We start from the raw sequence: 72,089 nt of genomic DNA, 5'->3' as shown, positions 1-72,089 counted from the left end.
CAGTGTTAGCCCATGAACAGGTAAATTATCAGCCAACAGATCTGAGGAATTGTTTTGTTTAATCTTGAAGGCAATAAAACCTGATGATCTGTAAAACCACACACACAACAAAACTGCATTTGATATTCCTGTGTGCTACAATAATAAACATGCTGATTTCTGTCCATCTTGACATCTGGACTATTGGTAATTTTCAGAATGCCAGCTCACCTGGAATTGCAGTGCAGTTATTTGCCCTGAAGGCTGTAGTCTGTATGAGGTAATTGCAACCACAGGAGCTGTGTCTTTCTTCAAAAAGAGTGTGTACTAAGTGCTCTAGTAATTTGGACTCTGAATGGGAATACAGCACATCCAGACGCACACACGGAGCGCTTGTGTTTCTCTCACATCAGAGCCTAGGGAGACACCCATGCACTGATCTGCAGTTCTACACAATCTGACATCTTGCAAAATAGAGTCGTACACATTACACATGTCTGAAAATCATTTGCTTTCCTCAATTCTCAATTTTCTGAAAGATAATTCATTTTTAAAGGTTTAGACCACAAGTCTCTTCATCATCAACCAATACGGTCGATGACCCCGAACCCTAACCCTGACCCTGTTATACATGTGATTAACATCAGAACTCAGACCATGAAATATTCATATCATGACATGTGTTTATCCTGTGATATATTAATTCAAGAGGATTAACACCACATTATTTTAAAGTGTGACCATCAATACTATACAGATAGCTTTTTAACGATAGAGATACTATAGAGATGACCTGATTATAAAGTATGAGGAACAATGCAAACAGCTGTTCCTCAATATACAAATCATACAGTACATGTCAACCTGCTCTGGCTGGGCTTGTAATGGCTTTACTGCTCCTCAGTCTGCATCTGCTCAAGACAGTTCTGACTCATCTGCGAGCGGAAGAGCAGTGGCCTCTGGTGTATTATTCATCCTGCGGTTTATTTTGTTAGACGTTTTCTAGAATGTTTGTTTGTTTTGTTGTCAAATACTGTCAGACAATGTAGATCATGTGGCGTTTCCGCTGGCTCCTAGGAAGTCATGTCACCGGCGCTTCAAGTGATTAACTCGGAGTCTAACCTGACATCTGGCCCCTAGTTGGACATCCAGGTGAGAGAATCCAACCTAGAATTGTTGAAGACTTTGTTTATGTGAGAAAAGATGGGGGTATTGAAGGAAGGCCATGTTATTTTGGATTCATAACTTATATGATACCCAAATATATCACCGAATTCAAACACAATCAACCCCAGCAGCCCTTCGCCAAATTTAAAACCCCCCTGGGGAATTTCTTTCTCTCTGCTCACAGCACTGCTCAGATTCATACCAGCGATCTCTGAGTGAAATAATCAATAAACTGCAACTTTTTACAACGCTAGGCATGCATCTTTTTATGAATCTCAGATGAAGGTGATTCAGATCGCTTTTTAGAAACTGAATCACCAACTAACCCGGCATCAGAGAGATTTTTCTTTTCTGAAGGAAATAAAGAGCTTTGAGTGTTTATTGATAAGACAAAAAAGAAAAGAACTAAAAAAAGGAACATAAGCCTGTTTAGTTGTTTTTTATCATTCTGCTTTGTAAAGAGAATTTCTTTTCGTGTAGAGATTTCTGATGTGGCTGTAGATTTGTTTAATGCCTGTTAAATAACGTAACATCAAAAAAGAGGAATGGAACAGGAGAAGAAGGAAACGGGAGAACTGGATGTCAGAATGTTCCTCGTTCTGCTTAAGAATGCAGTGAACTCATGCAAAGCAACAGCTACAACAACAAAAGGATTCCAGGTATTTATATCAATAGAATTGACAAAGAATGAGTGATGGTAATGTCAACAGAAAACTGATGCACAGCAGTGGCTTGCCACATATACAGTTTAAGAGAAATCAGTAAAGAAATCCCCGTTGAGGTGAAGAGACATGTACACAGATTTTTCACTGACCTTGTTAATGAAAATGCACACATTAATGCTTGATAATAATAACTGAGGAATAAAGAGGCAGGGACAGTATTTAGAAGACCATGTTTATGGCATCTCCCTGTACTTTCCACTTGTTTTTCCCCAGTTACAGAGAAACAACTATCCCGTTTCTCCCTGTTTCGCCTGTTTCATTTTTTTTTATTCTACCTTTCCCCCAAAGGATGGATTTAAGTGTGTTATCTGAGGAACACCAACAAAATAACTAATATACACAAACAAGTGCAGGTGGCATACATGGTGCATTGGAAATAGTGCCCAAGAGATTAGCAGATCAAGCAAAAAAAATGGCACCAGCTTTGATCAATTTGGCCAAATCGAAATAAGAAGTGTTAAAAACGCCCACGCAGGATATGGAATCTAAATAAATAGAAATAAATCACAAACACGTGGATACGACATAGATAAATGTCCTCTTTGTTCTGTTGGGGCCGCCACACTCTAGCACAAACAGTAGCTGTCCATTTTTTTATGTTGCACTGGTATTCAATCGGCTGGTGGTATGTGGTTTATTGCACAACCTGTCCTCAGAATAAGTTAAACTTCTTCCTATAATAATAACGCTGCAGTGCACTGCTGTAATGACTGCTGACAGCTGACAGTAAGCAAAACCACACAACTTTCTCTGTCCTTGGAGAGCAGGTCCGGGGCAACGATTTTAACACCCCAGTCAGCCAACTCCAGAGTCCATACTCAGGCCCACAGGCAGGTTTAATGACTGCATAGGATCTCTGTGTCCGTTTTGCTCGGGGTTACATCAACCACACAGGTCAGCAGGCTCTGGATGTAATGAGGATAATTGATCAATGTGGGCTTGTCCAGGGGGCTGAGCAGAAGAAGAGATGCAGGAAGAGTGGAGTGATCGGTTACAGACCAGAGGTACAATGCGAGTTTAATGACCCTTGGAACATCTCCACTTTAATTTATTATTTATCCCTTCGGCCGGCCGGCCAATAACCTAACTGGTAATGGTTAATAGATCACTGTGCCTCGAGAACATGACCCAAGGCAGTAGGTCATGGAGTCTGAAGTTTTAAAGAGATACCACTGTCTACGGTTTTAATGGACAAGCTGTTGTGTTTATGAGTTTTGCCCCATAAGGCCTGTCTGGGTTTGTATGAGAAAATAGCAGAACCACCAGTCTTGTCTTATTATTCCTTTTCAGCTGCTGTCCATTGGGAACAAATGGTAAGGTATCAAAGAGAGGCAAAGATTAGTGCATGTGCGCAATACATTTTTTGGTTTACGCTTTTGTTAACCAGTATTTATGAATTTTAAGCTTGGAATGTGCCTAAGACCTGTATTAAATAACGCCCTCTATGTCCTCAAAAATACATTTTACTTTTCTGAATGTCTGAAATGCAAAGTAGTGTCTAATGCATTAGTATCCTATAGTCAAACAAATACAACATCAAAAGTGAAGTGCATAATTTCACTCCTTAAGTTGAGTAGTATTGATATATGTTTCATAGATGCATCTCAGAATATATTGAGTTATTTTGCCTGTGGGTATGAAAGCAGATACAGACACTTGCGATGCTAATTTACATAAGGAAAAAGGACCTCTTCAACATTCCCATTCTAGGTTCTGATTTGTTCTGGACTGAAGAGCTGTGGCCTTTATTCATGCAGGAATAAAGCGACAAAACCTGTTACTACTGTTCCACTGACAGGCTTGAAGACCCGGCTCAATTAAAATGGCTGTGTGGTTGAATGGTTACTCTTCCTCTGCGACTTCTTCATGTTCCTTTTGAAATCAAGTCACCTGGCAACCTCTGGTGGAGGCTTTGGTATTTTCCATCCAATGTTCCCTAAAAAGACACCCAAACCAAATGTGCTTTTCTGTCTCCAAACCAAACACTTGTCAGATTGTTGATCTATGATCTTTTCCAGCAGTGCAAGAGGGACGGGAGAATTAAGAAGGTGGCGACGGCGTCTCTTTCAACGTGAGAATAAACAGTATATTCAAAAGGTAATTGATTCCATAACCTGCTTCTCTTTGTGATTTCATTGCACATGACGTCTACATAATTACTGCTTGGTTTCACTTTAGAAAGGGATCACTCCCTTTCATGCAGGTGCGTTTTAATGACTTTGTTTAAAATCGATCCCCCCCTCTTTTTTTTTTCTTTGCAAATGCTCAGGTGGAAAGCCTTCCTTCAATAATGACTAATGTAGCAGCAGCTGTTTGTTCACTTGTAAACAGGACTGACAAGCCAGGAAACGGTAGGTGCTAAAGAAGCACTGCACCGTGAACAAATAAATAAATAATAACCATCATAGAGTGATAGTTAGAGAGTGAACAGTTATTCTAAGCAATCCGTTAAATAGATTTCCTTGGATTTTGGCACAACCCTTTTTGAGATAATTAAGTTCCGTAGATATATCATAAAAAGAGGCACATTAAAATGCATTTGATGAAGGAGCACCACTCTTATTTTGCCTTAATGTAGAAAGAACTGTCCTTTAGACTCTGTTTGAGGTAGGGGGAAAAGGCTAATTAAGAGCAGTGCTAGAGAACAAAAAAGCTAATACAGGACTTAGGTGAGAAAAGTGTAGGCGGAACAGAATAGAGCTCTTTCCTGGTGTTCTCTGTAACCTTAGCAAATGTTTCCTTGAAGCTGCAACCCATCACCCATTAATGTTAAACACCTCATTCAAATCCTTTATGCTCAAAGGATCATTTGCTAAACTGCTCCTTATAGACCTACTCACTTTGTAACTATCCTGGTTGTCCCATTAACACTTGGAGTAGAGCCAGCAGACATGTGTCATGTCATATCTCTAATGACTGCCCTTTTTTGTTTGTTTTTTAAATACAAGGCATCCACGCTTGATTCTGACTGTGCACCGCTGTATCATAAAAAGAAAAAAAAAACAGGTCTCTGGTAGCCAGGCAGTGTAGCATAAGATGACTGTGGCACACGATTGGTTTTCTATTTGCTGTTCAGAACAAATCAAATCAATCAAATCTTCCCTTTCGCCAAAGATGGACAACACCACCTGACATCTCTCTGTAATGGCCCCATGGTTTTCATGATCATAAAGAATAAGATACATACAGAAATACAGCTTTCATTTTTTGACTTTCATGTGAAAATATACGAAGGCTTAAAATAAAAATTTGGATGGAATCATTTTCCAGACATGGGAACCCCAATATAGGGTCAGAAAAATGATCAAAACAAATGAGAAAAAAAATGTTATTTTAACATTTGATGGGTGATGTTCAGTCAGATAATTAGCAAGGCTTTGGGCCGGAGACCAAATTAAAACTTTGACCTACCCGCAGAATGCAAATGAGTAACTTGTATCGCGTTGTGATTTACAAGCAGTAGAAAGTGACTCCGGACAATACATTAAAAGGAGATAGGATACAGGTTTTTACTTTGCGATTTATAGGTAGTTCAAATTTGTGATTTGGTCTAGCCCTTAGTCTGTCTTTGTTGTTCGACAGTAAATACTATAACAATGCTTTTCAATTCCCATGATGCAACTTTTAACCCAACTCTAATTCTGAATGAAACCTCTCTCTCTCTCTCTCTCTCTCTCTCTCTCTCTCGTAAACAAATATAGAATATATACCATATTACAATTGCTAAATCTTTGCATGTGCCTATAAAGAAATTAATTCCCATCGGAAGATTAACATAAGCAATGCTTGACAGAATCTATATTAAAGTCCTTATAATCTGGAATGAAAAAAAGTAATAGTATCAGACAGACAGCTCAACCCCCTGAAAGATTTATCACATTTCTCATGCTGAGAAGTGCACTTCTGGTTCTTCCCTGCAATATATTACATCCCTGACTATCAGAAGAAAGAAAATAAACAGCATCACTGATGTTCTAGCCAATCCCTGCTCGCTTCATGTCCCTAGTTGGGTGTGTTAGAACAGTGAGCTTCAATTCAAGTCTCAAATCCATCGCTGTAGCTGTACATCAACAATAGTGCCACAGAACAAAAGGCCTGTTTAGTTGAGCGTTGTAGCCGCGTTAGAATGAGATTAAATTCTCCAATTGCCACTAGTCTGCTTTCCAGGCATACAGTTGAGGGAATAGCTAGCCTCCAGAAAAATTATCTTTGTTAACAAGTAATTTAACTTTTGTCACTCTTGCTTAGTTCATGACATTATCCTGTTGACAAAACAGGACAGGTATTTCTCTGCCTTTGTTTTCTCATTTGTGGTGTGCGTCACCTGGTCCCACAACTCACTACTAAAAAGTTTTTTCTGAAGGAGATGACCTAGTTGTTGCCGAGGCTGATTCTCACTCCAGTGTTGTGTGAGCTGCTAACAGTTCTTAGTGGGGATGTAAATTAATGCCGAACCAATTAAACATTAAAGCTGTGTGTGTGAACCGCTGCTAAATATTTAAACTGTGATAAATACTTTCAATTAAGGAAGGACAAGTTGGTGAGATTATGCGTGTGAGTCTGTGTGTTACTTTTGTATTTCCTCTGCAATTGCATTTAATTACTTCAGAAGAGGTTTAGACGCTTTTTTTATGGGAACTTTCAGCAAATGTCTGGATGATTGATTTTCAGATCAATTAGTTGCCAGCAACCACATGAGCAAGGCAAGTTAAATGGCCCTGTTTCTGTGTTCACTTTTCTTGAGTTTCTTTGCCAATATTGCCATATTTGTAGCGGTGAGATAAGTTAATTGACAGTGGCTGCTTCCATATTGGGGAATCTTGAAATTGAGAATCTGAACTGAAGATAAAACCAGTAAAATTGCTCAAATTAATAAAAAAAAACAATGGCAAACATGTACATACTCAGTACACTTAAATACTACCTTGACATTTTGACAATTGAATTCAGTATCCTGTAAACACCGAATGCGGATTTCCTTGGAATAAAACGGAAACAAACATTCCAGTTTATGTTTCAACAATCTCTTTCACATAAATAAATACGTACAAGTCAGAGATTTGCACCTGATTCCATGAAACAAAGAGCCTCATCCTTGAAAATAAATGTTAACAGTACAGCAAGGTAACCAATTAAAAAGAAAAGAAGCCAAAAAAATAAAATCACTCAACATCCAGAATACAATGCCTTCAGTACAGAACCATTGAACTCTTATTTTCATACACTTTTAAAACAGAAACATAATCATTTTAGAGAAAAAAGCAAGGCTACACATTTGTGAAAACCTCATAACAATCCAAACAATCTAGTGATGCATTCCTGATAGCTGAGCACGGACATATTGAATGGGTTCAATGGGCTGTATTTTGATGGTGACCTTGAGAGAGCATGCACATCCAAATGACTTAATCGAACAGGAAGGTACATAAGAGAATGGCATTTCACGAACATCTTTTAAAGCAAGTAACAAGTTTCAGCCATGAAACATAAAAGACAAGGAAGAAAAGCTACAAATTAGAGGAGAGCATTGCTGCCACCTCACTAACATTGTGGCTCGGTAGTTGCTTAAAGATCCCCAAGGCTCTTTGAACAAAAACATTTTAGAATGGATTTGGAAAAAGAAGTGCTTTGGTTTCCCTGGCAAAGACACAGAGAAAGCGATCTCTTTCCTAGTCCTAGACCTAGACCTAGACCTAGTCTAATTTCATTAAATTGGAATGTACTGCTCTTCAGTCTAGTTTAATCAAATATAATGCAGTTTCAGCCAATTTAATACTGTGTCATATGACAGCAAAGATGATCAATCCTCAATTTGACCCCAGGAACATGAAGTTTGACTTCCCGCTTGTTGTTTTTTACATCCCTGTTTTGTTGATTTACTTTTTTTAATAGATATCAGTCCATGACACTAAAAAAGCATTACAAAAGCATCTTCCTTGGCATTTACAACACACTTGCATCAATAGGAATTAACTGACTTCCCAGTCCATGCCACTGTTCATTAACATTTAAAGGACAGCTGCACCAGTATCTGATAGGGGTTAGGGTTGAAACCTCTTCTAGGCTCTTCCTAATGAAACTACCTAATTAAATTTGACTTGACATTTAAATTTATATTTAAATATCCTCGTCCCTCAAGCTATTTTGTTTCACCAAACAATGGGAAACCGGCAGATTTATTTTCATTACACAATGAGTTCTTCCATAGGCTGATCAGTACAGACGCCTTGTGTTCTCTGCCCGGATAATACCCTCTGTGCCTCATTTCACATGATCAGTGTGCTAATCCTCAGAAAGCATTACAACACTGTTAAACCTCTAATTATCTGAATTCCCTTCCTTCCCGGCTGCATCTATAGGCTGAATAAAACAGGTGACCATAACGATTAACCGGGCAACACTCTGCTCTATGGGTTCCTTTTGGGATTTTAATGGGGAACTCATGGCACATCTGTTAACAAGGCATCTGAACTTCCATGCCAGAACTTTAAAGTGTCAATTAAGACATAAAATAATGAATGAATTAAGAAATATATTCTAATCAAAACATGACTTAGAATAACACATGTATAAATACATTTCATACCATCTATCTTTGTGTATATATACACTCACCTAAAGGATTATTAGGAACACCTGTTCAATTTCTCATTAATGCAATTATCTAACCAACCAATCACATGGCAGTTGCTTCAATGCATTTAGGGGTGTGGTCCTGGTCAAGACAATCTCCTGAACTCCAAACTGAATGTCTGAATGGGAAAGAAAGGTGATTTAAGCAATTTTGAGCGTGGCATGGTTGTTGGTGCCAGACGGGCCGGTCTGAGTATTTCACAATCTGCTCAGTTACTGGGATTTTCACGCACAACCATTTCTAGGGTTTACAAAGAATGGTGTGAAAAGGGAAAAACATCCAGTATGCGGCAGTCCTGTGGGCGAAAATGCCTTGTTGATGCTAGAGGTCAGAGGAGAATGGGCCGACTGATTCAAGCTGATAGAAGAGCAACTTTGACTGAAATAAGCACTCGTTACAACCGAGGTATGCAGCAAAGCATTTGTGAAGCCACAACACGTAGAACCTTGAGGCGGATGGGCTACAACAGCAGAAGACCCCACCGGGTACCACTCATCTCCACTACAAATAGGAAAAAGAGGCTACAATTTGCACAAGCTCACCAAAATTGGACAGTTGAAGACTGGAAAAATGTTGCCTGGTCTGATGAGTCTCGATTTCTGTTGAGACATTCAGATGGTAGAGTCAGAATTTGGCGTAAACAGAATGAGAACATGGATCCATCATGCCTTGTTACCACTGTGCAGGCTGGTGGTGGTGGTGTAATGGTGTGGGGGATGTTTTCTTGGCACACTTTAGGCCCCTTAGTGCCAATTGGGCATCGTTTAAATGCCACGGCCTACCTGAGCATTGTTTCTGACCATGTCCATCCCTTTATGACCACCATGTACCCATCCTCTGATGGCTACTTCCAGCAGGATAATGCACCATGTCACAAAGGTCGAATCATTTCAAATTGGTTTCTTGAACATGACAATGAGTTCACTGTACTAAACTGGCCCCCACAGTCACCAGATCTCAACCCAATAGAGCATCTTTGGGATGTGGTGGAACGGGAGCTTCGTGCCCTGGATGTGCATCCCACAAATCTCCATCAACTGCAAGATGCTATCCTATCAATATGGGCCAACATTTCTAAAGAATGCTTTCAGCACCTTGTTGAATCAATGCCACGTAGAATTAAGGCAGTTCTGAAGGCGAAAGGGGGTCAAACACAGTATTAGTATGGTGTTCCTAATAATCGTTTAGGTGAGTGTATATATATAATAAATACACAGAAATACATGTGTAAACAAGTATATGTAATCTTATTTAAACAGTGATTATGTCTGTTTTGTCAAATATATGTGTAACATGCTATATATTCATTCTCAGCTCAACTCTTGTTACTAGAAGAGTTTCCTTACAGTTTTACTAATTTCCTGATAAATGTCTGTAGGTAGGGGCAAACTGATTATGGACAGTAATTCAACATCCAATTATCTAAGCACTGAGAAAGCTTAGCTATATTTAACCTGACAAGTTCAGACTTTAAGATATTGTCCAATTCATACAGGCCATTTCTCTTGGGCTACCTAACATCAGAAGCAAAATAATCTATTATATTTTCCCCGTCCGCTTTAATGATAAAGACCATATCTTTTAACATAGATGCAAGACCGTCAGAAGTATTGAATGCTTTGATTAAAAATTAAAATAGTAAAATTAAAATACAGATAAAGCCTTATCTGGGTGTAATTTATGTTCAAAACCTGGGAGAAAAAAATACCTGTACTTTTAAGAAAAAAATCTTCTTGGAGATTAAAAAAGAAAGGAAAAAAATCTCATATGATCAGAGACTTTGAAGATGCTATTACATGAGATAAGGAGCTTGGATTAAAAGATAGCAGCCCGGTATCTCAGTCAAGCTTCAATCACACAACCTACAAAACCACGCTTTTAAGAAGAAAATATCTTGAACAAGTCCCCCTAATTCATTGCTTTAGGCTAAATGGAAATATTGCAAACTTCCTTGAATACCCCTTGTGTTGAAAATTAAATGTCAGCAAAAAGCATCAACTGCAAAAACATCAATTAATGAAAATGATTTTGAAAATATCCCTGAAATAATAATTATTTGATATAACTTTTCATGAAGGAAGAGAAGAACAGCTAGATATTTAATTGCAAAGTCTTTAAACACAACTAAAGTTCAGCGCCCAGCAGGCAGAATTATTTATTTGTGGATCCCGATTTTGAATAATCAGTCTGTTCGTTTGTCTCCCTACATTTTTCCACAGTGCTAAAATGTCATTTAACCACTGCTACTGAAACCAGGCCTAGAATAATGTGATTCTGTCAGTCTCATCATTTGTACCACCTCTACTCTTCGCCCGGTGAACTCAGTCAAGTAATTGGATGTTAGCATGCTGGATAAACCCAAAGAAATGCTGGACTGGCAAACAAAATGAAAAAAAAATGTCAATTTATGGTTTTATTCAGGAGACAGACCCTAATTTTCTTCCTGAATAAAATGTAGGAACTCTACCATCATTCCCCCATTATATATTATTTACCGCACTATTTACTGATTCTGAAATGTATACTTTTTTAGTTTGTATGTCATATACCGGACTTGCTTTGAACCTACCTGTGTGGCCACCACTGTTTCTAGAAAATCCCGCAACGATCTGGAAAGACATAAACGGTATAATGAATGTAACCTCTTTTTGCGTGAACCTCGGTGACTGTGCTGATTGATTAAAAGTTTGTAAAACATAGAGAACAAGTTGACAGTGTTTTTCTGCCCCTGCTTCTGTCTGTCTAGTGTTGTTTGCTGATATTTAACACTCTGATTTTTCTGTTGTTTTTATGTGCTGTAGCTTTATGATAACATCTATCAAATTTGCTTGATTATGGCTGCAGCCTGTTGAATAATTAATTGGTGTTTATATTGGACATAAAAGATGTTATCTGATTATGAGTGAATGGCTTTAAAAAACACTCTTAAACAAACGTGTTTTGTAATTTTCCTGGCTATTCTGTGGTGTTTCTTTTTTATTATTGCTGCTGGCTACAATAAAACAAAAACAACCTTTGAGGTGTGGAGAAACCGACTAAAATTTGCAAATGCATTTTAAAAGGTGCCATTTACCAGCATAAAAAAATTGAGAAAGAAACACTGGCCGTGCACTGCCTTTATTAAGAATGTCAGGGCCAATTTATGCCCAAAAAGAAGGCATTGTGAGATAAAGGCCATGCCATGAATTGAATCAACTAACACAATAGGATCAAAGTCTTGTATTGAACTTTTATAAAAAATAGTTGTCTCACCTTCACTTACCTTTCGAGAGGGTGAGGAATCTAGACACACTGGAAACAATGAGAGATAGCAGCTGAAATTGCTTGCTAAGGGCACACATCTGTGAAAAGAACCCTGAATTTTAAGGCCAATCTTCTTCCCTGGAAAAAAGTTGAGATTTTTCGCTCTGATCAAATCAAATGTAATGCGAGTACAAAACACTGCAAAGCACAGGCTGCTTCAGTTTACTTTTCAATATGGTATCTTTTCAGATTGATCTATTTACTTTTCAAAACGTTATTACAAAAAAACAGTGTGCCATACGTATGTTTTTTCTGCAGTGATGTAGCACTTTTAGTATGTCAATAAGAAGTATGTTTCTTTTCCCAGACGTGTAAAATGTACTTGATCAAAAAATGCATTACGATCTCCATGCAGAAGCATTTAAACCTAAAACTGCACGAGGTTTAATAAGGCAGAGGTCACAATCAAGACTAAAAGATAAATTATTAAAATTATGAAAAAAATAGCACAGTTCAGTTCTGTATTATACTACTGCTGAGATTTCAGAATTGAAATATTTGTATCAGGTATTTCTACACTCTTAGAACAAATGTGTTAAAAACAACACATGATGTGTTGTTTTTTAACACATTACTGAGTGTGATTAAGGACAACACATGTTGTGTTAAAGTTAACACAAGTTGTGTGTAGGAATATTAGCACAAATAATGTGTTATTTCATTAACACATTTATGGTTTAGTTTTACTCAGAATTTGTGTTGGTTTTGTGTAGGAATATTAGCACAAATAATGTGTTATTTCATGAACACTGTAATATGTTAGTTTTACTCAACACGTTGGCTTATTAAAGCTAAACAAAATATTAATTTAACAAAGGAAACTATGTGGTAGTTGTATGTAAGTATGTAAACAGATAAACCTTTATATAAATTATTACTATTGCAAACATGTAGCAGATGTCTTTGTCTTATTAAGTTATTTATTCAATGCAAAACAAAATTAGTCAAACAATGTATGTAAGACATAGTACAGTATATACAATTAAATCATTTGAATTCATTTTACTTATTTACCCTAAATATACTTTTCAGAAAATTAGTTATATCACGTCAAATAATGCATAATACAATATTTTTCATATACAGCATATTACGCATTAAACATCTGTGGGATAATCCACTTTTTAAATTAAGTTAACATCTGTTAAACGTCTAAATATGGATATTTTAAATATGTAAATAACAATAATGAATAATTAATAATAAAAACATAAAAAACACTAAATATGTTATACATTCAATGTTGGCAAGTATAACAGCCCCACATACAGACTCAGTGCAGTGATATGTTGTCGTTGCTGGTGGTGATGGCGCTGCTGGGCTGCGCTGCTCAGATGAGGCTCAATGCGCTTCAGCTTCTCTGCAGTCCCATGTGGAGGAGACACGTCTGGTGCACAGCAGGCCTATGGACAGATCGAAAATGAAGTAACATGATAATGTATTTCTATGTTTGATTAAACGATTAAGTATTATTTAAACCTCACTATATCAATTAAAATCCCCCTGAGACACAATACAGAAATACATTAACGCAGTGGGGGTGACCGGCCGCAGCGAGACTCGAACCCGGGTCTCCTGGGCCACTGAGGACTGGCTTCACAATCGACACAGTATTACATTACCAGCATATTGTACTTTAATTCTCATTTTTAATAGTGTGTATAAGACTATTACTATACTACTACATTAAGCCCACGTAACACTAGAACCCTTAAAAAAAAATCTCGTCTACACGTTATATCTACACGGAAGAGCCCTGGGCCATGTCAAGAAAAAACAAAAGAAGCATGTCTCATGATAAACCCGAACTTTAGAGACTAGAAGTTTTAATGTCGAGTTTTAAAGTTGAAATCCGGAGTGTTTTTGTTTCACATGGTCCCAGGGCTCTTCCGCGATATTAATTAAGGACATAAGAAAGTTAACAAACGAGAGGAGGCCCTCCTGCTCGTTTTGGTGTCCATTAATAACGAAGTAATTTTTTTTCTTACAATTGTAAAATTTACTCAAACAGAGGATTAACACAAATTGAGGATTAAAATAAATTAATGTTACTGACCTCTCGCAATTTCGTGGCCACAGAGCAGGTAGTGTAGACAGTTCAAACACTCCACGCTGTCCTCAGTGAAGGGCATGTGGAAGCGATTGGTTGAGACACATTTCGCAGAGGATTGTGGTTAAAAATAAATAATGTTAGAAGAAACGCACGTTGTGTAGAAATTAACACAAAATGTGTCATAGGACTGTAAACACATTTTTTGTGTAGAATTTCAACACATTACTTCTAAGAGTATAAATATAACTGTGGTCTAGGACAAATTTAAACACACCATTGCCATCCAAAGGGAATCTCTGTGTGTACAAACTCACTAGAACCTTTTTAAGGAACCATGCAAGGCCACAATAATATTAAGTTTACTGTAAACAACAATACAAAAGACTCACACTCAAACCATTAGCATTCATACTGTAATAGAAATCATAAAATAGACTAGCCTAATGAGTCCAGTCATAGGCCAGAGGCTATACGAGGCAAGGGTCAAGATCTTGTATTCGTCTTGCGGATGTTGAGAAAAACTCCTGGGGATGACTTGTATCATGAATATTAGGCCTACTGCTATGCTTAATTATAGCAGTGCCGAAGAGAGACTTCTCTACGCTTTCCATCTGCTTACCTGAAGCCACAGTGACTTAACCAGACTTCAGTTAACTTAATATTAATTTAATCAGAAACTTTCATATTACGTTATGAGGATAGAAAAGAAAGATGTATTCACAATCCAAAGACACTTAAGGGATTATCTTTAGCAGAGAATATGAGTGTCTTAAAGGTGATATTTAAATCGTGTTGCAAAAGTCCCTGAAAGTGCACTGTTATTTCAGTGGAGTTCTCAGGCAAATTTAAGATGAATGACAGAGGGAATTAAATATAGCCTCAGTTAGCATTCCAATTCTCTTAAATCTGCCATTTGGTTCTTTATAGATGCCTCATCTACTTGCTTATTAGCATCCACTTGCATTTCCCCATGCCACCCCAATCACTAACACTAACACATTCTTGCTGCACTAAAACACTTCTGATAGAGAATAGCACTTATTATCAGTGTGGGAGATTGTTCCAAGTAAATGCCAACAGCTGTTACAAGGACCTCATATGACCATGTGTGAAACTGCTGTTTCTCCCAAAAGATTTTGGGTTTAATACTTGGGAGGAGGCCTCTAGGTCCATCAGGAATGTAACAACCTAGTGTCACCACCTAGTGGGTCGTTAGGGACCACACGCTGCGCGACCACGCCACCTCAGAACACCACCACACAGAATGTAAGTTCCAAATGACAATTTATTTATTTTGGACACAGCTAGGACAGGGCACAAAGATTGTACACTAGCAGGAAACAAAATAAACAGGGGAATATTAAACAATTTCTAAATATATAAATACCATCTCTAAAATGCCTTTAATAAAACAGGGCGATAAAACTAGTAAAAAAAAAAATACCCAACTTAAACAAAGAAAATAATAAAATAACTGTCTATGTAAGAATAAAAAAAAACGATTTCCCCTAGTCTAAAATCATAGAAAATGTAGCAGCAACCATGAGCCTATTATATCCAATAGAGTATATAAAAGCAATCTTTCACTGGCACGTCTCTCTTCCTCTGATTGGGACTTCACAGTCTCTCTCTTCCAGCACAAAGTCAGGACCCCATCGGCCAACTGGGACCCCAATGAGCTGCAGGTAAAAATGACTGTTAATTGATTTGCCAAATTGCACAATACCCAAATAATAGTCACAGTCTTTGTTCTTGTTTACAGGTGCCACAACACTTCACGGCTGGTTGGAGGGAAAGCAGGCGGATTCGGAGTCCAGAGCCCGTCTCTGTCCAGGTAAACCCCAAGAAGTATATGGAAATGTCACATAACGATTCACTACCTCAGTAAAGCAATTTCCTCCATTGTCACATATGCTCTCCTTACTACAATACTTCCCAAAAACAAAGAACGGGATACTTACCACTTCGCAGTCTCTCCGTTGACTCCAATGTTTAAGGATCCTTCCTTTTTATCTCCGTCCATGTTCCCATGGGTTTCCTCTTTCTAATTGTTTGTAATGCATCTTTGGGAGTTCTTTGCCATTCTCCCCATCTCCGATCGCCCAGTCCATTCTCTATCTCGCTCTCTCTCACTCTCTCCAGCACTGTGCTTTAACAAATGCTTGCGGTGTCTGTATCAGTAGATTGCTCACCCTGAATGTCCCAGTCTTTGGGCTTAAATAATAAACACAAGGGCAGGGGTGCAGGTGGAGGTAATTAAGGGAGAAACATACAGGAGAGTCCAGGTGCGAATGTGGCTGGCGGCGTGCACTTGGCATGAAAAACAATTAAACAATCCCGACACCAATAAACCAATAATACCACAAAAAAAAATGCAACAATATAAGGAAGTGGAAACAAACACACTTCAGGAAATAGAAAAAACAAACAACCATGATTGAGAGAAAAACAAGTGCACACTTCTAAGTAATAACTGAATTACAAGGAAATAATAAACCAATTAAGTGGTGAATTGCCCATCACTCCCCGCCCGTGACACTCCCCCCCACTGGACAGATAGTCGTCCCCGAACATCCTTCCCTAATTTACAGAGAACCACCCCTTTCCCTATATCGTAGGGGTTTTACCGCAAGATTGGCCCGCAGCCCACCCAACCCAGTTCTGATGCTCACGTGCCCATTGTAGATTCTTTCGGCAGTGGACAGGGGTCAGCATGGGCACCCTGACTGGTCTGCGGCTACGCAGCCCCATACGCAACAAACTGTGATGCACTGTGTGTTCTGACACCTTTCTATCAGAACCAGCATTAACTTTTTCAGCAATTTGAGCTACAGTAGCTCGTCTGTTGGATCGGGCCACACAGGCCAGCCTTTGCTTCCCACGTGCATCAATGAGCCTTGGCCGCCCATGACCCTGTCGACAGTTCACCACTTTTCCTTCCTTGGACCACTTTTGATACTGACCACTGCACACCGGGAACACCCCACAAGAGCTGCAGTTTTGGAGATGCTCTGACCCAGTCGTCTAGCCATCACAATTTGGCCCTTGTCAAAGTCCCTCAGATCCTTACGCTTGCCCATTTTTTCTGCTTCTAACACACTGAGGACAAAATGTTCACTTGCTGCCTAATATATCCCACCCACTGACAGGTGCCATGATAACGAGATTATCAGTGTTATTCACTTCACCTGTCAGTGGTCATAATGTTATGGCTGGTCGGTGTATACAGCGTGGCAGCAGGAAGTTCATGCTGCCTCCACGCAGCACAGGAGCATCCTCGCTCAACTGACCAGTAGAGAGCAGACAGCTGCACTGTATACACCAGGGGCGCAGGAGCCAGCTCATACGCCACACGTGGGACATCGGAGCGGTGGCCACTTGCTCCACTAGCACAGCTAAAAGTGAGGCCGCACCAGCTCTATAATGTTATCACAAACTAAACTATATACTTTGCGGGGCACAGGAAACTTTTAATGCACTTCCCGCACAACCACAGAAGCAGTGGCCGCCAGCTCTACTAGAATAGCTAGGGGCAAGGCCACATTAGCTCGACTGTGTCGTGACAAACGAACTATATACATCACAGGGCGCAGGAGCCGCCTCATGTGCCACACGCGGAAAACAGGAACAGTTGACACCTGCCGAATAGCACAGCTAACGCAGGACAACTACAGCTCTACCGTGCGAATAAATGAACTATGTACACAGCGGGGCACTGGAGAACTCAAGTGCCCTCCGCTGGAGGACAACAGCAGCGGTCCCCTGCTCCATGGCGTAACACAGCCAGAGCGGGCCACAGACCTGCTGACCAAGGAACTATATACACAGCGAGGCCGCGAAACTCAAGCGCCAGCAGCTGGGAACAGCGGCAGTGAGCTCCATTCTAACCTTTCCAGAATGGAGCCACAGTCCTGCTGTTTAACACATATTATATATACAGAGTGGGGGACAGGCCAGACGCAGTGCACCACCGCAACAAAATGCATAATGAACGAACTATAGAGGGTGGCCACGTAAGGCATCGTACCTGTAAGCTGCATGACAGACCCTGGGAACACAACGACATGCTGTCAGCAAGTCCAGGACCAGCTTGCGCGTGTTCTCGACTGGAAGGCATAGTCCGATGGAAGGGAAAACACAGTTCACTAGTTCCCTCAGGATGCACTTAACCTGTGGGCTACCAGGGCTCGACTGCAGCCAACACAGGGTTCCCAATGGACGGGACCGGTCCCGTCACGTCCAACCTGTAGAACCGCACAAATGTCTGCCAAGGGGACACCTTGAAAAAGGGCCCACAATGTGGCAACACCTCGAGTCGAGTGTGCCACCAGGTGTTCAGGCACCGGGGTCCCAGTGGACTCATAGGCCATGGTAATGATGTCCACAATCCAATGCGAGAGGCGCTGCTTTGGAAGCACCTGGCCTTGTTTCCGTACTCCATAAGACACAAACATTTGGTCTGAGCGCCGAATGTCCTTAGTGCTTTCCAAAAAGCACCTGAGGGCCCGCACAGGGCAGAGAAGGTGAAGCCGACTTTCTTGCTCTGAAGCGAAGGGAGGAGGATGAAAAGCCATCAGATCAATAGGCCTGTTGACATGGAATGGAGACAGCACTTTCTGGAGGAATGAAGAGTTAGGCCTGGAGCCATCTCCTGCAAAATGGACATACGATGGGTGTACGGACAGGGCGTGTAACTTGCTCACGCGTTTTGCAGAGGTGATTGCAAGCAAAAACACAGTCTTAGGTGAGACTAGCTTCAGCTCAGCTGAGTTCAGTGGCTCATATGGGGCTTGGGAAAGTGCGTCCAGAACTACATCAAAACGTCATGCGGGCAGTGAAGGGGTGTGAGGAGGCCGCAGCCGTTGAGCTCCCTTTAGAAACTGCACAGCCAAGAAATGAGACCCATGGGGCTCGCCGTCAATCCGGACATGACATAAGGAGATGGCCACCACATACACTTTGGGCGTGGACAGGGACTTGTCCTGGTCCAACAGGTCCTGTAGAAATTGTAATATGACCCCAATGGGGCAATGAATTGAGTCTTGACCACCATCTTGGCACCAGGTGCTAAACATCACCCAGCGGTAGAAATGCTGCAACCTCTTAGAGGGAGCTCTCGCCAACTGAATACTGGCTACTACCGCGTCTGACAAACCCCCGGCAATCAAACGCTCCCGCTCAGGGGCCAGGCCCAGAGCTGGAGGAGGTCCAGATTGGAGTGCCAAAGCATGCCCTGCACCTGTGACAACAAGTCCGCTCTCACTGGGAGCTGCCAAGGCTCTCCGTGGAGGAGGGCGATCAGGTCTGCAAACCAGAATCTGCAAGGCCACCGTGGGGCTATCAGCAGAACTGTCGCTCGTTCTCTCCTGACCTTCTCCAGGACCAACGGGAGAAGGGGGAACGGTGGGAATGCGTAAAGGAGACAGTGCAACCATGTGTGGGCTAGCACGTCGATTCCTAGGGTTCCTGAGAGGTCTTGGACGGAGAACCATAGTGGTCCACATAGTGTGTGGACTCTGCTGAGGCAAAGAAATCCACGTCTGCCCTGCCGAACCGGCTCCAAAGTTGTATAACAAATGGGTGGAGGCACCATTCTGAGTGAGGAGGTCTGCCACCGTGTTGGACAGGCCTGGGAGGTGAACTGCTCTGATGGAACCGTGGCTGCGCCCACAGAAGCAGACAGTGTGCTATACAGTACAGTCTGTGCGAACGGAAACCTCCTTGCCTGTTGATATATGCAACCACCGCTGTGTTGTCCGTCCGAACCAGCACATGTCTGTCCTGCTGGACTGGCAGGAAATGAGACAATCCAAGGAGTACTGTTTGTAACTGCAGGACATTGATATGTAGGGCCTGTGCAGGCTCCGTCCACCTGACTGCTCCCCAACCTTGCTTGGAGGCGTCTGTCGTCATGCCTGCTCGGGGGTAGACTGGCCCCAGGGGCACACTGAGGGTCAAATTGTACCAACGGAGCGCCTTCCAGCACGCCGGAGTGACTGTGGCGAGTATGCATCCTGAGAGACCTGAACCACCACTGCAGCGGCTTCAATTGGAGAAGGCCGAGGGGGAGGGTCTATGATGCGGCCACTAGGAGGCCCAGTATCCTCTGGCAAAGGGACACCCTGACACAAGCTCTCAGTCAGAAGAGCGAGAGACACGTGCGTATGGAGGTAACTCTCTCTGGCGCCAGTGTGGCGAGCATGGCAACGGAATCGAGGCGCAGTCCGAGGAATTGTGCCTGCTGAGTTGGTGTCAGGCGTCTCTTCTCTCAATTGACCCGAAGGCCCAATTCAGATAGGTGACCTGAAATCAAGTTTGTGTGATTCTGAACCTGCTCCCTCGAGTGAGAACAAACCAGCCAGTCATGTAGATAATTGAGGACGTGGACCCCCTGGCAATGTAAGGGGGCCAACATGACGTCCATGCCCCCAGAGGGGGCACTTCGTGGATTGCTCGCTTCTCCAGGAGAGCGGCGATTGCGACGCAAAGCGCCGCACACTGCAACAGGTCCCTCACTCGTGTCCACACCATGCCTTGGGGGGTGGACGTGTTTGAAACTGTAGGGAGTAGCCAACTGATATAATCTGGAGCCTTGGGTATAGTGTGGCCAATTCAAGAGTTGCTAGGGGGTGTAAGGGTGGGCCAGAGACTGTTGGAACGCCTCAGAGATGGTTGGGTGGTGGGGGAGGTGGGGTCGGGCCAGGCCTCCTACTACCACGAGCTGCCATGGGCTGCCGGGGACCAGGGTGGCCAGGGTGCCAGTGAGACGCTGGCGGAGATGGGCAGGTGGGCAGGGCTGTGGCCTGGGCTGCGGTGCAACCTGTCTGCCTCAGGAATCCGTCATGCCTGGGACACGATCACCATCACCAGCTGGTCTGTCGCCGCCGCTATCTCCAGGATAGGGGGCGGGGTTGATGATGCTCCATCATGCTCCAGGGGCTCTGCCACCTGGGCCAAATACCGGGGGGGCAGGATCAGAGGGCCAAGGGAGCTGGAGAGACTCCACAGCCCTCTGGATCACTGCCCAGCACTCCCGGGTTTGTCCTGTCTGCGTGCGGACCCAGAGACAGGCATTCCTCCTCCCAGGTGGCCCGTCCACTGCCCTCATCCTGGGATGGGGCAGATAGACTCCCCTCAGACTCCAGCGGCGCGGTGTCAGCCGCCACTGTAAGTGCGTCTCCACTCGGCAATGTTTATGTACACGGGGGCACTGCAACACCAAACACAACCTTGCTGTTGCTGGACAGAACATTGTGTATGCCGAGCACCAGGTGCTGGACACAAGTGCCGCGTAGGACAAAGAGGCAGACAAGGAGGCTAAGCAGAGCTCGTTCTCCTACAACCGCAGCAGCGGGCTGTAGTGCGGGCGCAAGCCGGTGGAGGAGCACCACACGCGGGTGAGATCTCTTATGACTGAGGCTCAGGCCGGGCAGCCAGGCCTCGGATTTTACTGCCGCTGCTAGTGCTCCTGCTGTGGAGGAAAAGGTCCTGTCAACAATAAACCAACACAGCAAGCAGCTATCCAAATAACTAAACACACACAAGACAGAGACGATGTGTAGTGAAAATGGTGGTGAACAACACTATGAAGTGAGCCAGCCAGTCGAAATACGCAGTTTGAATGTTTATTACAAACACAGACACAGAGAGCTCATGTTTTTGGGTCCAGTGAAATGGCAAAAGAGGACGAACCTGCGCTGACCAGTTTTATAGAACAGGATGTGGTAACGACCTGTTCTGAGTGACGAGCATGGGGGCCAATGGCAGCTTTGATAGAGTGACGTTTCGATTGGGTTCCTATGCAAGTGCACAGAACCCCCCCCCCTTGGGCAGTGCTTCCGACTTGAAAGATAACCCTCAGCTCCTCAATAAATCGACACCCTCTGCTTTCATTCTTTTCTCAGCCTCCTGCTCTGTCTTTTTTTTTCTTCTTGTTGTCATTCATTCAGGAGTTCATTTCAGGATTTCAACACCTGCACAGTTAGAACGAGCACAAAAGACACAAGCAAATGAACGGGCAACATTTCATATGACAGTACTCTCACACAGACATTTCTCCCCAAACTGATGCCCCAATTACTTTCAAATTCATCACAAACAACTCCCGTCTGAAACAGAGCTGTCATTGTGCTGCATTTTTCAAAACATTTAGCTATACTTTCATACTGTTTATTCAGCATTTTCCAGACAGACATTTAAGGCTGCTTATGTTGAAAACTGATGTAAATCAGAACTGCATAGACAGTTTGTTTCATCCATAGTTGATGTGAAAGACCAGGAATTAGAATAAGTCTATTACATTGCAGTTTAAGTATTTTCACAATGTCTGTGTTACAGACTTGAATACTATATTTTCTATCACTATCTTAGAGCTTTTAAAATGGTCTTTGTCTGAATCCAACACCAGAAATAAACACTAAAATATCATTATTGGAATCCATATTATTTATTCAGCAGTGTAGGGACTAGGGACCACAGTAGGTATTTTCCTCCATACTAAAGTTCACAACATTTAGCTTTCCTTCCATATAAAGGGAAAAACGAGCTCCCAAAGCTGTGAAACTAAAATGAAATAGGAAATGTTGGATTTGTGAGAGTTTTTTTTAAAGGTCTTCCAACTTCAATACTTTCTAAAAACAAAAAGGTCTGGTGGAAAATGTCTACAACAAGAATGTAAATTGCACAGCAGTGTGGCGTAGCAAGGGGGAATCTCTTTTCGTTTTCAGGTCAACAGACACCCGGCCAGCAAGGTCACTCAAGACAAAGCTGCCAGAAAATTACAGGGCAGGTAAATGACAGTCATCACCGGGAAAACCTTGCAATCTTGTACTGGGAAATAAATGGCAGGTATGAGGGAGTTTTATGTGTAGGTGAGAAGGGAATAATAAGGGGTTAAATATCCACCCTCCACAGAAAATCCATGACTTTATTTTATCACATCATATAACGATGGGTTGCGTATGCAACCCCGGTTATCTGAAAAGGAAGCACTGCCCAAGGGGGAGTGATCGAAACGTCACTCTATCAAAGCTGCCATTGGCCCCTGCGCTCGTCACTCAGAACAGGTCCCTTCCCACTTCCTGTTCTATAAAACGTGACGTCAGCGCAGGTTCGTCCTCTTTTGCTGGGAGCCTGGACTCCCGCTTGACCTTGCAACCCTTGGGCAGTGCTTCCTTTTTCAGATAACCAGGGTTGCATACACAACCTATCATAATCTTTCAAGTCGGAAGCACTGCCCAAGGGGGAGGGGTTACTGTATAACAAAACCATCGCAAGGAAGGAGGCAGCGAGCTGATAAGGGAGTCTGCCCCGAGGTGCACAGCTAGGGGACCTCGGCAACACAACTCCAGACAGTAACCTCAGGGGCCCCGTAGGGCCACACCTGGGCTGTCCAGGAGCGAGGACCGTAGTCACGCTCTACCGGGAACTGTCTGTAATCAGCATATACAAAGCAAGGCTACAGAGGTTAACTCTCACGCCCTCCGCTTACAAGAGCAAGGCTGGCTGCTCTACTAGTGCAGCTAGGAGCGAGGCCGTAATCTACTTGCACAATGTCTGGCGCAGGCAATCAAGCACTTGTGTGACCTCCGCGCAATATCATGGCAGTGGACCCCTGATCCAATAGGAGCAGGGCCACAGACCCAATGAGAAAAATACAATATAATACATAGCTGGCTAGTCAACAGAGTAGCCGAGCTGAACAATATACAATACATACATATCGCGTGACAGCAAGACCTTCATGCTGTCAGCGCGCAGCACAAGAGCATCCAACTTGACTAAACAGTACAGAGTGGAAGAGCTCCATTGTGCTGACAATTTAGATTTCGTACAAACGAACTAAATACACCACGGGGTGCAGGAATGAACTCATGCGCTGCCCATGGAACACAGGAGCAGTTGACACCTGTCGAATAGCGCAGATAACGCAGGACAACTACAGCTCTACCGTGCAAATAAATGAACTATGTACACAGCGGGGCACCGGAGATCTCAAGTGCCCTCCGCTGGAGGACAACAGCAGTGGTCCCCTGCTCTAATACATGGCGTAATACAGCCAGAGCGGACCACAGACCTGCTGACCAATACACAGAGCGGGGTACAGGCCAAACGCATGCACCACCGCAGCACAATTACAATGAACAAACTAAATACAGGGCAGCCTCTTAAGGCAACATGCCTATAGGCTGCACGACAAGCCCTGGGAACACATCGACAGGGCTGTCTGTACATCCAGGAGCAGCTCACGTGGATGCTCGACTGGAAGGCATAGTCCGGTGGAAGGGAAAGACACGGTTCACTAGCTCCCTCAGGATGCACTTACAGGGGCAGACTGGGAGAGGAAAGGCAGGAGCCAGAGCCTGCAGGCTACTGGTGCTCGACTGCAGCCAAAACCAGGTTCCCAATGGAAGGAACGGAACCAGTCACATCCAACCTGTAGAACCGGGCAAATGTAAACGGCGAGGCCCAAGCTGCAGCCGCACAAATGTCTGCCTAGGGGGCACCTTGAAAAAGGGCCCACGATGTGGCAACGCCTCAAGTCGAGTGGGCCACCAGGTAATCAGGCACCGGGGTCCCGGTAGACTCGTAGGCCATGGTAATGGTGTCCACAATCCAATGCGAGAGGCACTGCTTTGAAAGCGCCTGGCCCTGTGTCCGCGCTAAATAAGACACAAACAGTTGGTCTGAGCGCCGAATGTCCTTAGTGCGTTACAAATAGCACCAGGTGAAGCTGACTCTCTTGCTCTGAAGCGAAGGGAGGAGGATGAAAAGCTATCAACTCAATAGGCCTGTTGACATGAAATGGAGACAGCACTTTCGGGAGGAACGCAGGGTTAGGCCGTAGCATGACCCTGGAGCCATCTCCAAAACGGACACACGATGGGTGTACGGACAGGGCGTGTAACTCGCTCACGCGTTTTGCAGAGGTGATTGCCAGCAAAAACGCAGTCTTAAGTGACACCAGCTTCAGCTCAGCTGAGTTCAGTGGCTCAAATGGGGCTTGGGAAAGTGCGTCCAGCACTACATCAAGGCGCCATGCGGGCAGTGAAAGGGTTCGAGGAGGCCGTAGCCATCGAGCTCCCTTTAGAAACTGCACAGCCAGAAAATGAGACCCAGGAGGCTCGCCATCAATCCGAACATGACATGTCGAGATGGCCGCCAGATACACTTTGAGCGTGGACGGGGACTTGCCCTGGTCCAACAGCTCTTGTAGAAATTGCAATATGACCCCGATGGGGCAATTAATTGGGTCTTGACTGCCGTCTTGGCACCAGGTGCTAAACGTCCGCCAGCGGTAGGAATACTGCAACCTCGTAGAGGGAGCTCTCGTTGACTGAATAGTGGCAACTAGCGCGTCCGACAGACCCCAGGCAATCAATCACTCCCGCTCAGGGGCCAGGCCCAGAGCTGGAGGAGGCCCGGATTGGGGTGCCAAAGCGTGCCCTGCACCTGGGACAACAAGTCCGCTCTCACTGGGAGCTGCCAAGGCTCTCCGTGGAGGAGGGCGATCAGGTCCGCGAACCAGAATCTGCGAGGCCACCACGGGGCTATCAGCAGAACTGTTGCTCTTTCTCTCCTGACCTTCTCCAGGACCACCGGGAGAAGGGGGAATGGTGGGAACGCGTAAAGGAGACAGCGCGGCCACTTGTGAACTAGCGCGTCGATCCCTAGGGTTCCTGAGCGGTCTTGGACGGAGAACCATAGTGGGCAGTGTGTGGACTCTACCGAGGCAAAGAGATCCACGTCAGCCCTGCCGAACCGGCTCCACAGTTGTTGTACCACAAGCGGGTGGAGTCACCATTCCGAGACCAGGGGGCCTCCCCGGGAGAGGAGGTCCGCCACCATGTTGGACAGGCCTGGGAGGTGAACTGCTCTGATGGAGCGGAACCGTGGCTGCGCCCACAGAAGCAGACGGCGTGCTAGACAGTAAAGTCTGCGCGACCGGAGACCTCCTTGCCTGTTGATATAGGCAACCACCGCTGTGTTGTCCGTCCAGACCAGAACACATGTCTGTCCCGCAGGACTGGCAGGAAACAAGACAGTCCAAGGAGTACTGCTTGTAACTCCAGGATGTTGATATGGAGGGCCCGTGCGGGCTCCGTCCACCTGCCTTGGACTCCACGTCCATCGCAGACTGCTCCCCAACCCTGCTTGGAGGCGTCTGTCATCATGACTGCTCGGTGGTAAACTGGCCCCAGGGGCACACCGAGGGTCAAATTTTGGGGGCTCCGCCACCAACACGCCTTCCAGCACACCGGAGTGACTGTGACTCGGCATGCTCAATCGCGGCGAGGGTGCATCCTGAGAGACCTGAACCACCACTGCAATGGCCTCAACTGGAGGAGGCCGAGGGGGAGGGTCTGTGAGGCAGCTGCTAGGAGGCCCAGGAGCCTCTGGCAAAGGGACACCCTGACACGAGCTCTCAGTTGTAAGAGGGAGAGACACGTGCGTATGGAGGTAACTCTCTCTGGCGTAGTGGTAGACCACCAGCCGTAGCGGGATCTAAAACCAAGGCATGCACGCACGGACCGGGAGGGCTAGCAGTGCTCGTTCTCAGTGAACTGAGAGAGCGAGATCTCCTACAGCCGCAGAAGCAGGCTGTAGTGCGGGCGCAAGCCGGCAGAAGAGCACCTCACGTGGATGAGATCTCTTACGACACACCGAGGCTCAGGCCGGGCAGCCGGGCCTCGGATTTTACTGCCGCTGCTAGCGCTCCTGCTGTGGAGGAAAAAGCTCTGTGGACAAAAAAACAACACAGCAAGCAGTCGGAATATATAAGACACTATATAAACATGACTATTATTTTTAAAGTTTGTAGCCGAAACTGAAACTGAAGCACACCGGAGCCCCGGAGCGCGGACAGAACAGAGTCGGATTAGCTATCAAAGATAATAACTAATAACACATGGTGGTGACAGCACAGCCGTGAAGCCAACCAACTGAGCAATAATAATTGTTAATAAACAATCAAAGTCTAATGCACAATTCAAGACACGGAGAGCTCATGGTCTCAGGTCAAGGCGAAGAGGCAAAAGAGGACGAACCTGCGCTGACGTCACGTTTTATAGAACAGGAAGTGGGAAGGGACCTGTTCTGAGTGACGAGCGCAGGGGCCAATGTCAGCTTTGATAGAGTGATGTTTCGATCAGGTTCCCGCGGAAGTGCGAAGAAACCCCTCCCCCTTGGGCAGTGCTTCTGACTTGAAAGATAACAACAAGGATATGGGCCAAATGCATTCACAGCATCAAGTACAATCGCATGAAATGAAATTTGAAGGTCATTATTGATCAACATTAACAAAACAAACACTTTAAAGCTGTCTAATGAACAGAACAAATTACAAAATATATATTTTTAAATGTTTATGAAGAATTAATTTATAGCTGAGCTGTGTAAACCCCTGAAAAACTAATATGGTTCTTTGTCATTTTTAAATTTGTATTGAAGTCTGTTCTTATCTGCTGAAAAAATATGTTTTGTAGCAGCTCCAGTAATCTTTCCCACAACTTTCCCCTTTAAAACTACTTGTAACGACTATTTCATTGATGTTATTACATGGGTTCTCTGAACTGAATAGACTGAAAGTGAGCTGAAATGATAGTGCACTTTATGTCTCTTTGAACCTCTCTCAGACTACATTACAGGAACTATAAAAGTAATAGCATAAAACATATTTTTGCTTTTGCAAACCCAGCTTTCCTGGCTAAATAGAAAATAAAAGGAATTATTGAACATAACCAGCATGTTTTTTCTTATTTTTTATGTGTAAACCATACACATATTTCTGCCTTCCCCTGATAATAAAGATATAAAAGTATACTTCAAATCCTACAAGCTCCATTCTTTTGCTTCAGTTCCTTGAATGACAGAATTATAGCATAGCTGAGGATCTAAACTCTCTTATCCTATCAAAACAGACAGGGATGTTCTGGCTTGCCTGATGTCCCGTCAGTTGGGGATGTTTATAGGAACCCTTTGGGCAGAAAAGTTTCATTGCAACGCTCATCTCAAGTTACTTTTGTCTACAACTCACATTGCTTAGCTGTGTCTAAAATAACATTACTTTTCAACCAAAATGACTGGCAGGGCTTCAGTTTATGCTCCTACATGATGAAATCAAGACGAAATTGAGCGCAGGCAGAAACTCAATTTCAACTCAAGTCAGTTACTGCAAGTAGGGCTGGTGTCAACTATAAGCAGACTAAGCAGTTGCTTAGGGCCCCGAGAAAGCTCAGGGGCCCCCTAATATGAGGGATCAACAATTTGTGTTGTTTTAAGTATTAGATTTATTGCAAATAATATATTTATATTTAAGTTTGAACAGAAAATCAGATGTGTTCATTTTTTTTTTTTTCCCAAATATGTTAGCACCGGCACTTACCGGTAGCACCGGCACTTACTGACACCAGCCAAGGCAAACTGCGGATGTATCATTCAACTAAACACTTTAACTCATCGCTCCAGCAGACCTAGCTGTCTAAATGGATACCAGGGTGTAAACCCACAGTGACTAGTAACTGCTTCTGGGGGGAGGGGTGTCTTGAACAGTTGTATTTAGTCAGTACAAATGAAACCAGTATAAATTCTGACTTTATGAAGAGAAGCTTGGGAAGGATTTGAACCGTGAATGGCCACGGCCACCTGCAGACACACCACTATCCCTCACCTTTGGAAAATACAACAATCACTGCCACCAACAAACAGCCAAGAGAGAAAGGAAGAGACATTCCAGCACGCCCGATGTGGCAGACAAAATGCAGGGTGAATTGACCCCCTCCTAACACGTCTCTGTGGAGTATGGATTTTTAGAAATGTCAAGCGAGTTGGCCACAAGAATGAAGGCTCACAGTATGATACCTCAAGGCTGAGAAATGTAAAATTCCCAAATGTCTGAGATGACCGCAGGGCCGCGCTGCATGTGTGAGGCTGAACTCGTTTGACAGCACAACAGCCACTGCACCGGATATATAGCGCAGGAAGCAGCAGGGCACAGCCACTCCACGACCACATTTCCCACTGAGCTCTCCAGACTTGCTATTGAAAGGAATATGCTCCCACAGGTGACTCCAGTTTATTCTGTGTTACCACATCCAGATCAATTGTATTTCTAGCTGTCTCTCTCTTTTATTTATTTATTTCATTACATTTCAATGTTTTGCTCTCCCCTTATGTCAATTTAATGGATTTTATACACACACATACACACACACACATACAGAGATTATTTAAGTTGGAAGCACTGCCCAAAGGTAGGGGTTTCTGCGCACTTCTGTAGGAACCCGATCGAAAACGTCACTTAATCAAAGCTGCCATTGGTTCCTGCGTTCGTCACTCAAACAGGTCCTTTCCAGTTCCTGTTTGTATAAAAGGTGACATCAGTGCAGGCTCTTCCTTTTTTGCCATTTCATTGGACCCGAGAATGTGAGCTTTCTGTGTCTGTGTGTTGCATTAGACCTTAAAAACTGCGTATTTTGGTTGACTGGCTTAACTAATAGTGTTGTTCACCACCGTTTCGCTTCATCTCTGTCTCTGTTGTGTGTTTCATTAGTTATATTTATAGCTAATTTCGATTCTGACTGTCTGCGCACCGGAGCTCCGGTGCTTTCGGTTACAGTTTTGGTTCACAAATAGAGCATTTAAAAATAATAATCGTGTTAATATAATGCCATATATTATCCAATTGCCTGCTGTGTTTTTGTCCACAGGGCTTTTTCCTCCACAGCAGGAGCGCTAGCAGCAGCAGTAAAATCCAAGGCCCAGCTGCCCGGCCTATGCCACTGGTCCTGGAAAAGATCAGGAGAGAACGAGTGGCAGTTCTGCTGATAGCCCCGTGGTGGCCTCGCAGAATCTGGTTCACAGACCTGATCGCCCTTCTCCAAGGAGAACCTTGGCAGCTCCCAGTGAGAGCGGACTTGTTGTCCCTAGCGCAGGGCGAACATTTAGCACCTGGTGCCAAGACAGCGGTCAAGACCCAGTAAACTGCCCCATTGGGGTTATTTTACAATTCCTACAAGAGCTGCTGGACCAGGGTCCAGGACCCCGTCCATGCTCAAAGTGTATCTGGTGGCCATCCCTGTGTGTCATGCGCGGAACGATTGTGAGCCTCTTGGGTCTCATTTTCTGGCTATGCAGTTTTTGAAGGGAGCTCGACCTACTCTCGCCCCTTCACTGGCCGCATGGAGCCTTGATGTAGTGCTGGACGCACTTTCTCAAGCCCCATTTAAGCCACTGAACTCAGCTGAGCTGAAGCTGGTGTCACTTAAAACAGGGTTTTTGCTAGCAATCACCTCTGCAAAACGCATAAGCGAGTTACACGCCCTGCCTGTACACTCTTAGTGTGTCCGGTTTGTGGGAGATGGCTCCAGGATTACGCTACAGCCTAACCCTGCGTTCCTCCTGAAAGTGCTGTCGACTTCACCTGCTATGCCCTGTGCGGGCTACTTAGAATGCACTAAGGAAACCAGACACTTGGACCAACTGTTTGTGCCTCTCGCATTGGATTGTGGACACTATTATCATGGCCTATGAGTCCACCGTGACCCCGGTGCCTGGACATCTGTTGGCCCATTCGACCTGAGGTGTTGGTACATCTTGGGCCCTTTTTCAAGGTTCCTCCCTGGCAGACGTGTGCGGCTGCAGCTTGGAGCTCGCCACTTACATTTGTTTGGTTCTACAGGTTGGACGTCACAGACCTGGTCCCCTCCAGTGTTGGCTTCAGTCAAGCCCCAGTAGCCTACGGGCTCTGGGTACTGATTTATCTCCCAATCTGCCCCTGTTAGCATCCTGTTGGAGCTACTTCGAACCGTATATGCCTTCCAGTCGAGCACCCACAAGAGCTGCTCCTGGACTTGCTGACAGCCCTGATGATGTGTTCCCAGGGTCTGTCATGCAGCCTCTAGGTACGTTGCCTGTATATAGTTTGTTCATTATTGACAATGTTTTGCGGTGGCACACGTGTCTGGCCTGTACCCTGCTTTATGCATTTACTGTGTTTATAACAGTGGCTCTGTCTGGAATTAGATGGAATTAGACTGGAGAATCACTGCCGCTGTTCCCAGCTGATGGCGCTCGAGTGGGTCTGTGGCCCGCTCTGGCTGTGTGCCATAGAGCAAGAGACTGCTGCTGCTGTCCTCAGCGGTAAGCACGTGAGCAGGCTCTCGTGCCCCGCTGTCTACATAGTTTGTTAATTAACACAGTAGAGCTAACGTTGCCCTGCGTTAGCTGGACTAACCAGCAGTCGTCAACTGCCCCTGTGTTCCGTGTGTGACGCATGAAAGGTTCCTGTGCCCCATGGTATATATAGTTCATTTGTACAACATATATTTGATTTGTCAGCACAGTGTTAATCCCTGCCCTGTACTGTTCAGTTGGGCAGGATGCTCCTGTGCTGCACGTAGGCTGCATGAAGGTTTCTGTTGCCACGCTATACATGTGCTATGTTATTATTTCCAGCCTGGCTACTCTGAGTGACTAGTCGGCTGTGTATTGTGTATTGTGTTGTATACGTTGGGTCTGTGACCCCGCTCCTGTTGGATCAGGGGTCCACTGCCACGTTATTGTGCAGAGGGCGCACAGATTGCTTGATTACCCTGCGCCTATATATATGTATTATTATATATGACACTGTGCTAGAAGTTTACGGCCTCACTCCTAGCTGCACTAGTAGAGCCGCTGGCCTTGCTATGGTAAGCGGAGGTCGTAAGAGTTGATCTCTGTAGCCCTACTTTATATATGCTGATTACAGACAGTTTCCAGTAGAGAACGAGTACGGTCCTCGCTGCTGGACGGCTCATGTGTGGCCCTGAAAACTGTTTACTGTCTGGAATTGTTATTGAGGCTTGCTGCCTCCTCTCCTGCAACGGTTTGGTTATACAGTGACCCCTCCCCCTTGGGCAGTGCTTCCAACTTGAAAGATAATGATGGGTTGCGAATGCAACCTTGGTTACTAATACTAGTACTAAGGTGTAGTGTAAGGTACACTTATAAATTTCAATTAAAGAAGTGAATTTATAGTATCACCTTATCACAAATCCTGGAATCTTGTAGAACTCAATTTCTGTAATAATTGGACGCAGACACCAATTCCAAAGATATAAATTGTCAAATTTATTCAAAACAAAGACTAAATGTAGCACTACACTAATTATACAAAAGGGAAAAACTAATTAAAATTCAACTCTAGATCAACAAATCAAAGACAAATCACTTCCGTGACCAAATCAAAGACCATGGGATTGCATATGATAACAAACAAATCGTTAAACAAAAAAGGTTATAAACACATTGACTACAATACCGGTTAGTAAGACGAAGGTGAGTCTCTCGTTAGTATTGTTAGTCAGACATTAAATAACTACGCAGGTTAGTATTTATGTCAGGTAACTTCTCATTATATATATATCAGTCTCATTTACGTTTAGGTGCCGAGAAACATCCTATCATTACTTGTTACCACAATTTCCCTTAACTGATTATTATTCAATGATTAAGGATAGGCAGGGCCACCAATAATCTAATGTCTATTAACTTGTGTCAATTTCAGACTAAACAGTTAAACAGGAATGAGAAGATATTCTCGGCGTTGACAGATTTTATTTCTAAAATTATCAACAAAACAGTTTAATGCAACACACATTTATATTTAAGAAAACAAAATGATATTACACATTCTAGAGTTATGAATCACAGATTAACATTTCTAATTAATTTCTCAAATGTCATGAATCATGAACTCCAAACTATTAAACTTATCTGAACTTCGTCGCAGAGAGGTCCATGTGGTTTGGAACAAAGGCAGTCCGGTCCAAGAACTTCCACTCAGTCAATGCACCTGGAAGTTGGGGTTTCGCGAATGTAGAGTCTTTTCCAAACAGATTTTCCACTGGTTTGAAGGCTCCAAGGTTGTGCACAAAATCTTCTTTGTAAGTAGGGTTCCACCGTAGTTACTTGAAGACAAAGTCTTTGAGGAAAGCAGGGCCCTGTTCGTTCCAAGGGTCAAGTTTCTTAAGACTCAAATAGCTATTTAAATGACTGACACTTTCGTATACAGTTGACTTAGTCAATTGTCCAGCTGTAAAACTCCACTGATCAGGTGGGCACAGGTGGGCATGCGCAGTCTGTAAAGTTCTTTATTTAATAAAGTCCTTTAAAAGAATTCTTCGTACGGCTCAATCTCCTTCTCCCAGTTTAACTCTTCTGTTGCCGGCAAAGACTTGGTTGGTTTCTGGTTCCGGTTCTGGCAACAGAGCTACAGGTTGAGCTGTGTCAGCGAGTTTCTGGTTCAGGTGAGAGAGAGAGAGAAAAAGGCAGTGTGCTGTTCCTTATAGTCTGTCAGATCAATAGGTGATTGGTTCTTGAATTTTTGAGATTGGATTTCGGTTTCAACCCCCAGTGTCCTATTGGAGGGGGGCTTGATTTATGACTGATGTCAATCCATGCCATCTTTTGGAAATGCCGTTGGCCCGGGTTCGTAGCTCTATGTCGGGATTTCGGCTCTCATTCACTTCAAAGAGTTTTTATCACCTACAGGCCCCTTTCTCCAGACATCTCACAGCAGGACTCCAAACCATTCGGCCCATTCTCGGTGCCATCCTCCCCAAAACTGTCACTCTGATGCAAACCAGTTCCAAGCTGATGAGTTAAGGAAATCTGATAACTTTGGGGGGGAGAGGTCTTCTTTAGATCAGTGCTTCAGCTCAGAGCCAAAATGCTCTTATCAAAATATACCCAACATAACGCTACAAAGGGTACTAATAATCCAAATTATTATAAGATATCATCTTGCTGGGGAAGAGAAAGTGACAATCTCTTTCCTGTTCTACATGTGTAATAGCAGGGCTTTATTATCTTACACTGCCTAAAAAAACAGATTGAGACATGGTTCTGGGACTTACGTATGTAAAAAGGTTTGACATGTTTGTATACCTCTCTTGGAAAGGGTAAAATGCCATATTGAAAAGCTCTGTTAAATATCCTGAATGCTATTTGATGTTTCCAGTCAGCTTTCGGATTGAATTGGTCAACTGGTGTGTGTGTGTGTGTGTTCCAGTTTTGATCTGGCACTTTCTGGTTTTGCTTCATGTTTCTCTGATGGCTACAGCCAGCACTCACCTGCCTTTCTTAACCCTGTATGGCTGAAGGGGTAGTGTGACCTTTCCGACTGATTCCACACAGCATTGGGATGGAGGGAGAATACTAATATGCTAGATGCCTCTGGCTGTTTTTCATCTGGGCATATAAAAGCTAGGCAGTGTTGATCTGATCCCAGGAGACTGTTCTCCAAGCATAATCCTGCAGGCGTTCAGGGTAAGAGGAAACTGGTGGGAGAAAGGTTGAGGGTAATATTTAATATTAATACAAAAAACTCTGTTTTCATTATTGAAGAAATTATTGAATGTAAACAAATAAGAATAACATCCCATATAGAAATTAGAAGTTATATATTAAGTATATTATTAATGGTAAAACTTTACAATAGGTCTCCCTAATTACATAGTAGGTACTCAGTAACTACATATTAGTTACTCATAAGAACAGTGTAATTATGCATTTGTTAACATGTACTAAACCTAAACCTATGCCCCCCTAAACCTACGGCCTATGATGCCCGGTATACCTCCAAAGGCATCCTTACCAGACAAATGTGTACTTACATATACCGTTAATCATTTTTACACATTAAGTACATGTTAAAAAATGCATAATTACACATAATGTTTTATGAGCAACAAGGATGTAGTTACTGAGTACCTGCTATGTTAATAAACTGTAATTAGGGAGACCTATTGTAAAGTTTTACCATTATTATTTAATTGTATTTGGTGACACTTTCATAATTGCATTTCCTTTCAGAAAACTACAGCCAGTCCTCTTGGCAATTTAATTGTTTTTTAAATTAAATTAGATGATATCCTGCATTTTTAGAAATCAATAAAATAAACCAAATAACAAAATCTTGTTTTCTTTTTTTTAGTTTTTATCTGCAAAAATATCACACTAGGTAAAGAAAAAAGTAAAAAACTAATACATATTTTGGGAGCAATTTCTAATTATTAGTTTGTTAAACCATGAAAACGACATTACAAATAAATTCAAAATACATTAAAATACATATGACTATTTGCTGTTTTTCAGAACTTTTGTTGATTGTTAATTTTGTAGAAATATATAAGTACCTCTTATGTTATGTCACATGATGAGCAGTCAGACACACTTGGCATCACTGATAATGTATGACAACCAGAAATATTATCTAACACACCACGTGGAGATTATTATTATTGCTACTATTATTTTCTCTAAATGGAAGAAGTTATACCAGGCTATAAAATCCCAGGTGGGCGACACTGCTGTTGCACCCTTGAGCAAAGTACTTTTCTTAGATTACTCCAGTAAAAACACAGCTGTATAAATGGGTAATTGTATATAAAAATACTGTGATATATTGTAACAATTGTAATGAGGATTAGGGCATCTCCTTAGAAATGTAATGATAATAATAATAAAATATACTGGCAAATAATAATTGCAGGCACTGGTCATAGAAGCAGAAGCAATTTGCTTCTTGTTAAAGGTGTAATTTGCTTAATATAAAAAAATCAAAAACAGTCCCTGTTAAAGCTAAATCCACTCAACCTCTACAGAGGTGCTATAATGATTGGCCCATATAACTGGAAAGAAGGTATTTGCTTACTAATTAATAACTACTGATGTATAATGCAGTGAACTCATCTGCTTAGACACCAATCAATACGCTTCTGCTGTGGTGTCGTGTTTCTGTCACTCCTTAGTCTGAGAGCAACTTCGTCCCCCTGTTTTCTGTGCCCCAAATAAGTGCTAGGCAGCCAGCACATCCCTGACCTCTAGTACATATACAAAGATGATTATTTTTTTCTTAAAGCTGCCCTATCACTGCCACGCTTGCCCAGGTGAGAAACTTCTTGGGTGATTATTTTGGCTCCATTTCCATTACCCTGGGGCTCTTCTTCAAAATGACCTGCCCACTTGAGCGGAATAGGCCCAAGGCTTTCTAACATGGAGTGATCTCCTCTGAAGGTTATAATGCCAAAATTGAAGTTGTCACATTCATTTCAGATCCCAACAGAGTTTTTTTGTTGAAATAAGAGTAAGACGACAGTCAGGCTTCACAGAAATAAATACATGCATACATAAGTATATATTTGCATATGTATTTATTCGTTTGTTTGTTTTTATCCAGAGCAGGGTAAAAAAACATGCTGTTCCCCGTTATGGATGCTAATAAATAATGTTTCTCAGAGAATGGAATATGTAAAACTGGTTCTATCAATTAGTCTTGTCTACCAACCTGTTAACCAACCAGCCTACGTGGTTAGGAGCTATTGTTATAGGTGAACTTTTTTGATACCATCTCTAAGTTGAAATCTTGTTCATAGTCCCAAACCTGCTTGGGTCCAATAACTGGTCCATCCGTTACAGCAGTGGTGCCCAAACACGGACCTGGAGAGCCCCAATCCAGCAGCTTCTGCCAGTCCCAAATCACAAATTTCAACAGACTGGGACCACATGGAAGTTATTGATCAATTCAGCAATTCAAGTGTTGAATTAAGGGATTTGTGGTCATTGAGGGCTGAAAAGGGTAGTTCATTTTCTTTATACCAAATCTCTACATAACTTCATTTCACAAATCACCCACTTAATTGATCATATTGAAATGTTTCCAGGTGATAAGAAACTGATAATTAAAGGTTATCTATAAAACCCGTTGTATAGGGGTCCTCAAGGATTGGGTTTGGGCAACACTGAGCTACAGTATCTATAACTGCAGCAAGACTGAGAGGTAAATGGGCCATCTTTTAGCAAATTGTGAGCAGAACACAAAGCTGAGATCAATCAGCCAACTACCTAGTCAAACAGTAAGGATTTCAGAATGACCTTACAAGCACTGCCATGTCATAATCAGGTGCAGAAGCCATCAGATTAACTCGTCTCAAGTACAATACTGCAGGCTGACATTTGCCTGGTAGAAATAGCTGATTAAGTCTACCTTCCAGGTTTTTGATATCTCGATTTCCTCGATTTCAGTTTCCAATGATAAATAATAAAATGAGAGATCTGCAGAGTGATTGTTGTAATTAGTGAAGTGCGGCTCTAGATTAGCCTGATTGAAGTGAGCTGATAGTTGCAGCCCAATTGTACGTTACTATTAAATATTTATTCTCGGAAACTAGAAAGATCAAAGTCAATGTGCTATGGTTACAGAAAAAAGCATAGGAGTGTAGTTTTTATTTATTTGTCTGTTGTTTATTTATCCATTAATTCGTTTTTTTTTTTTTTTTTTTTTTAATTGAGGCCTGCTGGATAAAACTGAATTGAGATTAATTCATTTAAAAAGTATCAGTTTGGCTCCTCAGTGGCTCACCTGTTAAAAGCCTTCATGTGGAAAGCAGCCTGAGACTCAAGGGTTCAAAATGCCAGCTACACTACCCTCTATGTTCAAGGGCTTCATAGTGGATGACACATGTATCCCTTAGACTGTTTTCCTTGGCTAAAAACAAAAAACAAAAAAACTAAACTTATGCTATGATGCCACTGAAGATTGTGAAACATGGCATGTAATTGGTGAGCTGAACTGCTGAATAAATAATCTATCTGAAAAGCATGGTAAGTGTAAATCCATTTTCATCAACATTATTATGAAGAAAAAATACATAAGATATTGTCGCAGTACAATAGCTTGAAATTCAATTCAAAATACTTGTATTATATATTAGTAGTTGTTGTAGTAGGGGTGATCAACATATATTTTTTATGGGCAACTTTTTAGATATTTATTTCAGGAGGAGTTTCAAAATGGACTCTCCCTAAAAGACAGAAGAGTACACATGTGAAATTGATTCAGGAAGGATACTCCAGCTCTCCCTGGCTGAGTTTGCCAGGGGCAGATGATCACACACAGCTCTGTGTCGATTTGTTTGGCGTTGTGAGGGGGATTGATGGCCTGTTTAAACGCTGGGTTGCGTGTTCCTGCCAGGATGGCCATCTATCAGAAACGAGGAAGGATAAATACAGGTTTGGAAGTGACAGCAGCTCAGCCCCTTTCAAACGCAGTTTATCCACAGGGCTTGTGTTTCTGTGCCTCAGCCGTGAAGCTGATTCTGAAGTGCTTTGTATCAAAGACTTTTCTGTCACCGTTGCTCTAACCAGAGCCATTTAAAATTGATTTTGGGAAGAGTTTATCCTTTTTCTTCAAAGTTTTCTAAATCTATGTGAAGTGACACACTTCCCCAATGTTTTACAGATGTTAAACAATTAAGTGTTAGACTCAGTTCAACTGCTGATCCTAGAGTAAGTAATAATTTGTATTCAATGTGAAGAAAGCTCAGGAGGAGTTGACATCAAACGGATGCTAATATAAGATTTAATTTTTGTATTTATTAAGCATACAATTTTGTAGAGTAGATTGACTACAGTTATTTTAACAACAGTGCTGCCATATATTTAAAAAAAAACATTTCAAAACATACAAAAAGATAGAATATTTTCCTTCCAAGTTCTAAGAGACTAGGTAGAGACAAAGTATAGACAACTGAACGTGACAGTTTAATATATGTCTGTCAAACAATCATGCACAAATCACAATATGGCAATTCAGTAGCAGGGTTAGAGGTGCTTTGTGTGCATTCAAGTATTATAATGGGAGTTAACTGTAATTATTTGCAGTAGACCTATTAAAAGAAACTTTTAATCTCTGCCAAGCATCCCACATGCGTTCACAGCAATACTCCAGTTGGTCTACCAATAACATGCTAAAGCTCAGCTGCCTCTGGCACAGAGGGCAGATTTAGTTCTGCACTAGCACACCACGCAGGTGAGTGATACACCTGATTGGAGACAGGAGCCACGGGAAATAAAGTGCAGTTTGAGTAACCTGCCAAAACGTCTTCTCTGAACTGAAGTCACGCTGTTTGGAAAGAGTGAAATAATACATGTGAATGACAAGCAAAAAAAAAAAAAACATGTAGGTGTTGGGTTTTTAAAGCAGAGTTTATCTTTAAGTAAGTCTTTGTAAGACTTAAATAAGAATTTCTGATATTATGGATTATTTTCTGTATCCTACTGTAGTACAATTAATGGGAGAACACAACAGTACAAACATTTAGAAAAAGCAGGAGGAATTGTAAAGTTAACCTGGTATAATATATAAGTAATATCAGGGGGCGCCTTTCTGTACTCAAGCTGTCAGGTGAGACAAGAAACAGCCCCAGGATTACTCTGCTCTGAAGGCAGCCCCTGCTTTGATCCCTGAAGCCCTGTGGGAGGTAGAGAGACTCCAATAAACCCACAGCTAAGTCAAAACTGCTTCACGATTCGAAAAGCTACATGGATGACTGAATTATTCAGCAAGTTTATAAGAGGAGGAGGAGGAGAAGGAGGACATCTAAGAAGAGGAAGAGAAAGACCAAGAACGTGAACATCATAAAAGACCAAGAAATACAAAGCCCACTCAGTCATTAGAGTGTGCAATATAGTGCTTCACGTTCTGTTGTTTTTCTTCACCTCATAAGAGGTCAAGGGATAGGCAGAGAAACTGTGATTTGCATATCAAGTGCAGTCAACAATGTGCTCAAATAATTCATATTGCTCTCAGGCTCCCTAAAGATTTATGAGAAAAGTACTGACAATTTGCATTTATCTCACTGACTCATCACTTGTTTTGTGTTGTATTGTTATTAAGGTGCACACACACTGATATGCGATTCAGGGTATTGCCCTAGCAAGTTTGGTGGATGGAACATTATTGATAAATTTGCTTAAGCCACCACCCAAAAATTGTATTACTGATTCAGGCATAGGGAGGCCTCAAGACAATCTAGCTGTACACGTTTTGTAGTTTAGAACTATAAAAAATGTATTTGATTGCATTCTTTAATCAATTTGAATTAATTGCATTATATACTTTAAAATTCTAATTTATTTTATAAGAGCAAACTAAATTGTTTCAATTATTAAGGTGTTTCTCTCAAATAAAAGTAAATGCTTTGAGGCACATGGCAATTACTGTAGCAATGTTGCACTCAGTTTGTAATCACTGAAGAATTATGCATTGGTACTTTCGCAGTTTGTTGCATCACTGGTGTCATTAGCTCTCAGAAGCAGCACCTCCCCTAACATAATAAATAAATAAAAGAAAATATATCAAACACACAAGTGAAGGACAAAAAATGCATCTCTCCAAGAACACATGCTGTAACTAATCAGAACTAAAGCACTGGATCATTTTCACATTAAAATGTGGTCTGTATCTAACCTGCCAGTTAATGCCTTTTTCTATTTAGACAGCAGTAAGAGAAATACAAAAATGAATAGCAACCACAGGCCAAGAGACAAGGCCATTCAGTAATTGCAGCTAAAGATCAAATGAACCAAAGTTATGAAAATTGTACATCCCCGGACTGATGGCTGACCTCATTTTCGATTAAAAATATCAATCAAGAATAAATACATACAGAAGACATTCTTAGATGTTGCTCAACTCAACTCAATTTGTTGGTGACTGAACCTCATTTAGCAAGGATGAGGTACAGACAACACAATGCAGTGATGGATTTACAGCACAGCAAGAAGCATGCCCCTATGTGCCCAGCACTGTTCTTTTGTCTGTGGTAGGTTCAATGGAATTTTACACCAGCACAATGAACAAATATATACATAAATACATACATAAAACAGTATGACAGTATGTTTTAAGGCAGTGTGAGAGGCAAGGCTGGGGTCAGGGCGGGTCTTTCAGTGGAGGAGACTATAAAACCCCTCCTCCAAGACTCCAAACCCCAGAAGCCAGCAGGGATCCTGATGGCCATAGCCCCGCCCACCACTTCCCCTATTAAAGGAAGCAGGAAGCGAACCAGGGTGTGCATGCTTGGCTGGGGGTAGCAAGGTGCACAGGAGGGCGAGAAGATGATGGAGAGCGAAGAGAGCGAAGAGAGCGAAGAGAGCGAAGAGAGCGAAGAGAGCGAAGAGAGCGGAAGAGCAGGAGAAAGAAGGGAGAAGTTCACAGTTGACGGATTCACTGGCTTACGACCCTTATTCTGGACCTAGACCATTCTCCCTCTTAAACCCCAGACTGTCTGACAACTTCCCACCGGTAACGAACTTTGATTAGGAACCTGCCTTGCCCCTGTCGTACTTCGTACCTTGCTCTGCCAACACAGGCATCTACTGTTATTATTGTTAGTAGTTTTTGGTTTGTAGTTAGGGACCATTTATGTTTAATTAGTGCTCAAACAGAGCTAGGTTTTGTTTTGTTAGTTTTGCCATTGAGGGAAGCAATAAAACAACAGCAAGCCGGTTTTTTACCCTCTGCCTGCCTCCCTACTGTGTGTTTCAAGACCAGACCCTGCCTACATACAAGCCCTTTCTTGTGACAGGCCTCCAACCGGTTACAGTTTGCAATTACATTTTATTGGAGGGAGCAATATCATTTGAATCATATAGAAAGGAAGGTAAAATCTACATTGACAAACTATGCTGGCAATCCACTCCTGGCTGCCTTCTACACCATGTAAATCCATTCTGATTTGTGGATGCGGTAGCCATGACATCATCTTGGTTTGCTCCTTGAGACTTGTTCCTTTAAAGCACTATTGTGTTGGGAGACAATACTCCAGCCCATTAAGTATATAAAGCAGACCTCAAGTTTTGTTTCTTTTAAACTCTCCCCAGCAATTAGTTAGTCCATACACACCTTGACACCCCAGCTTGGGAGATCTTTTAATCAAGTCTTTAGCAAGAAAAACAACAAACTAGCCGCATTTGTCTCCCTCCTGGCTTTTATGCCTTGTTTTTCTTTCTTAAATGATATGGGAGTCCCTACATGACATTCATTAGCTGGTACTGCTGCAGCAGAGCTGCAAGGAAAGAGCATACAAGTTTTTGCCCATCTCACAGTCTGTCAGGGCACCCAGCACGGGGAAGAAGACAAGGGGGGTGATGGGATTTTGTGAAAAGTAAGCAGTTCAGACACACAACACTGCTTAAGCCTGGGCTGAGTACAATTAAGGAAGAAAGGTAAAACAGACACAGGCATGATGTGGCTGCATAAAGAAAGAAAAAAAAAAAAAAATTAGTATCAACCTGCTTGCCAAAGATAGCCTTGGGCAATGGTTACTTCCTCAGGCCTTTCCAGACATTAATTAAAAGCTGACAAGTTTTATTTCTATAATGTAACGGTTTTAATTTTACATGAGTGTATTCCATAATCTCCAAATTAAATAAATAATTAAGAGCTCACTAAGAAACATATTCACCTTAATATATACAAATAGAAACCCCCAGACAATAGACACAATTATAAATAAACGCTCACTAATTTTGAAATCAAGCTTGTTAGTTGGTTTGTTGTTTCAGGGTCCCCCAAGTTACTTAATTATAGAACAAATTTTACAGTAACTAAATATGTTATTCCATACGAAAATGGTTCCCCAATAGGAGGATAAAGCTTCTTTACAATATAAGATACTTGTTAATAAACCACTCCCATACTTTACAGTATGGACTCCACCTTGATCAAAGAAACAAATCATTCACACTCACAACTCATGCTACTGACCACAACCAAAAAATTATGCATCCCTCCTCACACACTTGTACTATAACCAGAGCTTTGAGTCCATATTACCTCTCCTTACTGCTAGTTCAGAAATGTTTCTTTCTCTTTTAGTTTAGTGGCCGCTAATCTGTGCTGTCACTACACAGCAGGCTCTGTGCAGTGACACATTTCTCATTCTCTCAGAGAATACAATGGCACAAAAAAAAAAAACGCTTATGTCATAAAACGTCTTTAACATTTGTAACGCAGCAGGTTAACACCTGAGGAACCAGCTATCAAAAATAAATTAAATATCAAATAATGAAAGATAAAAACTTTTTCATTCTTTTCTTCCCTGATTTGGTTGGAGGGAATTATATTTTTTCTTTCCCTACAAAGCCCCCATGGTGAAACCAATTTATGCTCTGACTACACTTAATATGACATACTGAAGCCTAACATTAGAAATAAATGGAGCTCTCTAGTTAAAAAAGAAAAAAGAAAGCAAGTGAGAACGAGTGTGTCAGGACTGTGGCCACGCCAGCCGGCCGAAATACTGGCTCCAACCAAGGAACTGGAGCTGGCTTGTTACCATGGAGACCAGGTTTCCCCAGTGCTAGCTAGGCAGGTCGGAAGAATAATTCCTGAACAAATTAGCTTGATGGGAGAAAATAAAAAATGTCTGCAATTAAAAGAAACACTTTAGACCTTTGCCATCCTCCCAAACCTCTAGAATTCAAAGAAATTAAGAAGGCTTTAATATGCAGCTTCTGAAGCATGAAACTACTTCCTCGTTCCAGGTGTATCTGAAACACAACCTTGTATACTGTGACACCTTCGACAAGGACTGCCACCACTAAAAAGAGTGGAAAAAATGTAGAACAATGTGTAGAAGGATGTAGAGCCTGAAATCGCTTGACATGTTAAAAGTATGTGATTAAGAACAGTTTGAAATAGAAAAAAAAACATTCAACTCAGGTTTTTACTTCAGATTCAGTTCTTTGGACATAGGAGACATCTTTTTCACAGTGTCTGAGTAACAACTAACATTTAAAAAACCTTGAATCAATTTCTGCAGTTAAATTAAGACTAAAGAGAGACATTAAGTGTGTGATTAGTGTGATACCGAGGTTTGATTGCTGTTTAAGACATCAAAAGTGCAAATCAGGATCCTAAAAATATGCGACGCGTCATCTCTACTTCAACTGTTTATGTGCATGTTTGTGGTTTTCATTTTCATGATTCTTATAAAGATCAATTTTTAATACAATTATTTTCTAGATGTCAGCAGACCATTGTGAAGGGGGTTGTTACTTAAGGCAGCGATCTCACTAAGAATTCAGAGAGAATTCACAGAAACCGTCCATAGGCAACAGAAGTCTTGATTGCCATCCCATATTAACATAGTATTTACTTATTTTAAAAAGCTCATATCATGCATTTTCCACGATACATCCAGGTATTAAGTTGTAAAACCCAGGATTTTAATACCAGATCATTCATACTGTATCAGTAAAATCAGACGACCATGAATACTGAATGTTATGGATGCACTGTATCAAAAAGGAAGAAAGACTTGCTTAAATTCCTGTCTTCCAAAGCTATACGATTTTAAAAAGGAGCCCAATTTCTGCCTTCTAGGGGAAAAAGAATGCTTTAAGAATCCTATGAATTCTTTGGTTTGAATTCAAAAGGAAGAAAGAAACCTATGCGACTGATAACCCACATGTATAACATAATGGTAGGATGTGCCTTTGTGAAATACAGATAGTAATGGTTCAATTATAATAATTTTCCTACACAAGCCATCATCTCTCAGCTCACCACCATTCCTAATGATCCGTCTTTCACTTTCTCAATTGCTCCGCACACGTCACACATCAAAAGCAAAGACACATTGGTTTTTTTATATGTATAAAAACATACCAAAAAAGTTTGCAGATGTGGTTAAACCATACTTGAACAAAAATGTGTTTTTTCCCCAATGCCACTACAAATTCAGCTTTCTGTCTCTGATTATCCCAGTTAAAATTACAAGCTCCCATTGCCAGAAATAATTTGACAACAAACTGCCTTGCCAAAATTGTAAGAGGATTAATGCGTTCAATGCTTAACAGTTTCTATCCTTCAAGCACACTCATAAACACACACACACACACACACATAAATGTGATCTGGTGTTTAAATCATCCATTTAGCTGTACAAACGACTGTGCACAGAGCCCTCTGCTGTTATAGATACATCCCTCTAAAATTAATTTCTGCTCCTGAGGGGATGATTAGAAGATGTGCTGTAAATTTCAGACTCTGTTTCTGACAGATATTGTGTTCACGAAGGTATAAAATAGAGAATTATAACCACAATCTAATTAACTTGCCTGACAATCCCTTTTTTCCTCTGCACATTTTTGTGTTCGTTTAATTAATTTATTTATTTATTTATTTATTTTTGTATTCTAATTGAACTAATTGCTAATATTCAAATGTTCTCTCGGATGAATGCTGACCACATATATTTTGTAAATGCTGCTATTTTCTCTGAATATATTAAAACGCTACATTAAATGGATTTTAATTTTAACTGACACAAAAAACCTGGATGTTAAAAAGATTAAAAGCTAAACTGGACTCTATGAAAATATCTATCCCCATGTTTTCATTTGCAAGTGTTTGAAGAGTTTTACAGATGTATAGCCTATACAATATTAGTATTATTATTTTGACAAATAATAAAGACAACTTTGATCACATCAACGAATCTTACACAACACAGATTGCATCATTCACTTCAGCCACGTTTAGAGGCAGTTCAGAGGAGAGCAACCAGACTTATTCCAGGTTTGAAGGGAAAGTCCTACTGAGAGACTGAGGAACTGAACCTTTTCACCCTGGAACTGAGGAGACTACGTGGGGACTTGATTCAACTCTTCAAAATCATGAAAGGCATCGACCACATCAAACCAGAGAAGCTTTTCCAGATCAGCAGGGACACACGCACCCGGGGACACAAATGGAAATTGGGCTTATTCTAAAGATGAACAACGTTGCGGGTTTGCAAGGCATAACCAACTAAAATGTTTTACAAATATTTGTGAAAACAACCTACTTGATTTGCATGTCATGTCTATGGTTCCTAAGAAAGAACATGGACCCATGCAAACTTAAAATTACCTGGAATGTGGTAGATGGTATTACCACATAAAAAAAAAAAATGATCTGAGTTAATCTAACACAATGTGAACACGTCAATGCACACTTACTCCAGTCACTGCATGCTGCACCTGTATGTCCCTCATCTATATTTGAGATAAATTGTTTATTCCAGAATGTAGATTCAAGCAGAAGGAACACTGTTAGAAATCAACCACTGAGGTCAGACCAAGTTACCGTGGGTAAAGATTTCCCGTAGATTTCAAAGGCTAGTTGACTCCATATGACCCTTGAGTTTAATTTCCAACTTTCACTACAAAATAATAAGCCTTATCGATTTATAGGATGTGTTATTCATTAAAATTGTATTTTTAAATGACTGTCTAAATAATTTGAGCATGTGTTTTCTTTTCATTTTGTTTTTGTTTTAAATCAATATAAACCCTGCAAAATAGCAGGATAGCTCACGGTCAATGCTAGATTGTTTCAAACTGTTCTTTTTATTCTCTTTATTGACACTGGGTGCAAATCTCTGGTGATATAATGGCCTGTTTCCTGCAGGCAGCCTGTAATTAAAAGGTTCTATTGAGTAAACCAGAGGTTTCTTCAAACATTCCTTTTAATGTGTCTTACATTGAGATCTGTTTGTTTTTAGCTGCATCTCAAACTGAATGCAAGATACTTTTTTGTTTGTTTCATAATACTCCCCTGTTTAGCAACCCCCTGACATGCACACGAACAGACACGCATCTCTTGCACTTTGCCTGCTGAGTGATAGATATAAAAGGATGATCAAAGGACCGTTATCATAGAGAAATATCATCTGCTATATGGCTCTGCAAACCTTTCTATCTGTTACACAATGCAATTCTCTGTTTGAGACTCCACTTCACAGGAAGAACATAATCCACATGCCAACTGAGTATAAAAAAAATAATTAAAAAGTAAAAAGGCAAAGAGTGAAGTTAAGAGGTTGGTTTGACAAACACTATACTGGCAAACAACCAATCCACTGATACTGGCACCCAATACAGAAGATGTAAGTTTAATTTCCTAACTCCTAAGTTACACAAAGTTTGTCTTGTTCTTTTTAAACTTCAAACACACTTGCAGTCTAAATCTGTGAAAATCAGAGCGCACATTAGTTTAATCGAAAGTTTCTCCCATGCGTACCGGCAGAAAATGAAAAACTTTTCTTTTTCTTTTTTTTTGAATGCATTAAATTTAAATGCATCTGCCATTAAAGCAATCAGAAGCACTTTCTACGCCTCCCTCAATCTCATATATGTTCGACAACCTTTAGAACCAAACTAAAATGATACAAAACAAAAAAATAAATTTGCTTATTGCTTATCTTAAAGAGGTGTGTGGGGGAGGGGATATTCAATTCTGACAGGTAATCATTTCAGTTGTTCCCAGGTGTTCTACTCTTACTGAGGATGTGATTGGTATACAATTTAAGCTAAACTCTCAAGGTGGCATTCGTTTATGCAAGCCCCTGTTTTTAAATGAGAGAGTACAGACACTAGCATGATTTAAAAAAGAAGTGGAATCAACTTTCACCTTTTTAAAGACTTCCATTTAGAGTGCCTTACCCACAAGTTTTATCCAGACAAAATGGTGTTTCAGTACATCAGGTGGAGATTTGCTTTGCCGCATGATGTCATAATTGTTTCCTTTTGGATGGCTGCTTGTTCTCTTTCAGGATTATTGGAGCTAACCAGAGCAGGAAGAGGAAAAGATCCCATTGCGTTTTGCCATCCTCAATCCCCTATTATTGTCCAAGACTTCGCCACGGGAGACAGATTTAAGTGCGAAAGGTTGCACTTTCTCAATTGCCTCCGGTTTTTTTTTCCTGCTCTTGAAAGAGCCTGCTCCTCGTGGTTTGCGTTTTTTCACTTGAAAGGTTGAAAGCATAAATGTTTCATGAGAGGTTGCCGTGCTCCAGTCACCGAGCGCAGCGGAAGGAGAGAGGCAGGACTGTGCATGAGTGAGGTTTGACCTTTTCTGAAGAGACGCACCTTCAGAGGGAACTCTTGAGGCAGCTTTCAGAGGCCCAGACAACTCTAAAGGGCCTGCTGTGGCTCCCGGAAAAAGAAACATTTGTCTGCATCACAATGTGACCCGTTCTCGTTTCGCAGAACAAAGGGTTTACGTGCTGAGAAGCCAGCCCTGCATGGCGTAGAGAGAATTGATTAATATTCCTGCCATCTTTAAGTCATACCATTGTCTTCTACCTTTTTGTTTTTCTACTTTTTCATCTTAAGCCTTTGTCCCTTTCCTGCTGTTCATACCCGTTTCATACCTGGAGTGTAACACAGTGGTTCGTGAAGAAAAGAGTTGAAAACGTTTATTTCGTTTTTGATCAATCCCTTAGAACACCTCTGGCACCCACTGTATAAACAAAAGGTAATGAGAAGAGAATTCCCTTGGCCATCTATCAAAAATGACCACAGCACTGATCAACCAAGGCTCGCACTACAGCCTATTTAATGTGTTTGTTTGTTTGTTGTTTTCATTTTAATATGGAATACCCTCCTTTCCCACACCACATCAGGAAATACCATTTGGAAACTAATTTGTGCAAGAGGAATTTAAACAGAACAGGCTTTAGTAACTTGTCTGGTCTTTTAACTTATTCAATGATTACAAACTCATACTCAAGTGCTGAGCACAAGATATATAGACCGCCTAAAGTGCTAAGCGGAGGCTGAATAAATTGAAAAAGTAAAAGTGTAGAAAGAAATAGATGGCTATGCATTTTATTAGATTTTTTTTTTAATCTTTTCTCCCCCCGACCTAAAACATTACTGAATCAGTCATTTGCATTTATATAATACCTCTCGATAAACTCAGAGCAACAGGCACAGACAAGAAAAGCAAGCTATACACACTGTAAACGATAAACAAGTACTTTGAAACAAACGCTGGCAGGTTTCTTAAGCAAGAACCTGAAGAGTATTAATTAACGAAACCTTGTTCTCTGCTAGGCTATATGTACAGACTGGAAAAACTGTCAATCTCATCTACATAATATAAAAAATTGTGGGGCACACTAGCCCCTCCCGCGAATCCACCGCATGAAAAAAAAAAAAAAAAAAAAGAGAAAACCGAGCTTGTCCTATTATTCTGGTAGGGTTTATTTATTTATATAAAATGTTATTTCTCTGATGTGTGCCTTATACAAATGACATATCCAGTGTCAATAGCACTGGTATGCCTTGGCAGACTTGAGAGTAAAGGTCCTGTGTATTATTTAGATGACAGGCTCATAAATTGTCATATCTGTATGGAATGAAGTTATGGATGAGAAGAAAAAAAATCACAATAAAAAACAAGCTTAAGTTCGAAAATGTGACCAAGCTTAATTTGAATTCAAGACACATGGAAGGAAGGAAATGTCAAAATTTTACATTTAGGTTGTTTAGAAAGCATTATTTAGAGTAATTTAGCTAAATTCTGCATTAACGTTTGGTCCGGGCTAGGGTAAGGGTTAGAGTACCCAGGTTGGGGTTGCTTGTATAGAAAATGGATAACACTTTAAAACAAGTCTCCCTAATTACAGTGTATTTACATTGTAGGTACTCAGTAACAGTGTATGCATTATTACAATGTACTTACTGTGTAAAATGTTACACTTTTGGCAAATATAGAATCTATTGAATCTATACAGTATATATTTGTATAGCTGCTTGTTCAAACACCTACTCTCACCCCACCGCCATCACCCTATCCACACACATACATAAACTCACACACCCACATCCCTAAACTTTTGTTGTGCTGTATGCCAAACATGAAAGGTTTCAGAGGTCTGGATCTCCCCTGTAAGGTGAAAGAAGATCAATACTGAGTACTTTTGTAAACAGGGACCCTGTTGTCTTATTTCTGCCACTGCAGGAATGAAGCTAACATAAAGAGAATTATTGCTCCAGCCAAATGGATGTGTTTAATAAGAAAGCTGACCGCCTTCAATTTCTTTGCCTCTTTTGGTATTTTTCACTCGTGACATTTTTATAAATTCATCCCTTTAAAGATTTTTTTAAAGTCATACTTCATGCTGGGGAAGTCATTAGAGTTTCGACAAACAGAAGAGCCTGGCTCAAGAGGGGAAATATATTGAATGCCTTGCTGAGAGAAGCGAGGGAAATGAAAAAAGAAAAAAAAACAGAATTGTGGATAGCTGTCACAATCCCTGTCTAAATGCACCTCCACATGTCCCCACTAGATGTCACCATCGCACTTCCTTGCCAGTCACTTCTCCCATCTCCCTCCATTCATTCAATCAGTCAATCAATCAATCAACATTCCTGAACACCATGTGCACTTGTTCAATCACCCTCTGCTCCTATTTGCTCTGCACCTCCAACTTGGTTTCTTGCTTCCCTTTGCTCTACATATAAACTCCTCACTGTCTCTCACACTTTGCAAAGTTTTGTCAGTACTACACTACAGTAGTGTATCTACTTGTGCCTTGTTTAAACCTTTGAAGCCTTGACTCCTTGCTTTGCCCCTCAACCTTGATCTTGGACATCCTCTGACTCTGTCTGCCTGATCGCCCGACCCTGGACTGTGACCACGACGCTGCCTTTTGCCCAGCCTTTTATTGTCCCGTCTTGCTGGTATTCGACCCACGCCTGTCTGACAACCTCCACCACGCACCACAACTGGGTCCCCCTGTTCCCTTGTCCCACAGAGCGTGACTGATACATTCGCAGTCAAATGGATCCAGCGGTTCTAATCCCTCTCTCCGCCCTGAGGGCCGTGCTTGGGGAGCATGAGCACACACTCAGACAAATTGAGACTGCCGTGGACACACTTTTCAAGAACCTGCCTGAGCAGCTGCCTGCTTCCCCGGTGATGGCTGCTCCAGCTCCTGCTGCCTGCCCTGCAGTTCCTGTCCAGCCCCTGTTCTGGGGAAATATGATGGCTCCCCAGGCCACTGCAAGGGCTTTCTACTGCAATGTACGCTGTACTTTACTCGCCTGCCCACGTCCTTCCCCACCGAGGAGGCTAAAATCGCCTTCATTGTCACCCTCCTGACCGGGAAAGTGCTCAGGTGGGCAGTCTGGGAGCAACAGGGCAAGATGACCAGGTCCCTGACTGCCTTCCTCACTCACTTCAAAGATGTCTTTCATCACCCAGTGGAAGGGAGAGATGCCTGGGAACAACTCCTTGCACTGAGCCAGGGCACCTCCTCTGCTGCGGATTACGCCCTGAAGTTCTGGACACTGGCAGCGGAGATGGGGAGATTGGGCTCTCCTCGCTGTGTTCTGTTGGGGACTGGACCCAAACTTACAGGCTGAGCTCGCATGCCGAGACGAGGCTCTCACCCTGGAGCAACTCATCCAGCTGTGCTTTCTTCTCCAGAAAGCTGTCACCGGCGGAGCGCAATTACGACATTGGCAACCGTGAGCTACTCACTGTCAAGTGGCTTTTGAAGAGTGGAGACACTGGCTGGAGGGCTCCAATCATCACCTATGTGGACCTACCCATCATTGTGCCCCCAATTGTTTCAGTGGATCCACTTGACTCCTGCCCGGGTCCCCATGTCCCCCCTGGCGGTAGTTCTGAATAGAGGTGGGGTCAAGGGTTGGTTTCTTGAGGAGTGGGATGACAGCAGCTTGTTTAAAAGCAGAGGGGAAACAGTCAGAGAGGAGTGAAGAGTTGAGGAGGGAGGAGATGAAGGGGAGTAGATCAGGAGCAGTCACTTGGAAGAGGCGAGTGGGTAGAGGGTCCAGGGCACACGCTGTAGGCTTGTGACCTAGGAGGAGAGAGGAAAGTTCAGAGTCCAAGAGAGGTGAGAATAAAGAAAAGGAAGCTTGGTCAGTGGGAGGCTTGGGTGTGATGGGAGAGGAGGAGGGACTGTTGTGAGGTGAAGAAGGAGGCACAATTATCTGCAGTAAGGGAGGAGGAGGAGGGGGAGGGGGAGGGGGGGCAAAGAGGGAGGAGAAGGTGGAGTAGAGTTTGTGGGGGTTGTTGACAGAGGATTCAAAGAGTAAGACTTCTTGGCTGAGGTGAGTGCGGAGGAGAATGTGGACAGTAGAGAGCGGTAGAGTTCGAGGGCAGCTGGGAGTTTGAACCTTTTCCAATTCTGTTCAGCGACAGAGAACGGAAGAGTTCCAAGGCTGAGGAGGGGAGGGACAGACAGGACGAGACATGAGAGGACAGAGAGAGGGAGGAGGTGAGGGAGGAGAACAAAGAGGAGGTAGCACACTTGACAGCAGTGGAGGCAAGGGTGGAGAGGGAGACAGAGCAGAGATTATGGCGGAAGGTGACAGAGGGAGTGGGTGGGGTGGGGAGGCAGGGAGGGGAGAGAAAGGGAGAAGGAGATGAAGTGGTGATCAATACTGAAAATACTGTTTGTTTTCTCAGAGCACGTCTATCGGTATGTGATAGGCAGATCTATATTGAGGAGAGATGTAATACTGCAGGTTTTGTACAAACATGGTAAAACATGGAGAGTCAACAAAGCCAATGTTTGACCACTTATGTATTTATAATATTATTACAACTTGGTGGAGGTGAATTCACAAAAAAAAAACGAAATTCTACATTTGTTTAACTTTACTCTCTAAAGTGTAAGCTTTTCACATGCAAAGACTTTAATAAAAGTATCAGTTTTAAAATTTGAAGAGAAGCAAGCTTGTAATCTAGACATAAGCACATAAAGCTGAATCTTTATTGCATTATACACACAGTTTTGAATAACGATGTTTAGGAAAATTACATAGGGGAAATACATGTGTTACTGTATGTCAGAAAGAGATAAATTAAATCCTTGTATGAACATAAAATGCACAGACACACACACATATACTCACATCCCTGCATATCATAACCAACTCCTCAGCTGTGTTCTAAGAGCTCAGGTGTATTTCAAATGTAAGTGGTGCAGGGGGTACAGACTCATAAAGAATGTTCATAAGTAAAATCTGAAAAGCTCAAAAGCAATATATGAAAATCGTATTTTGGGTTAAATTGGGTAAGGAGGATCTCATCTTTATTACATTATCCCCCTCTGCTTTTTGGATTAATTGTATTATTCACGGATAAGAAAAACAAATTAAAGGCACATGTATACTGCAAAGCTGCAATATGACCACATACACTGGTTTCTTGCTTGCAGACTATTTACAGCAGAGATATACTTTCATTCCACAATTCTCTGATTGTGATCTGTTTAGTGCTTTAATTAAACCAGAAAATACCCAAATAATGTGTACGTTTACAAGGCATGATGCAATCGGATTCTTCTGTAGTCAGATTTTGCAACCTGCATGCATCTTATGTGGCAATTTGATAAGAAAAACAATATTTATAAATTGAGATTTCCATAGAGATGTATTAACTATTACAATGTTATTACAATGTTCTTCATATTGTTTTCTTGGTCATTTAATTATTCTTCATACTTTATTCTTGATTTATTATTATTATTATTAATATTATTATTATTATTATTATTATTATTATTATTATTATTATTATTATGTATTTCTTGACAGACACCCATATCCAGGGCGACTTACAAAATATAAGTGCAATACAAAGTGCAAAAATACAGTTCAGTACAAGGCATAAAACATTACAAATTTCAATTTACAAAATAGAGTGCAAATCAAAGCATAATACATTTTACAAATTTCAGTTTTACACAAGTGAATACATTGTATTTGTTTTACCTGACAGAAGTCAAAAGTTTTTAGGCATGACATTTAGTACACATGTGCACGGCCGAAATTATATTGTAATTCCAACGCCGTGTTTCAAAGGCAATGAGATAGGATTGGAATCAGATAACCCATATCCACAAATCCGATTACCTGGAATCAGATTATGGAGGGAAACCAGATTTCCCTGTCTGATTGTGGAGTTAACATGAAAGGGATTTCCAAATCTGATTACTCTGAAGCTGGATTCACATGGGATATGCTATGAAGTGCTATGTAAACGCACTGCACTACACAATACTTTACCAGTACTTTAATCATTTTTTGTTTTTGTTTATATTCCTGATTTTCTATAATTTCTTAATCACTTATTTTTTTGTATTTTGTAATGGACAAAACATCACCGAAGCAGAGACCAAGGGCAGCATATGCAATTACAAGATCATTTGGTTACCTTCTTTCAGTGTATTTATCCATATGGGTCATTTGATTGTGCAATATTTCCCAGTTTGTGCCTAATTGGATCAACCAATATGTTGATTACTGTTTTCATAACAGCTCACAGAAGGTCAAAACTCTGCTGTCACTTTCAACTGCATCAAATATCATTACGATGGCAAACTTGGACAGTTTACATTGTGGCTGCCTGTCAGTATTAATTGACTTTTTGTGCCAAATCCCACGTATCAAATCTCTCTTTTTTGTCTCCGGGGCACTTTGTAGAACTTAATAAAAACTTTCCATCTGAATGCACCATCTTTCAACCATGTTGCATGTCTGCTAAAGGACCTGGCTCATTGTTTAGGTAGACATCTTTAATTACAGATGCATATGTATGCATATCCTGATGATAAACAACTAAAAGGAAAGCAGGAGCCACTCCTGGAATTTAATCTGTAATCACTATTGACAAGTAGCTAGACTCATTATCAGTCCAGAGGCCCCTTGCCCACACCCCAACCACCACCCACCACTACAGAACAAGTTGCTTTTTCCCAGGGTATTATTAACACTGAAAATCGGGAGGGTGTGAAGAATGCCTGTTCACCTTGGCAGAACTGTGAAGCAGACACACACGGGATGATTGATCTGTCAGTGATTACTCTATGCAGTTACAAGTAATGACTAGTCTGTGGGGCTTAAACGTGGATCATTAGCGCCAGGTAGTGCACAGAGGTTCAAAAGCAACTGAGTTTGCTGGCTAATACAGAGAATATGTTTTTTTTCTTTCTACCTCTACTCCCACTCTTTTCCTTTTGTTACATGTCTGTTTGCTTTTAATTTAATTGCCTGAGTGCTTCTTTTATCAATATTAAGTCTGCCATCCACCCACCTCCTGATCTCATGCTTTTCACTGGCTTTATTCCCCCCAGGGTTTGGGAACAATTGGACAACTGTCATAACCCAAAGTCCAGGTGAAAAACCTATTTTCTGAGGTAGAAGTTCTAACTGGGGGATACTCTGCTTCTGGCAATTAAGTATATTGTTTGCAAATACTGTAATTAAGAATAAATAAGAAAAAAAAAGTGAATGTCTGAAACAAAAGAGCCACTATAACATTTATGTTTCCTGCAGATACAGTACGTGAATTTAATCTTTGTTTGTTGAGAATCCTTGGCATTTTGCTATTACTTTTCATCCAGCTTTAAATTCCCTCTAATTAAGCAAATTGGTTTTTAATGTTTATTGTGTTTATATACACTTTTTTTTTAGATGTAGTTTGCATAGAGTCCTGTCCATTGTACAGTTGCCAGACAAAAGTACTGGAAGCCTTCATTTAGAACAATACTCACTGAATAATTTAGGCTAATACATATTGTTTATTAATTTACTTAATTTATCAGGTATATGCTTTTAAGTGTTTTTAATGTTTATTGAGTACTAATCCATCATAATTGGTAGAAAACAAATTCCAGATGACCAAAGGCTGTTTGTAATAAATACAGATATCTATCGTATCATATCTATCTATCATAAAAATAAAAATAAACAGTTTGCCCAAACAGAAGTCCTGTCATGCAACTTTCTACACTACAGAGGAGATATGATATAATTAATGTTTTTTTGAGCCATTGAGTCATTGCCACTGAAAAGACCGAGCCAAGAGGCTGCCTGAGACTCGGTAGTTCAGTGTGAGATGACTAATGCCCCCATGTCTATTCAATGCAGTGCGTCTCTGTACTCGCTGAGGGGAGCCACTGATAGCCTACGGTTCTTGCTCTCAAGTTATCTTCTGAGAGAGAAAAACACATTGTAAACTGTGTACTTACAAACACCTTGCAACTGACCATGTATGTCACTGAAACTGCAGATGCAATGCAACGTTTAAATGCCATTTAAGAGGTTTGATCAAAAACATAGCATGTCATTACAGGACAATAACTTGAAAATGTATATCAGTAACACTTTGCAATAGGTCTCCCTAATTGCAGTGTATTGTAAGTTGCCCTGGACAAGGGTGTCTGCTAATAAATAAATAAATCTTAATAATAACATAGTAGGTACTCAGTAACTACAAGAGTACATGTTAACAAATGCATAATTACACTCTTCTTATGAGTATCTACTACGTTAATACACTGTAACTGGGGAGACTTATTGTTAAGTGTTACCTGTATATCTAATACACTCCAATATGCACTCTGCTGCAGATGTCCTAATAAAACATAGGAAAATTACAAGAGAAGCTGCACATACCTATTGAGGATAAACCTGACTCTGAGGACTACTTTTTCCCTGCGATTTAATGAAACAAAAGTTGGCAACTGCAGGTCAAACACTTTGAAAGTCAATGGGCATTATACTTTCAACTGCCACAGGAATAACAATAAATGATGTGTGGAAGATTTATGAGGGAGAGGGTAAAAAGGTTAAAATCAATGGCTCTTTCTGGAGTAAAGAGCATGTGTTCCTCTCAACTTTTTCAAGGCACAGACGTCATTTTTAGAAAGCTTGGAGCTAATCCCTGTGCTTTGTAAGATTATTTTAATAGGAGAAAACTAAACTAAAAATCTCAAATTCATATACACATACATTTCAAATATATTAGCCAGTAAGTATGTTTATTTTATTTTATATTTAATGATTTTCTTCACACAGATATTTTTAGAAAGCCAATGTAATGAGAGGAAATAGTTTTTAAGTTGTTGAGCTGGACATTTGGGTGGCTTATTCGAGTCATGAATTTGTCCTCTTCATAATTACATATCTAGGCTACCTGTGCTTTTTTGCCCATTCAATCCCTACCCACACATTGGAGGGAGTCAAACTTTACTTGAAATGTTTGTTTTAGAAAACTTTTGAAATGGAAAAAGGACAACCATGGGATGGTAAAAGCTATAAATGGGTGAAACTGTCAGCTTCTGCAATATGTATTTATGATAGAGTACACAGAGCTCACTCCACAACATTTATAATTGGAATCACTTTAGCAGGGTGAGAAAGCTAGAGGTTACCACGGCTACTTTTCCATCCAGGAAAGTCAGTGCTGGATGCTGATATTGTTGTTGCTTCCAGTACAGATTTCTTAAAGGGTACCTGCAGTCAAAAACAACAAGGTGCTAGATATTTTACCCAGATCGAATGATTACTTTTGATCGTAATGGTATTGTCAACAAAGCATGCATAACCAAATGGTTCAAGTTTCTTTGTCAACTTTTCGGGTCAAGTAATGCTCGAGGGTGCCATTTATTAACCCAGGTCAAAGGTCAATATTATGTATTGTCGTTGATAGCCCTCAGTCGGAATCTTCAGTGAACAATATGCATGCTGGGATAGCTGTCCGAGAGCTGTGTAGCGTTATGTTGGGTGTATTTGGATAAGAGCATTTGGGCTCTGAGCTGAAGCACTGATCTAAAGAAGACCTCTCCCCCCCCAAAGTTATCAGATTTCCTTAGCTCATCAGCTTGGAACTGGTTTGCATCAAAGTGACAGTTTTGGGGAGGATGGCACCGAGAAGAGGCCAAATAGTTTGGAATTCTGCTATGAGATGTCTGGAGAAAGGGGCCTGTAGGTGATAAAAACTCTTTGAAGTGGATGAGAGCCGAAATCCCGACATAGAGCAACGAACCCAGGCCAACCGGCATTTCCAAAAGATGGCATGGATTGACATCAGTCATAAATCAAGCCCCCCTCCAATAGGACACTGGGGGCTGAAACCGAAATCCAATCTCAAGAACTCAGGGACCAATCACCTATTGATCTGACAGACTATAAGGAACAGCGGACAGTCTCTCTCTCTCTCTCTCTATCTCTCTCTCTCTCTCTCTCTCTCTCTCTCTCACCTGAACCAGAAACTCTCTGCCACAGCTCAACCTGTTGCCAGAACCGGAACCAGAAACCAACCAAGTCTTTGCCGGCAACAGAAGAGTTAAACTGGGAGAAGGAGATTGAGCCGTACGAAGAATTCTTTTAAAGGACTTTATTAAATAAAGAACTTTACAGACTGCGCTGCCCGCCTGTGCCCACCTGATCAGTGGAGTTTTACAGCTGGACAATTGACTAAGTCGACTGTACACGAAAGTGTCAGTCATTTAAATAGCTATTGAGTCTTAAGAAACTTGACCCTTGGAACGAACAGGGCCCTGCTTTCCTCAAAGACTTTGTCTTCAAGTAACTACGGTGGAACCCCTGCTTACAAAGAAGATTTTGTGCACAACCTTGGAGCCTTCAAACCAGTGGAAAATCTGTTTGGAAACGACTCTACTTTCGCGAAACCCCAACTTCCAGGTGCATCGACTGAGTGGAAGTTCTTGGACAAAGCCGAACCGGACTGCCTTTGTTCCAAACCACACGGACCTCGTGCCGTGTGCTGTTATCTGAGCCCGAAGACAGAGAGGCCTCTCTGCGACGAAGTTCAGATAAGTTTAACAGTTTGGAGTTCATGATTCATGACATTTGAGAAATTAATTAGAAATGTTAATCTGTGATTCATAACTCTAGAATGTGTAATATCATTTAGTTTTTTAAATATAAATGTATGTTGCATTAAACTGTTTTGTTGATAATTTTAAAAATAAAATCTGTCAACGCCGAGAAATATCTTCTCATTCCTGTGTAACTGTTTAGTCTGAAATTGACACAAGTTAATAGACATTAGATTATTGGTGGCCCTGCCAATCCTTAATCATTGAATAATAATCAGTTAAGGGAAATTGTGGTAACAAGTAATGATAGGATCTTTCTCGGCACCTAAACGTAAATGAGACTGATATATATATAACGAGAAGTTACCTGACATAAATACTAACCTGCGTAGTTATTTAATGTCTGACTAATAATACTAACGAGAGACTCACCTTCGTCTTACTAACCGGTATTGTAGTCAATGTGTTTATAACCTTTTTTGTTTAACGATTTGTGTGATATCATATGCGATCCCATGGACTTTGATTTGGTCACGAAAGTGATTTGTCTTTGATTTGTTGATCTAGAGTGAATTTGAATTAGTTTTTCCCTTTTGTATAATTAGTGTAGTGCTACATTTAGTCTTGTTTTTGAATAAATTTGACAATTTATATCTTTGGAATTGGTGTCTGCGTCCAATTATTACAGAAATTGAGTTCTACAAGATTCCAGGATTCGTGATAAGGTGATACTATAAATTCACTTCTTTAATTGAAATGTATAAAGTGTACCTTACGCTACAGCTGTCACAGTCTGTGATTCCGTTGGGCCATGCCCATGTTCAGCAGTTTTGGATTTCTGAAGCCAGGAAGTACGCGATATAAACACAACTGCACATGTTTCTTTCAACCAGAATCTATATGGCAAGCCAAATTATCATTTAGAGGTATCTCTAAATGCATTTAAAGATATCTTCAAATATTTAAAGATATCTATAAATCATTTAAAGATATCTATAAATGATTTAGAGATATCTGCAAACGATTTAGAGATATCTAAATAATGTGCTTTTTAATGATATCTCTAAATGAGTTTTAAAAATTGCTAAAATAGTTTTAATAAACCTTAAATGTGGGGTGCCTTGTCCCAGCGAGTTTATATGAAACAGAATATCCTCTAATGGAAAACTATTCAAGGACGGTTAGACAGTAGCTCACATCTAAAAACAGTCCACATTCACCGATGTCACAAAAACATTCTTAATTTATTGGAGAAAAAGTGAACATCATGATGCTTACGCGTTTTGACTTATCTTGCTCAGAGCATCACCATTTATGTGACATCAGTGAATGTGGAATGTTTTTAGACAGGAGCTGCTGTTATCCCTCCTTCAATAGTTCTCCATTAGAGGATACTTAATTTTGTTTCATATATATACACCGATCAGCCTTAACATTATGACCACCTGCCTAATATTGTGTAGGTCCCCCTTTTGCCACCAAAACAGCCCTGACCCATCGAGGCATGGACTCCACTAGACCTCTGAAGGTGTGCTGTGGTATCTGGCACCAAGACATTAGCAGCAGATCCTTTAGGTCCTGTAAGTTGTGAGGTGGGGCCTCCATGGATCGGACTTGTTTGGCCAGCACATCCCACAGATGCTCGATTGGATTGAGATGTGGGGAATTTGGAGGCCAAGTCAAAACCCTGAACTCATGATTCATCAGACCAGGCCACCTTCTTCCATTGCTCCGTGGTCCAGTTCTGATGCTCACATGCCCATTGTAGGCGCATTTGGCAGTGGACAGGGGTAAGCATGGGCACCCTGACTGGTCTGCGGCTACGCAGCCCCATACGCAACAAACTGCGATGCACTGTGTGTTCTGACACCTTTCTATCAGAACCAGCATGAACTTTTTCAGCAATTTGAGCTACAGTAGCTCGTCTGTTGGGTCGGACCACACGGGCCAGCCTTCGCTCCCCACGTGCATCAATGAGCCTTGGCCGCCCATGACCCTGTTGCCGGTTCACCGCTTTTTCTTCCTTGGACCACTTTTGATAGGTAGTGACCACTGCAGACCGGGAACACCCCACAAGAGCTGCAGTTTTGGAGATGCTCTGACCCAGTCGTCTTGCCATCACAATTTGGCCCTTGTCAAAGTCGCTCAGATCCTTACGCTTGCCCATTTTTCCTGCTTCTAACACATCAACTTTGAGGACAAAATGTTCACTTGCTGCCTAATATATCCCACCCACTGACAGGTGCCATGATAATGAGATTATCAGTGTTATTCACTTCACCTGTCAGTTGTCATAATGTTATGGCTGATCGATGTATATATGCAATACCAGTCAAAAGTTTTTCCAGTTTTTAATTAAATGTATGCAGTTTAATGTCTCAATGTACTCTGAAATTAAAGCATAGAACAAATAAACTTGGAGATAAATATAAATCATGGAATCATTTTGTTTAACAAAATTTAACCCCTTAAGCTGACAAACCCCTCTAGTATCCTTAAAAGGGCACCGAATCCATGTGCTTCTCTTTAATCCAATGTGCACTCTTCACTGTTGTGTCATATTTACAACCCCCCTCCCACATCCTGAAATGGGGGGTGGAGGGATACTTGGTCTGAGTAGGAATACAAAATCTCAGAAAATATTGACAATTATATTCTGGAACCAGACAGTCTACTGATCAAAATAAGACCATCCACGTTTTGGTAGAAGCAACACACACCCGTAGAGAGCTCAAAATGTCAAGATGGAAAACTCTGTTTACAGTGTACTAATACACAACAATTTTACATAATTGGATCTGAACTTCTCAGTGTTTCATAGAACAAACAGAATATTGATTAATCATTAGGTTGTTCTGAACAAAATAAATCTATTTGCAAAGAAATCCAATCGAAACTGAATGATCTGCGACCGTCTGAATTAGCCCCCGCGGAGCAGACTGCGCATTTACCCCCTGGGCTCTGAATGATGGTGGGCGACACGGAAATTGTAAATCAGGTGTGTTAGATGCGCAATCAGATGCGAAAATAAAATAAAGTTGATAAAAAATTGATGTTGAGATCAGAAATAAAACAATTGAAAGCAAAATAGAATTGCAAACAAAAATAATTATATCAAAAGCAAAAAATATATATATTGAAAGGAAATAATGTTAAAGCGAGAGCACTGGAGTCATTGTCTTTGGTTATGATGCTGCAAGCCTTGCTTTCGCCACCAGTTTCTGTGCTTTTGGTCTTTTATTTTTGTTTACGAGTTTTGGCACTGTTTTGTCATGAGGGCAGGGCTAAGAGGGAGGCATAGGTCATGGCTCTTCATTGGTCCACTAGGTTTGAGTGACAATCAGTGATCAGGGTGGGCTGGTCTGGAGTGGGTGATTTCTGTGTGGGATGGTAATGGATTGTCACAGTTTCAACAGCAGCGCCGATTCTAGCAACTCCTTAAACATCCTGTGTGTGTGCACAGATCTGCAGTCAAAAGCTGGAAAATCACTGGATCCCACTGCCATTTGAGCCCATACATACAGCACTGAAACAAAACATAGGATTCACCTGCTACATGCACAGTAACATGTTTAATATTATGTTCATATTAATGTAACCTGCAGAGCACTTTAATTCAGCTCATCATATAACACAGCGCCAGACAGGAGCTGCATGTAACACTGCCAAATAATGATTAAGAGGGTGTAGTAACAGTATATAACTCTGAAATTTACATGATTTAATGTATATGTATATATACAAGGCTAAATTCACCCAGAAAATTAAGACTTGGAATTGGGAAACTGAGCTACAAAAATACATAAAAGGCAGAAACTATTAAAATATGTCAATAAAAGAGAAACCTTTTAAAGGAAAGCCACACTACTTTTCATAAAAGAATATGCATTAAGGCAATAACTGTGATTGTAATACTATACACCAATTTATGCCATTGAAGGTTGGGGGTCATAACATGTATTTCATTACATTCACTGTAATGATACAGTAACACAAACCAATTTAATAATCGTAAATTAAAACATTCAGTCTAGGTTAGTGCTACTTTTTTTAATTACTTGGCAAGAATAACTTATGTTATCATGTGTGCGTTCATATGCATGCACTTATCTTTTGGTCAAGCCTCAAAGGACACTTTCTAGTTAGGCTCTGAGATATTGACAGGAGAATATGGCACTGCTTGTTATGTAATTATTAATTTAAATATGTAGCTTTTAATTTACTATTATGTTTTGGCTATGGTAAAACCTTGAATGCCCCTTTGTGATGTAGTCTGGCAATAGATGTTTTAAACTGCACTCATTAAATAGCAAATGTGCGCATTACAAATCAAATGTATTGAATTTGATGGCAGACTAGAGAACAGTATTCCTTTCATCATGTAGCTAACCCACATTGTCATAATTCTGATTTACAAATGATTCTTAATTTAACTAATAATTTCCTAAAACAGAGCCTTTTAATTATTTTAAACATTAGGGGTTTTAAGTTAAGTATAGAATTGTATAAATAACTTAACAACCATCTTCTTATTACACAATTTGAATAGTCACATTTAAGCAGAGTGTAAAATCAATGAAGGTTCAATTAAGTAATTGAGAGCTCAGTTGGAACAAAATCCAGCAGGGTAGGGGGACTCCAGGACCAGGGTTGGTAACCCCTGGACTATACCACTGGTTCTCAATACTGGGGAGCCCCTGCCCTGGTGTTTCTTGTTCCAACCGAGCTCTCAGTTACTTAATTGAACCCTCAATTGAACTAATTTGCTTAATTTGACTTTTGTGTAGCTTGTTCTGTCTACAGTTTCATACTGAACATTAGTTAACAACTGTTTAAAATAATGTAAGATCTAAGATTAAGCACAGTATTTGTTAAATTAGGGTTCAAGTAGTACCCTTCTAGTAATTAAGTAATTGAGAGCTCAGTTGCAACAAAAAAACAGCAGGGCTGGGGGTCCCCAGGACCAGGGTTGAGAATCACTGGAGTATACTCCGTGTTGTAATGCATATGAATCAAATTGATAATGAGCCTCACTAAACTGCCACAATACACTTAGATATTATACTGCATGTAAATTAGAAATACAAGTTTCCTCTCTTAAAACAAAAAATGTATCCCCTTCCCTAGAGAAAAAGTTGAATGGATTTTATTCCAGTGTACAGAATACACCTTAAAACACATATAATTATGCAAAGCAGCAAGTGCTGTATTAATGTTCAGGGGAAGAGGATTTGACTCAGAAGGGGCTGCTTTTCAGCATACTGAAAAAATTAATGGATATAAGGTGTCAGTGGCAATAGTTTAATATATTTCAGAAAAATGCCCCTTGGCATAAATATTTAAGCAAGCAAGCTTGTTTAAAAACAACTCTTTACCCAAGAATATAAGTGGATTCTGAGTTATGTGTAATATGTGTAATGTGTTTGTTACTTGGACACTTGTAAAAACCTTAAAGGATAAACAATTGCTTGATGAGAAACACAGGCATCTCATTTATCTTTAAAAGTTCTCAATTGATTCACAACTAAGGTCTGATTTATAGTTAAGACTTGTACAGTTCTGAGTTACCAATTCATTGTATTTGTATTTTTCCCACCTCTGGTAACAAAATCAAAAAAGGGAAAACATTTTCACCTTTCTTTCCATCATATAAGAACATCAATTTCCCTGCCCGTACGCTAGGAAAATAATATATTAGAAGACTAAATCATTTCTAAAGGGAATGTATCAACAGTTAATTGCTAATTATGGTATTGCTATCATTATGTTTCTGTTTTTAAATAAATAAATAAAATGTAAAAACAACGCTTCACTGATTACATGACTTTAAGTCTGACCCACCGCAACCTGGATTTCAGTGCTAAAGAGAGATCCTGTAAGTTTATTAATTTACACATTAAACCCACAACCCCGGAGCTGAAGTGGAACCGAAAATGAACAGTGAATTCCACCTCAGGCCATTACACACCTGCTGAGCCCCAGAATGTTATTGAGAGATATGCAATGGATTCCAATTTACTTACTCCCCAGCTCTGTCTTCCACGCCTTGTGTATCTAAAATTGTGTCTGCCTGTCACTGTGCAATGGACCTTGTCATTCCTTTGACAGCTAGCGTGCTTTTCCGCTGCTCCTTTTCTTACTGTCATTTACTTGTCAGTATAGATGTTGCAGGTCCGCTGTATCCGAGCTACTGGATCTGTCATTTAGAATTGCTGGGAACCAAAGGAGAACTCGGCTCGGGAGGATAAACACATACAGCACAATGCACTCCAACTGGAAAAGAACACGCATTCCTGGACTGCACTTTTTTGTTGCCATAAAGCTGAAAATTTGCATTTAGAATCACAGTGATCCCCCCAAGCCAAACCCAAATAAACCCCCCTCATAAATTTCAGAGAATATTACACGTTGATCTCGAGGTGCGTAACGTGCCGATCAATTTTTTATGAGCACTACCAGGTAAAAGAAGGACATTTGATTTGGCTTGGCTCATTTGTTGCTTATTGATCCAAGGACTTGCTCGAGATACTCTGTGAAGAAATCTGCAGAATCAGCTTGTGCAACTTGGTTAAGTACTTTGCTCCAAACACTGGCAACTCTTCACATAATGAAGTATCAGCTCACCCGAACACTGGCAGTTCAATTTGTATATTTTCCCAGGTCCTTATTTCCTCAGATCTGAAGTAGCTTCATCCTTTGGAGGTTTTGAATACCAGAATCAAATCACAATGCTGTTCCATGTGTTCACTGCTAAAGAGATTCACATTTCTTTCAAGTCCAAGAGTAATCATTGCTGGTCTTCTTTCAACTGTTTCCAGGGCTTCAATATCTTTTATATAGCACAGTGAGCAACCCTTATCACTGTCTTATAAATGGGGTTGTATAAGCTCATTATAAGGTTTTAACATGATCTCCCTTGATTGTTGTTCTTGTGTGTAAGTGTGTATTTTACTTTATTACAAGCATCCCCTGTAAATGAGAATTTTAGCATGTCTGACTGACAAATTAGTCAGTCATATTTGAAGAGAAGACATTTTTCGAAATTTACCATGAATTACAGATCAATTTAAATTAATCCTCAATAAACATTGTAAGTTATATGGTAGTATTTGTTTCATAGTTACTTAAAAAGAAAAAAATATATATTTTCACCCACAGTCATGAAGAGACAGTTCACTTAACAGGTAACCAATCTGGCCTGATATGGCTATATGAAACCTAATTGGTCATTAATTAATGGTGAGCTCGTTTTGCACTTAAAATAAATCCTCCAATACAATAGACCAGCAATATACACACTGATGCAAAATAGAATTGGTATCTCCCACTGGTTCCAGCACTGCACTGTGAGTACAGAACCAACAGTTGTACTTGCATTTACCTCAATGTATAGAGTTTATATTTAAATGTATGTATTTAACTCAATTACACAACACATATAGACTCTTCCACGGGTAATAACTATGTTTTAGATGTTGGGTAAACATTGCTATTTGGATCTAGGAAACTGAGCTAGCCATATGCAAAATACACCCAAATGAAAAGCTGGAAGTAGTTCATGGACATTTGAGCATGGGGATTGTAAGGAGTGAATTTAAATATTAATGGAAATAAAAGACTGTCTATCTTTCCTGTAAGGAATGCAATCAAACAGGAAGCATACAATAATTATAGCGAGAAACTAATTCAAACCGCCTGATTATGCTAGCCTTTCTAAACCAATTCTTTATCCTGCTTGGATTGTGATGGTACCCCGCTGTATTAGCCTCCACTTAATGGTGGCTGTCTCAATTTATCATGCATGCCAAGTAAGGGACTTGTCCCCAATACATAAATTAATCTGTGTGGAATTCCCTCAGCAGGATATTGTTATATATTTGATTCTACACAGAAGGAAAAATACCTGGTGTTGTTTCAAATATAGATCTCAAGTTGAGCACACTCAATGCACCGTTTTAACTGAGTTCTTGAAAAGGTTAGTTCAAGCTTTCTGACATCACTGATTGTTCTTCTCCCACCAGAGATGAAGTGATGCTAATGAACCACTGTACGACTGATTTGTAAATTTCCCTGATGGGTTTAGTAAATTGTCAAATTATATGCAGTGCAGGGTTTGCATGAAGTGGCTTAGCAATGGGTAGAGGCACAATAACTAGTGGTAATCCAGCCAGCAAACATCTCTTGGAGAGGGGTAATCACTCAGGAGAAAAGTACTTATTTCATTATGGTATCATTGGCTTACAGACGGCACTCTTTCAACATCTGTTTGATAAGCCACACTATAAATCACCAGAAAACGAAAGAGTTCTTCATTAATTCATACAAATAAGTTCCACTGCAATGACATCTCTATTTATTGCATATCTTTTTTAATAACAGGACACATAACAACACTTTTCTGTCTTAAAATATTAACTTAATCCATATCCAGCAACAGTGATGAGTAAACTACAGACCTCTTCTTCCTACACTTCTTAAAAAATATATATATGTTTTCCAAATTTAACCATTTAGAGAATGCATTTTCACATTAGTGGCTTGCACTGTACTATTGTACAGTTTCTATTACATCAATTCACTGAAAGAAAAATTACTGGATCCCAGAAGATGTTAATTTCCCCAACCCATTTAATTGGAGCCAGGTCTTTCACTGAAAAACACAATACGATATTCATTGTTTTAAATTATTACTTGTGTGGATGTAAAATTGCTTCATAGCTTATCACAAATCACAACACCTCCTGGTGGTTTGATGATACAAAAAATGGGACTAAAACACACATAATCCTTAATAACTTAAAAGTAAATTTAAAAGTAAAATACATACATTTATACATCAGTCTTCATAACATGTATTTGTATATTAATTAATGTGTTGGTTATGCACTGAAATACTCTGAAAGGTAAGAGACAACATTGCTATGTACAGAATGTCAATTTCAGATCAGTTTCATGTTGATCTTAACAATCATTCCTGGGTCAATTAATGATGAGTAGGCTCTTCTCAAATGCATGGGAGAATGTGAACAGCCTGGCAAATGTCTATTTCAGTCTAAATCAAATTGCCATTTATAGGGAGACTAAAATAAATAATGGATATAAACTGCTTTACATTAGCATGATCTTTAAATGTTGAGTCAATATCATGCATTTGGTTTATGGCAATGCCTCTCCAGCAAGGTACTATCGAAATTACAAATGACATTATTTTGAACTGCCTAAAGTCACAATGAACTTGGTGAAAACATAATTCAAAACCCCATGTTCCTCAAGCTACGCTGCCCCTACAGAAACAAGTGACGGCTGATAATGTCTGAATACAAAGAACGTTCAATGGCTGATTTCCATTCCATTAACAACTATCCAACTATTTCTGTAATAACATTTGTATATAATGCTTTCCCTAGGTAGACAATGCGATTGTGCGTCTGGAGAGTATGGGGACACGTGTTGTTAATGGTTATATGTAGGGGGTATCCAAGGCAACCAGACTCCGAGCTGAATACATTAAAATTATAATCAAACTCAAACAGACAAATATATGATCCAAAAAACTGTACAACCTGAAATAAAATCTTACTGCCCCACAGAGACTGCATTTAACTTACTAAAAGTGAATGTGAATAATGCTTTTAATGCCCTAGTTGCTAGAATACAAACATCTCTTACATGATACATACATATTTTCTAATATTTTTTCAGTACATTCATATATGGGGTGTGGCTTTCATTTTATTGAGAACGCTCAGTATTTGTCATTAAATGTCTCCATCAACCTCACTTAGAAAATCTAAAGCTCGATATTTTACCTTTCACTTTCATTGTAAATGAAATGCATATTAAGCAGAACACTAAGAATTGCTTACTTACTCCAAGTCTTTTGTATTCACGTACTGTGACTGGGAAAGTAGTTTAACTAATATTCTCTCCAGACACTTTACGTGCTATCCATTGCACTACCTACTGAAAACAGTGGCTACTGGTTTGCCGAGTAGGAGGTGTACTTCTACAGCTGAATTTAATGCAGTTCTTATGCTTTCAAAGAGAAAATTAGCAGAACATAAGACATATACAGTAGATTGGTGGTAATAATGAACAGTACCTTACCATTTAGCAATCTGGACCTGGGATTTTATGAGCTGAAGTTGAAGATTAATGGATGGTGGAATTTGTTGAAATCTGAGGTTTCTTCCAGCACAAACTAAATTATCAGCAGAGCTATAGATAAAAAGGAATCAAAAGAACTGCTATCTAGTGAAATAATATGGCATTTTGTGTTCTTGAGTTCACCCACTTCAGTATGAGCAATCATTCCTGTCTCTGTTAAAGGCTGAGTGATCTTATTTTAATTGCGATTCTAAAGTGATTTGTGCAAATGCCACAGTACACAGAATTGATGGTATTGTGAATTGGTCTGTCTTCAGTTTGTTCAAAGCCACTTTTAAAAGACTATGGCCTCTATGGTATTTCTTTCCATTAATAAAAACAAATCTTCAAGCCATTAAAACTCTCAAATTCTATATTATGTTACCTATACTGAGTAAAATGTGTACTTTTGTTTTCACACTGGTATTGTAAATCCATTAGAGTGCTTCAGTGCACTTTTTTTCATATCAGTCCTTTCATTAGCTATTCTTCTGGAATAGATTATTGTGTCAAGTAAACATAGAAGAATAAGTTGTATGGCAACACAGAAAATAAGTCCACAAGAATTAAGATACAATATGCATTTATTATCTCCAATCACAAGACATTTTTTGTGTAATTTCTCCCTAACCCAATCAAAGGCTTACATTGTCATTATATAAGGGCTGATTTCTGTACTATCCTGTTGTTGTTTTTATTATTATTATAATCTGTATATTAATATAAATCAATCTATCAATCTATGTATCTCTATAGAGACAGAGAGTGTGAGAGAGAGATATACTTCAGATCAATAGATGGATTGATAACTGCAAGTGCTTATGGCATTTACTTCTACATTCTGTGCATTGTATTTCAGATAAATTATCTGTGGGGAACACAAAGTGAAAATAATGAGAATAGATTGGCTTTCGCTTCAAATGTTGCAGCAACTAATCACACATAAGCTCACGTCAAACAGATTATCAAAGTTTTTTGGAGGGGGGTGAAACGAACTTGGTATGTTAAACATTCCTCTGCCACATATTAGCCTAATATATAATCAAAATGATTAATTTCTTTGAATTCAAATTGGTCAGCTCGACATTCGGAAAGGAAGAGAGGAGTGAGATTAAATGACTTTGGCGATCAATTATAAACGCTGGGCTGTTCTTGAAGTTACCCGAATCACGAACAGAAGCCATTTATAGAAAATCAGACAGGGACATTAATTTTCAGTGTGTGCTAATAAACCCACAGTAGTATTTCAATTTAATTACCAGGCAGTAAATTGTCTCTCATTTGCATTGGGTAAATGTACCTCAAGAGCACAAAAATGTCCTTATCAGTAAATTTGCTATGAAGTTTCTTTTGTCCAGTTATGTCATTTGCTGAAGGAGAAATGAATCTTCTGAAAGGCAGAACTCCACACAGCTTCGGCTGCTGATTTTGCAACATGAAAAAAACCCTGCAAAAGTGCATACAGACGGAAATACTGCAAACAGGTTCCCAGTAGCAATTAAATTAAATTTAGAGAAATTAATAAAACAAGTTTCTCTTTGAGTAATACTTGTAGCAATGGCAGATTCCACACATACATCCCATTGGTCTACAAAAAATCAAAAGCATCATTAAAAAGATAGAAGAATAACACCAGGACATGGTCTCTCATATAGGAAACTGTAACACATTCCGATTGCACAGGCGATTCAAAATATACTGTTACACTGACCGTATGCACGTCCTTACTCATCAAAAGAAAACTTCACAGTGAAAGGAAATCCCTTGCAAAGGTAGCTTCTCCCTAACCATCCTTGTGATGTCAGAAAAGTCCTTTCTTACACAGCGATATTGTCTCCTGAGATTTCAGAGGCCCTACCCTGACATTCAAGCATCTGACGTCAGACAATACAGCTTTGAATTAGTGTTCATATTGTGGGCTTGAAAGTAATACCTATGGCGGCTGTTAACACTTATCATTTTGATCAGCAGTGAGTGACATCAAATGGAAATTCCTCCGCTGGGATTAGCAATCTACAATCGTCTTTCACTTTAATGAAAATCTGGCACGCAGGTTTCACAGGGCCATGCTGTTATTTTCAAAATCAGGCACATCGCTGGGATACAATTAAAAAATAATACTACATAAATAAAATACATAATTCAATAAATAAAAGAAGTCTATACATGTGAAAAACCCTTTCAAAAGCAGAGTACAATTTTTTATTAAAAAAACATGAAGTCATGTGAAAGTCTTTTGTGAGGCACATAAATTATAGAAGTTAATTTCTTGTTATTCGTACTTTTATGTTGTTTTACAGAAGCTCATTAAATTCAAATTCAGGCATCTTTAAATCTCATGTTGTTTAACCGGAATGAAATGCCTCCGCACATATTATTCCATGTCGTTTTCAGCTCTGCCCTTTTAGCCCTGGTTTCTGATCTGATCTTGAAGCACCACTGTGTACAGGGCTTATCCAACCTTTTCAGTTTTTTTTTTAATGCCCTCAGTCAAATCTCCCCACAGCCTTTATGTTTTTTAAAGGCTAAAGTGTCATTTTCCAAGACCGAAAAGACTAGTTATTCCGTTTGTGACGAGTTGCTCACAGACGAGGCACCACACAGCCGGTCGCGTGGCACAACGCTGGGACTGAAACGCCTGTTATTTATTCCAGAAAGTTTAAATTGGTGCAGGAGAGAGTGCGATTGAGCAGCATTTGAATATTAGACAGTACATAAATAATGTATCACAGAGCCACCTTAATGAGGCCCTTTGCTAATGAAAAATCCCAGTTTAAGGAAGTCCCAAACACAACACACTGCTATAAATTATATATGCTATGTGCTTTAACTGCATTTAAGGCATCCCTAATTAAGCACCCGGTGAAATAAATAGGGAACTGAAACTTTTCTCCCTGTGATAAATGGCAAATTGCGTTGAAAGACACAGGACTGCTGGTGAGCTGATTTGCAATGGCGATACAAAATCTGGCAACATGTAGACATATGAACTTCTGAGCAGAAGAGTTGTAAATTAACACAATGTATCAAGTAATTTAATTCTGTTAATTCACACAGATTTAATTATCCTTAAAAGTGACTTGCCTCCAAATTTAAGGCATAAATTAAAGTATTCAGCCAGTCAGGATTGAGTGAGGAGATTTTTGCTATAATAACTTAGATTGGCACCCTCATCTTATAGTTTGGAGTTTATCTATGTATGTCTATAAAGCCTGGTTTGATACTTGAGATGCAAGTGCTAAAACCATGCACTTACCTTGACAGTTTGCCTTTTAAAGCTTTAAAAGTTTTCTCTGTGAAGTAACATTCGGAACCGCTGGCAATGTTTTTTTTTTTTAATGATTTGTTGGTACATTCATTTATGTCTTTGGCTCATATCAAGTTATGCTTATTTATTTTATTTTTGTATTATTATTTTATTTTTTAATGATATGAAATAGGAAGTTACCCGATGGCTGCAATATTGAAACACGCATAAGTAAAAACAAAACAACACCCAAGGGCTCCATTCCCGATCTCAACATTACAGCATCCTGCTGTTTGTCATGCACTCCCATCAGATTCATTCAAATGAAATGTCATCATCAGTGACTAAAATGATGCATTGCAATATAACGCACTTACAATAACATTGTTTGTTTATAGTCTAGGTAGTTTATGCATTAATAAGTACTATGACTCAAATATATTCAAATTTAAAGTGACTTGGTTTTAGAAAAGAAAAAGAAAAACTCTGCTTATGTGCTTTATTTCCCTTCCACACCTAAATCAATAGTCTAAAGAAACCCATCATGCTTTGAAAGGAAACAGCAGTCTCCTGTTTC

This window comes from Amia ocellicauda, chromosome 5, assembly GCF_036373705.1.
Source record: "Amia ocellicauda isolate fAmiCal2 chromosome 5, fAmiCal2.hap1, whole genome shotgun sequence".
Classification (NCBI taxonomy): Eukaryota; Metazoa; Chordata; class Actinopteri; order Amiiformes; family Amiidae; genus Amia; species Amia ocellicauda.
Note: the sequence above shows the minus strand (reverse complement) of the source record.